The sequence below is a fragment of the Notamacropus eugenii genome, chromosome 3, assembly GCF_028372415.1.
Source record: "Notamacropus eugenii isolate mMacEug1 chromosome 3, mMacEug1.pri_v2, whole genome shotgun sequence".
NCBI lineage: Eukaryota > Metazoa > Chordata > Mammalia > Diprotodontia > Macropodidae > Notamacropus > Notamacropus eugenii.
Window position 1 is genome coordinate 95244729 of NC_092874.1, and position 71053 is coordinate 95315781.

The following is a 71053-nucleotide window of genomic DNA, read 5'->3' on the forward strand; positions in this document are numbered from 1 at the left end:
ATCACTGATTGCCTCTGCATATAATAGATCTGATCTAGCTGCTTTTTTCATATTTGTTTATTTTGTGCAATTTCTACTGGCACTGCAGACTATGATGTTGGGTTCAAATGTAATGACTCCATTGTCATCGTTAGAGAAAAGACTTTGTTATAAAACTGTTGTCAGATTGTTTTTTTCCATTTCCCCTTGTTTCTTCCTTATCCAGTTTCATCTTTAAATGCCCTCAGCTGATCTGGCTTAATTGGGTCTCTCAACAAACTTTTTTGTATATTTGTTTTTTCTTTTGCAAACTCTTACTGTTTTATGAGGTTATTCTGCTCAAAATTTCTACCATCCTCTCTGTAAGATATTTATATTCTAAACTACTGCTAATTTGGACTACAATAATTCTCTGTTGGGCAAGAAAAACAAGCATTTTCTGGCTGAGGCAGTTAGTAGACTTTTTTGGTCTTCATGTGGCAATTTATTTACATTAGTAAAACCTCCAAAGGAAATAGTGATAGTCTATATTGGCTTTCATGCTTTTATCCATTTTCCAGTTTTCAGCATTTATATCTTATATAATTCAGGTTAGAATTGTCCCAGATGCAAGCCATATCTAATACTTAATTTTCTTTTTTCTTCCCATTTGGTGTTGATTTTGATCATTACTCTAACAAGTTGACAATCTTCCTGAACATAGACATCTGAGTTTGAAATAACTCCCACACTGGTAACTAGTTGTTTCTTGTCCTAGAAAATGAGAAATTTCATTTTTTGATGATGTTACCATGCACTAGTACCTATTAACTGCCTTCTTGAAGAAAGCATTCATGATCTATGGCTGTATGGTGAAATGTTTGTATTGTCCATTTTCTTTCCTCTCTCGTTTCTTACTCTTGAATTCTTTCTCTCTTTCTTTTTCTCTGTGTCTCTCTCCACACACACACACACACATTCAGATCTCTCATAAATGTGTATGTGTGTGTATACATACACACACACACACACATATAGTATATATTTTCCATCCTCCTATATAGACATCTTTGAACTGAAGTCATTGAGTACTAAAGTATTGCTGATTTAACTTGGATAGATTCTTACTGAGTTCTTCATGGAATTTCTTTTGCCTTCTCATTTTCTGCAACAGATATTATCACAATGTATAATAATTATCTTCATGGTGGTTTTTCTTCATACTATCATGGTTCAGCAAGACTGAGTCAAAATCTGGTCTCAGATACTAACTGACTGTGATCCTGGACATGTCACTTAACCTCTGACTTATTTTCCTCATCTGTAAAATGGGATAATCATAGTGATGGGGTTCAGACACTGGGAACCTCCTTGAACTCCCCTTGAATCTTCCCACTTAATCTGACCTTTCTTACTCAAATCTAATCTTCCCATTTGATCTGGCAGTCTCCTGAAGCCTATGCACTTTTTGTTATCACTGTGCCCAGGTTTATATTGCACTCCCCACCCTTCATCCTATCAAAACCCCATTCCTCAGGCCTCTGACCACTCCCATCAAGATCCTCCCTAGATTTGATCTGTATTAACCCCAGGGTACTGATCATTCCTATCAAGACCTCTGGATTGCCCTACCTGCTTCCCACTCAAGCCCTCCATTGTCTGATATCTCCTGATTGCCTCCACCAGTTTCCAACCCTTGACCAGTCACCCCAGTCCTATTGAGGTGCTCCTTGGACTTCTCCTCAAGACTCTTCCTAAACCCCTCCTCCCATCACCCTAGACTACCAGACCATCCCCAGATCCCTCCTATAGTCTTTTCTGTATTTAAGTTCCATCTTGCCTCCATGAAGGTGCTCAGATTCAACCCAGCTCAGACTCTGTCTAGCTGAAATATATCTGGCCTGCTTGTTAACACTAGCACTACAAATGCTTAGGCTCCTTAAAAGTCAACCCAATGTGGCAAATCTTTAATAAACTTTATTCTTCTTTGGCTTTAAGAAGGCTTGAGTCGAATTCATTCAAGTAGGACCCAGCGTGTTGGTATTTTGGGGTCCCACAGCACCCCTCAGACCTCAACAATAGCACCTATCTACCAGGACTGTTGTGAGGATCAAGTGAGGCATTTGTAAAGCACTTTGTAAACCTCAAAATGCTATATAAATGCTAGTTATTTATTATTATTATTTACTACTACTATAATTATGACTACCACTGCTACTACTGCTACTGTTCAATGACTTCTGCTACTTAACAACAAGAACAACAGCTAAAACTCCAACAATATGAGATGACCAAGTATTTTGTGAAATGGCATTTCTTGTTGCCTTCAGTTACACAATCAAACCCATGCTACCTATTCTTTTTATAAATTCTTTCTCTCTCTAAGGAGGAATTATGAACCATCCTTCTATTTAGCTGGAACTAGCTTTTGTCATCTGATTTCATTTATAGTGAAAATCAGGATTGATATGATTCAATTTGTCTAGTATATGTCTATTTGTTTGTCACTAGGCAAAAATCTTACACTAAACAGAGTACCAGCAGCTAGTTAAATTATAATTCATGGGCAGCTCCCAAATTGTGATTCTTAGCACCCTCCTTTCTTTTTTCTACCACTCTGCCACCATTATTGCAAAGGTGAAATGAGGCTACACAGGACTGAAGGATGGTTTTTATTTTTCTTTGTTCCATGGGGTGCCATAGCTAAAGAATTCTTCATGAAGTGACAAGCCTATTGGTAAGGGCTTTTAAATAGCTATTCTGATCCTCAGAAAGCAGTCATAATGTGTTCCCAGACTTGTGCATGAAGTCTTATTATCATGGTAGAATCTGAGCTTGCATTCTCCTTTGTGGTTTACCCCTAGATCAAAAAGAATTATATTTCAGTTGAGAATGCAGTAATGAGAAAAGAACGTCAATAAAGCCAATAGGCTTTATTTCTTATTTAACAATAAGAAAAACTGGGTTGTTATTTTAGGCAGAGAAGCAAATGTTGCTCATCCTTTGTTTTCAAAGAGGACCAAATACATCAGGAAAGTGATGTCTTGACTTGCAAGCGAGTTGGATTTAAGTGAGGCAGGACTATGCAAAGTCATCAGCCTCATTCTCTCCTCCAGAGTCATCTGAGTCCAGTGGCAAGACATAGGTGAGGATAACTGGAGAGGATCCCAGATGCAGTGGGAGACCTTGGCCTTTTTAAACTTTTCCCAGGTGTCAGCTTGTCTGAAACAATATCCATTCAGTGATCTAAGGCTAGGTGAAAAATAAGGCAAAAGATGGCCTAATTTGCCTACTCAAAAAAAGCAAAACAAAATAAAACACAACAATTTTGGAGGGGAAGACTCTCAGGGTTTCTGGCCAGAACAGAAACAATTGCTAAAACTATGATCAAGTGAGGCTTGGGCTGGGACCTATTATTGGCCAATCAATGAGAGCCAGAGTGATTTGAGTTTAAAGCATAGGCAAGTATCCCTATTTGAATCCCATTGGCTTTTTCAAAGTCTGGTTTTCCAGGGATTTATCTCAAGAAACAATAAATGAACTACATGGGACAAAAGAGTTAATTGCTCTAGTTCTTTTTTTGAATGATAGAATAAATAAGGCAGCAAAAAAAAAATCTAGCCTCCAAGCCCCACAATATCTTGTGAGGCTTAAGCCATCAAAATCATATTTCTATGGGCAGAGCACCCACATATAAAGGTATGATTCCCTTTCTCGACAGAGGGAAAGGAGGAGAAAAGGAAGGAAACAATGGCCAATGACACAAAACATGTTAGATCAGACCAGAAATGGGTTGAGACAGGTTAGCTGAAGGATTAGTTGATGTTAAAAATCAAATTAGACCTGGAACAGTGAGGTGCTGTCTCTAGTACCCTGGATAGTTCCAGTGAGTGAAATCACCCAACAGTTTCTGAGTGAAGATTAAGTAAGGTCTTTGTCCTGAAACCTAGACTTACTTGGTTGACTTTAGTCTCTACCTGGATCTCAGTTGAAATCAATTCATTATAGGCATTTTTTCCTCTGATGAAGTTGGAAACATCCTCATCTACTCTAAGAATATTTGGTCTCTGAGACAGATGGGAGAGTCACATCTTCTGACATAACTAGAATCCACATTGTATAATCAAGAGATCCATTCTGCTAAACCTTCAATTCAGTGCTCTAGAAGCATCTTCCACTACAGAATTGTCATTGTTTTCAAGTATATCTTGAACTAGCAAGCTCTAAGAACCATACACTGTTCCTGCAGCCATGCCAGTGAGCTCTTAAGCATCTATGGCTACAAGTTAATTGATAGCAGGTGTTTTCAGGGTTCTAGTCTCTGACTGGACTCCTGGTCCTAATAAGAAAGAGAGGGAGAAAAAGGATTTGCAGGGTGGATTCTTTGATAATGAGGAGAAAAATAATTGGAAAAAGCCAAACATGAAATAGAATTTGCTGTGATCACTTTAACTTAGATGTCATCTGTATAACCTTGGGAAGAAATGAAAATTGCATTCAGATAGAGTGTCCCATGAAAGTCTAAAAAAGGCATTTGGAATAGAAATTAGGTATCAGAAAAAAAGTTAATAGCTTGGGACAATAAAGCTAGAGATAAAGGAAAGATGAGGAGAGAAGTAAGAGGAGAACCTCCTAGCTAAGGAAAGGAATGTAGAGATGTGGTGCCTCTGACACCTAGGAACGGAACGCCATTTCTTTCACCATGGCTTCATAGGTCTGGGAGATAGTGTTTTTTGTTACAGAATGTGGAAGTTGTTCAGTGAAGGGCAAATATTTGGTATTTGGGAAAACTACTAGAAGCATATAGGCAGTACTAATTTCTAGTTTTGAAAAATAATTAAATTCATAAACCAGTGGTTGATTAACAGGGGCAAGGAACCATGGACTGAGGTGAGAACAAATTTATTTTTGTAGTGAAGAAGAGGATAGCCATCTAGCTTGTATAATGATCTGGGCTCACAGTGGGTCTATGTACCCCCCTGAAAGGGGGAGGTAATGCGATATAAAACTGATCTGTGAATCAGAATATTGGGCTTCTATCAAGAAAGTCTGAAGAAAGAGGAGAATATTTAGAGTAACTTCCTTGGAGAATGATAGTAAATTAGGGAGGAATAGAATATTTGCTTTTATGAAGTGAGTGTACAATTGAGATCAGATAATATAAATTTGTAGTGGACACACTGACATAGCTTTATGATTTCCTTCAGTTCTTTTCATAAGAACATGAGTAAGAATGAAATGAGGAAGACAGAAAGAGTAATAAGTAGGAGTAACTACACAATTAACACAGGAAAGAAACAATTTTCATAGGTACACTGGTTGGGGGGAAGTGGCTAATTTTGTTGGGACAGATAAGTTTAACTGTATGTTTCAGATTGGGGCTTCTGTTTAGTCAGAGTCCGTGAAGGACTGAGGGAGCCTAGTTGTACAATACCGAATAATATAGCTTGGCAGATATGGCGAGGTCAGCTTGTTTAAGTGAGCACAAAATGGATAAAGGATCAGAGAGTGAAGAAGAATCAGCAGAAAATGCTAGGAATATTTGAGAGATGATATAGGCAGAGGAATGAATCAGAGGTGAGACTGAGGAGTAAAAACTCATAATGAAGAATTTATTTGATAGAAAGATCAAGAGTACATTCAGAGTGGGACTGGAAGATTTTCTGTAACTCAGGTGAGGTTATAATCATCTCTCTCTCTCTCTTTCCCCTCCCTCCCTCCCCACCTCTTGCTTTAGGCATTTGGTATGTATTTATTCTGTGAGCATGTATATGTACATCTGTCTTTTTCTTCCTTCCCTTTTCTTAATGCAGTGCATGAAGGTGGGTTCTGATTATGCTTGTTGACAGATGGAGTAAGAGGTTTAAGATTCTATGTGGGAGTTGAGACTCCATTATATAGGCCTGTAAGTGCCATTGTACTTGAATGGGGAGGCTTTCCAACAGTGTTCCACGTTATCTGGGGTCCAGCGCTGGATATGGTTGGGTCCTTTGGCTTGAGGCCGTACAATGACAGTCTCCCGAGAAGCCAGAGATGGGTCCTCAGAGAAGAAGTTGAAAGGGCGGAGCAGAAAGCCCACAGAATTGCCAGGTGTGGATGTGTTAGGGATGTCCTCAGAGTGTGGGATGTGGAGGAAACCCACTGTTACCCAGGCTACCAGGTCCTATGGGGAGAAAGGAATGGGAATCAGGTATATAACGAGGAGATAGCAGGAGAGTTGAGGAGAGAGCAGAATACTGGAATTTGGGCAATATGACATTGCCGGGCATGGATTATTTCTAGAAATATCCCACTAACTCCCAAGGACTTACTATATTGATACCTAGGCTCAACCTTACATTAAGGGTCAACCTTTTAATGATCTCTGCACCTTATCCACATATCAGAGCCAAGAGACTTCTCCAACACATTTCTTCTTCCCAACTCTGTTTCAGTCCTTTGGCCTGATAATAAAACCGGAATTTCCAAAGTTCTTCACAGAGAGGTAGGATCATAAATCTGGAGTTGAAAGGAGGCTTGGAGTCTGAATTTTTGAACAGATGAGGAAATGGAGGCCCATGGAATCTAACTGCCTTTTCCAAATTCAAATAAGTAGTAAGCATCTGAGGAAGGATTTGAACTAAGTCCTTCTCAGTCTAAAGCTAGAGTGCTCTTTCTTCTTGTATGGAGGTCAGACATACTGGTTGGTTGAACTATCTAGAATGCTTCCCTGAAGAGAGGGAACTAGTTCAAGTGGAGGATGTTGGGGTAGCACATCAAAGTCAAGGAGTTAGGCCTCAAGGCAGGGCTTCTAAAGGCTTGGATGAGGGTTGGGCAAGGAGACAATGGGATTTGTACCTCATTCTCAATCTTCTCATTGTTGTGTAGAAATTCTTCAAAAACCACAGGTGGGTCCCAGGGATCATTCTGGTTGAAGATGCTGCTGCTGACCAGCTCAGACTCTCGGTATTTGGTTACTGCCAAAGGGTATCTATAAGCCAGGAGGGAAGCCAGGAAGTTTAGGTGCTGGGGGTAGCCTCTACACCCTTCCCAATCAAGGAGGCTGCTGTTAGTGAGGGAGCTCCATGTCTACTCTGAGGTTATGGATCTCTTCTCAATCCCACACCTTTTTCTTCATCTCCATGTAGATGCCTCCCTAATCTCCAGCCTTAGCCTCTCTCCCACCAGCTCCCTAACAGAAATCCCTACCTGGATGTCTTTCTGTCACCACATCCAAAAAATGGACTAATCACAGTCCCTTTGCAATCTCAACCTGTCCTTCTTCCTCTGTTGATGGCATAACTGTTCTCCAACTTACCTAGACTCAAACCTAGGAGGTTATTTTTGACCTCTCTTTCACTTCCTGTGGCTAATTACTTGTCAAGTCCTAGCTAGTCTATCCCTGTGGTATCCCTAACCTTTGTCATTTCCTTCCTATTCCTAGATCACACCTTCAGTTTATCTTATTGGTGTAATTCCTATCTGGTTATATTTCTTCCATTTATTATATGGAATTTTCAGAACTCTGAAAAATGGAAGGATCCAGATTTTGTTATGTTTTTCACTTTTTTTACCCTGGCCTTTTTTTTTTTTTTTTAAATAAAGCTATACCAAATGTCTAGATTAAATAGAATACATTTCTAAATTTAAAAGCAAAAAACTTCCTAAACAAACCAAAACAAAAAACCCAAAAATATTTCAGTTGCCTTGTGGTTGTTTTCTCTCACTTCTGTCTCTCTTTACTCCAGTCTTATGCCTTCTGCCACTGTCCAAATCAAATCAGCAAAAGCTTATTAAATGCTTACCATTTATGTGTTGCTATGCTAAGGGCTGGGGACATAAATACAAGTAAGAAGATTGTCCCTGCTTTCAATGAGTTTATATTTTAATGGAGATGACAACCATAAAAGAAAACTGAAAAAGGTGAGGTGGGAGAGGGGAGAAAGTGCCTAGTTGGGGGCTTGGCAGAGAAAGAAGTTTGGAGAGTCAGAAGCAGAGCTGGGAGAAGAGCGAAATAGTGAACATAGTTGGCCTGGGTACTTCTTTAAAATGGTGGTTCTGTCAATTTGAAAGGACTCATGATGGGAAATAACCTCCACATCCAGAGAAAGAACTGGTGAACTCTAAATACAGGTAGAAAAGTACCATTTTCACTTTCTTTTTTTTGTGTGTGTTTTTTCCCTTTTGATCTGTTTATTCTTTCACAACTGTGACTAATATGGAAATATGTGTTACAAGACTGCACATATATAATCTCTATCAAATTGCTTACCATTTTAAGAAGAGGGGAGGTGAGGAAAGGAGGGAGAAAAATTTGGAACTAAAAATTTTGTAAAAATGAATGCTAAAAATTGTCTCTGTATATAATACATGCATATGTATATATATATACATACATATGAATTAAAAAAATTAAAATTCTTTAAAAAAATAATGTTGGTTCTGTGAGAAAGAATCTTCTTTTTAACGTGAAACTCTGATCATGTAATTTCTCTATTGTAAGACCTTCACTTGCCTACAGAATAGCATCCAAGAACCCTTTCTAGTAGCACTCAAGGCCTTCCACAATCAAGGTTCTCATCTGACCATATCACTCCCCAAACTCACTAAAGTATAGCTTCTTATTATCTCCAGGAACAAATAGAAACTACTCTAGCATCTGAAAAACCATTAATACCTGGTACCAACCTACCTTTCAGGCCTTATGACAAATTGTTCCCCTTGACAATTCTATAGTGCAGTCAAACTAGCTTTCCTATTGTTGCTTATGAGCAGTACCTTATCTCCCACCTTTGGACCTTTGCACAGGTTAGCCCCCATGGTAGGAATTGGCTCTTTCCTGACTTCTACCTCTTAGAAACCATAGCTTCCTTCAAAGTTCAATTCAAATACTACCTTCTCCATAAAGACTTTTCTAATCCCCTCAATGGCTATCTAATAATAGAAATAAATAAGAAAAACAGTAGCTAATATTTATATAGAGCCTTCTATGTGCCAGACACTCTGTTAGGTGCTTTACAAATATTATCTCATTTGATCCTCACCATAACCCTGGAGGTAGGTGCTATTTCTGCCTCCATTTTACAATTGAGGAAATGGAGGCAAACAACAGTTAAGTGTCTTGATCAGGGTAACACAGCTAGTAAATATCTGAGGCTGACCTCAGGTTTTCTTGACTCTAGGTCCAACATTCATTCCACTGTACCCCCTAGTTGCCTTTCATCCCACTTATGCCAATGATTAGTGGAGTGACACAGTTGGTCTGCAAGTCAAGAAGACCTAAGTGTTGAGTTGCATTTCTGACCCATACAGGCTGTATGACCCTGAGCAGGTCACTTCACCTCTCAATGTACTCTCAAGGTGCTCCAAGAAGATAAACTGGGGAGTATGCTGCCTAGCATTGGTAGAGGGAGTTTCCTCACCAGAGAATTCTTTACACCAATGAAATCACAGGTCCAGTTCCTATTCATATATATCCATATACACACATTATATATGTGCACATACATACATATATACATGTATATATGCACACATACACACATATTGCCCTTCTCCCTCCTCCAAATATCATGTCCTTGAGGGCAAGAGGTTTTTGTCTTTCTATATCTCAGCAGTGCCTGACACAAAGAAGGAGCTTAATAAATGCTTTTTGAGTGACTGAAGTTATTTCTTCCACATCATGACTTTCCCCAATAGGGTTTCAATATGCTGTGGGCCAGCATAAGAAATTAAATGGGAATTTTTGGGAGCTTTGTGGAAGCCACAGGTGACATGTGAAGGCCAGCAGATAACAGAAAAAGTTTAGAAACTCAGAAATGCATTTTATATTTATATAAAATATATGTATAGTATTTCATACATATATGTATGCGTATAGTATATTTTAGTTAATGCTATTATACCATATCACATATACACTAATTAATACTATTATATAGTATTATATAATATCAACCCAAATTTTATAATAAAGTACTCTAAATATTCCATGAAAGCAAAAATTCAGGCTTTTTCTCTGATACAAAGGGAGGGTCAACAATTCTTATGTGGATTTTCCAGATTGCACACCCCTAACCCCTGTGATGGGGAAGGGATAACTGTACCTTTTGATTTTTGCAAACTGGACTGTTCGCTGTTTCCTGAACTCTTTTCATGCTGCTACCTACTTGATTTGCTTATAATGTTACTTACTCTTTGAATGTGCTTCTTACCATCTTGGACTGTTGAAATGTTCTTAAGAAGGTTCAATCTTCTTTATGAAGCATTCTCGGATCCTCCCCTGTTAGCAGTGATCTCTCCTTCCTCAGGCTTGTCACAGAACTTTTCATTCTCCCCTCTGCCCCCATTATATTACTTTTTGTATTAATAGCATTTGTGCACGTCTCTTCTGCCCTAGTAGACTGTATGCTCCTTGAAGGCCAGGTACTGTATCTTATTGATCTTTGTAACTCCCTCAGAGCATAGCACAATGACTTGCACAAAGTAGGTGCTTTACCAATGTGTATTGAACTGAATTAAATTAAAGCAGATGTTCTTAACATTTTTGAGTGTCATGGAACCCCTTTGGTGGTCCAGCAAAGCCTATGAACTCCCTCTTAGCATAATATTTTTAAAAACATAAAATAAAATACATAGAATTACAAAGGAAGCCAATTATATTGCAAGGACGATGTAATTTTTCCCCATTCAAGTTCATGAATTCCCTGAAATCTATCCACAGACCCCAGGATAAGAATTCCCATGTAAGAGAAAGCTGTCTCCCATTCCCAGCTCTGGGATCCTTCCCTCACCTGGCCCACGTGACCGCTCGTTCTTCTTTCCAGCCCGGAGGGAGCACTTGGTCAGCCATGGAATGGATTTGTATGCGGTAGCTACGCTTATGACCCCAAGGGTTCTTCTTGGGGCTGGTGAACAGTAGGAACTTGGGTAGCTTCCGGCCAAAGCGGAAGGCTGCTTGGCGCTCCCGGTGGCGTGGTGTCTCTTCCAGAATTGGCTGCACCACGTGGTGTCCTGGGCTCCAGGGGCTGGTGATGTTCTCCAGCTTCATCCCCATGGTCTCAAAGTCATTCTTGGTGCCTGGGTGGTGTGAAAGGAAAATGAGGAGGAACATGAGGAGCCAGTTGATCTCTCTAAAGTGCAAACAACTACAAATCCTGCCTAGAGACAGGGCGGTCGGGGTTCAAATTCTTCTTCAAACACCCATAAGACCCTGAAGAAAGTCGATCGACTACTCTTTGTCAGTTTTCTCACCTGTAGAATGAGAAGGGTTAGACTTGATGTTTTTAAAGCAGGGGGCTGCTGGAGCTGGCTTGTTGTGGCCCATTGTGAAATTTTCAGTGTGAGTACTTATACCTCATATATCAGCAAAAACTATGAATCAAGGCTTGGTTTATTATCTTACAGGTTGTTTACCTTTAAGAAAATGATGAAGAAAATGTTAATAGTGCTGATTAAGCTTAAAAGTGTGTCCTCTGCAATTTTTCCCCCTCAGAGGTTAAACATTCATCAGCACACCCCTGCCTTTCAGATCCTTTCCATCTTAATCTATGATCTTGTTCACAATTCAAATAACTAGCTTGCTAACAGCACAGCCTGAGCATTTACTTTGTCCAGAGGTCATTTTTGAGGAATATAGAAGGAATAGGAACTATGCTCTTTACACTAACAATTTATGGGTAACAATTGCCCCCTTCCCAGTTACATGCTACTTCAGATACTTTACTAGCTATGTGCTATTTGATCTTTGTTCCCTCCACTTTCCTCTTCTGTAAAATGGAAATAATAACAGCAACTACTTCCCAAGCTTGTTGGGAGGATTGAATGAGACAATATTTGCAAAGCAGTTAGCACAGTGCCTGGAACATAGTAGATGCTGTATAAGTGCTAGTTATCCTCCTCTTCCTCATCATCATTATATTCTGTATTCACCAAGATTAGGTAATTAGTTTGATTTTCACAGAGTAGGAACTGGGTGGTTCTTAAAACCTGGTATCTGTGAACTTGTGTCCAGCTTTCACCCCTTAACATTTCTACTCTATTTCAGGTCAGCCTTAGCCCTAATCTCAGTGCTATCCTCAAGCTTTTAGTACAGAACTCTACAACTCTACATGCAGCACATCATCCACAAGACCTTAGCTTACCTGACCCTATTCCAGGGGAGACTAAACTAAAATGTAGGAATCTGGACTGGGCTGGGCAGGACAGGTCTTCAGACATTCTCAGCTAGATTGACTCTGCTATTATTCTGGCCAGCTCCCCCAAAAGGGTCCACTTTAAGGCACTGAGATTGTTGCAAAAACTCTGCTTTATTGCTGCAATTCTCTGAGTTACTCTGGGACAAAGGAGTCAGGTTATGACTCCATCTTTCCATTGTGCTTAAGATGGCACAAGGTTAGTTGCATCCTTGGAGACCAAAACCTACCTAAATGTGAAGTTTTCATCTGGCAATGGTTCTATTTCTATATTATGTAATTCAACAAGGACACTGAACTTTGAGTCAAGGAGACCTGAGTTCAAATCCCAGCTCTGATACTTATGAGCTTGGCTATCCTTGGGAGTCATTGAACCTCAGTCTCATCATCTCTAAAATCAGGATACATTATTTTGAGGAATTCCAAGGATTCACCAGATCATCAAAGTGTTCCATCATACACACACACACACACACACACACACACACACACACACACACAAAATGTTGAGTACTCCTACTCTAATTCAATTCAGTTCACACATTGGTAAAGCATCTTCTGTGTGCAAGGCATTTTGCTAAGCTTTGAGGAAGTTACAAAGATAAATAAGATACAGTCCCTACCTTAAAGGACCATATAATTTACTAGAGAAGCTAAGTCAAGCACAAATCTTATAATACAAACTGCAACATAATAATTACAAGGAAAAAAGGGCACTGTATTGTAAGGGATAGTAAGCTGGTCTTGGAGACAGGAAGGCTTGGGTTCAAATCTGTCTCTTACACAGGAACTGTATAGTGGATAGTGATGTAACCTAAGAGACAAGAAGTCCTGAGTTCAAGTCTGCCTCTGCTGCAGGGCCTGTTTTTGCCTTTCTTTGTATCCCTGGAGTGCTTAGCATAGTGTCTAGCATGTGTGTTCAGTAATTTTTCAGTTATGAAATCATGAAATTTCAGTCATTCTTTATGGCTGGATCTGGGGTTTTCTTGGCAAAGATGCTGGAGTGGTTTGCCTTTTTCTCCTCAAGCTCATTTTTTCAAATGAAGAAACTGAGGCAGATAGGGTTAAGTGACTTGCCCAGGGTCACACAGCTAGTAAGTGTCTGAGGTCAAGCTTGAACTCAGGTTCTCCTGACTCCGTGCCTGGTACTCTAACCACTGCAGACTGCCTACCTATCCAATGCCTAGCACATAGTAAGTATTTAATAAATCCTTGCTGATTTAGCTTGATTTGACATACTAGCTGTATGACCATGGAAAAGTTACTTAACCTTTCTTTGCCCCAGGGAACTCTGTACACTATAAATTAAAGAGAATTTGCTGATCATCATTAGAGGAAGTTGTCATACCAGGAAAGTCCCCACAACCAAAAAAGATCATCTAATTCAGATAAAATAGTCCCCTTGAAAAACTCCTAAATGATCCCCCTTTACAGAATTGTGGCAAGGAGAGCATTTTGTAATCCTGAAAGTAGGAGGTAAAGAGACAGACATAATAGCAATAGTGATGATGGCTGTAACAATGCACTCTGTATTTCACAGTAGACTAAGTTTCCTCTTATACTCTCAGGCTACAATGTATATTGCCAAAGAGCATCCTGGAGGCTTGTATAGTTTATTGTTTTTTCTCTGCCACTCAGGCAGATTTGCCATATTTGTAACTTTGTAACTTCTGACTTTGCCATCTGGTTGGCCAAGGTTGGCCAAACTGGTTGAAGGCCACATCCAAGGCTATTATGGGAGCTTTTAGGAGCATCCATCTTTGCTCTTTCCCTCTTACTGGAAAATTGTCAAAAGTTCAAGGGACTAAACTGGCTATAGGAGGAATGTCTAATTGCCCTTTAGTACTGGTCTTTGTTCAGACTCCAAAGTCCTACCTGCTACATCCAGGTCAACACGGTAGTGCACTAAGTGAGTATGCATGTTGCCCAGCAGGTGAGTATGGAGGCGGGTTCCATGGCGCAGCCCTTCGGGTGTGAAGAAGGTGGCGAAGACATAGCCTGTAGCATGCATCTTGGCCTCCATCACTCCATTGTGATGGAAGATGAAGTCCCACACGTAGTCATAATTGTAGACAGTTGTGATCACCCTAAGAACCAGCACATAGCCCTCAAGTCCCGCATAAAAGTTGAAGCCACCCCTGAAGTTGGAGTCAAAATGGCGTCGGAGGGGCACACTTGTGGGCATCTCAAATATGCAGAGGGCATTGGGATAGTGGGTAGGGGCATCAGAATCATAGAAGTGGTGGGCATCCAGGTAGGTGGCTGTCTTGGGACAGTCTATGCCAGGTGCCAGCTCATGAGTGACACTGCCCAGGCCCCAGCCTACATCTATATATTTGGTCTGCATACTTGCAGGTGTGTGGCCCCCATATAGGGCTATGGCCTCCTGCACGCTCACTTCATAGGCAATACGCTCACCCCCAAAACGCAGGTTCAGAATCTGTAGTCCAGTGGAGGTACGCATTCGAAAGGCAAAGCTCCACCCCCCATATACCACAGCATTGCCCTCCAACCTGTAGCGTGGGCCCTGGGGCTCAACCAGGTGGGGAGCAGACATAGCACTGGGTGTAGGGAAGTGATCTCGGAGCTGGTAGGAGGAAAAGAGGGGCTGTTCCTCTGTACCCCCTCCCTGTCCCTGAGGAGGGAGATCTTTAAGGATCACTACATCAACTTTCCCTTCCTCATACTTCTCTGCCAAGTCCTTTGGGCTCTTATAGAATTTCCCATTGTACCAGACCTGTTCCACCCGCCATTCTTGGGGATCTGAACTCTTATGGTCCAAAAGGAACTCCAGCCCTGTGGGATGTAAGAAGAAGCCTTCTACAAAGCGCTGCATAATAAACCAAGAGCGACGCTCGCCAGAAGCCAAGCCTCTGGGGGACACATCAGTGAAGGTTAAACAGTGGTCAGTGCAATTAGGGGACCAGAAGCTTTTGGTATCATGAAGGAAATGATTTAAGGGTATGATGGCATTCATCAAGGTCTGGTATAGAAGATCATATTCAACAGATGAGATGGGTCTTGATCCCCAGGAAGGATTATGCCCAGGCCTAGGGGGCAGGACTCGCATGTAAGTGGGCCAAGGCAGTGGTCCCACAGCAAACTCAGTGATGTTGGGATGTTCCTGGGCCCCAAAGAAGATGACAGCTCGAGCCTCTCGCACAGGACGATTTCCCCCTTCATCTAAAAATTTCAACACTTGATGCTTCTTGGGCAACAGTGTCTCAATGAGGAATATGGAATTCTTGGCCAGAATACCAGTCTTAGAGGATGCTAGCTTCAGATCCTTTTTGGCCCAGAGGAAACTCCGCACTACCCGTAGCTCCTCTGGACTCAGGTCTGCAAATACAGTTGCCTTGCTCCTCAAATTCCAGGAGGAGTGCTCTGCCATTGCCACCGTCAGAAACAGCAGCAGCCCTCCAAGCAGCCAGGCAAAGCCTGGGGGCCTTTGTGCCATTGTTCTGAAACATAACAGGGCAGTTGAAATGAATATGTTATGGGAAAGAATGAATTCCTGTCAAGTCCCATCATTACGTTTTCTGCCCTAGTCTGCAAAGCTCATGATATCTCTTCTCACCCTGAATATAGCTCCCACTGCTAGCCTCCTGTTGAATCTATTTTCCTATTTCCATAGCCTCATCTCTCCTCACCTGGATCACTGATCAAGCCTGCTAACTGATGTTACTGCTTCTAGCCTTCCCACAGCACATTCCTATTACAAGAAAAATGTCTCCTAAGTACCATTCAATGACGCTATTCACCCATTCCATATTGCTCATTGGGCTTGGTCTAAACTTCTCAAGATAGTTTTTGACTTCCTTTATCAATAATTCTCTTCCTCAACTCTCAAAAGAAGAGGAGTCAGTAGAAAATTCATCTCAAATTAACTTCTCTCAGCCTCAGTTTCCTCATGTCTAAAATGGGGACAATAACTCCTTTAGTGACAATAGTTGATAGTTGCAGAGAACAGATTTAGATTCTATATAAGCGGAACTTCACCCCCTCTACCCCCAAACTTCCTAATGGTTGGAGTCATCCAAAAGAGAGTTGGGAGGGCTCAGGAGGTAGTGAGGAAGACTTTCTTGGGAGTAGTCTTTGATGAACAGGTGGATGTCAGTTGTCAGGATAGTGTAGAGAGGCTTCTTGATTAGGTACAGGTTAGATGAATTGGTCTCTGAGGTCCCTCGAAATGCTGAGATTCTGTGATAGACCTCATAAGATCATTGTGAGGAGTGAATGAGAGAATGTATATAAAGGACTTTCCAAGCCTAAAAGGCCTGTATAAATGCCTGCTCTTATAGCGATAGGAATAGGGAGGGTTTGGAGGGAGCAAGTATTTATACACCAACTACTACGTGTCAGGCATTATGCTAAGAATTTTATAAATGTTACCTTATTTGATCCTCACAACGACCCTGGAAGGAGGGCTATTACTATCCTCATTTTACAGTTGAGGAAACTGAGGTAGGCAGAGGTTAAGTAACTTGCCCAAGGTCACACAGTACAAATGCCAGATGATGCATTTGAACACAGGTCTTCCTGACTCCACGACTGGGGTTCTATCTATTGCTCCCACTAGCTGTGTCTAATAAGGAATAGGAATTAGGTCTGTGATTTCTCACTGGTATAGGGGAATCCTGGCTGGAGAAACTCCCTTTACCCATGCAAGTTGGCACCTACTCTGCAACATATGATCTTAAGGAGTTGCTATCCCCCCTGAACATGAATGGGAACTTCTGTGTTTTATTGAGCCTCTTAGTTCCCCAATTCTCTCTAATTTTCCTTCTGGTCCTCCCTTCTTCCTCTGGTCCCCCAGCTAGGGAATAGCTTCATTTACCACCCCCTTCCACCACTGATCCTCCCTTTTGCCTTCAGCCTCATCAGTTTCTTCCCAATAGTGACCCTGGTACCCCATTAAAACATACCTGGGTATTCTGCTCAGACACTCTGCTTTTGAATTTGCTGCTGTCACTGACAATCTTTGCCCCCGAGCACTTGATCCTTGCCTGTACTCCTCACCTCTACTCTGAGAAATATAGCTTTATAGGATCCCGCCCAGGGAGGAAAGGACAGGGTGAGGCAAGGGGCCAAGTTGATACATGTGGCTCAAGAGGTAGCAAGGTCTACAAACATTGCAGGATGAGGAAATAAGAGGGCGTGCTGCTTGTCCCAGATTGTCCCCTGGAACTTATTCTCCCCACCTCCCACCCTGGAAATCTCCTACCCTGCCTTTGAGAACTTCTCTCCCTTCACCACTTCCAACAGCCAGTTCTTTCTCTCCAAGAGCCATATCCCTGCTCATCTCCCTGTATTGTGGTTGCTGCCCTGCCTGATGGATTCTTGTCACATATCTTTCTACAGCTGTAGCCCTGACTCCAAGAGGTATTCTTATTTTTCCCTCTTCTGAGTCATATCATAGAGTTGTACTGAAGCACTTGAAGGATTTCAGGCACTAGAGTAACTGTAGACATTTATTGAGCAATCCTGACTAAGGGGGACACATCATCATCATCATCATCTTTCAAATTTATATCAGAATTACAAGATCTCAGTGGTGGAAGGCATATCAGAGGTTCTTTAACACATCAAGACAAAAGGAGGATGAATAAATGCATGAAAAGCTATTTATGAAGTGTTTACTATGCATCAGATTCTGTATAGATGCATGTATGTAGAAATCTTAGAAATAACTGTAAAATCTCTAAGTTGAAAGAAAGTATTGATTTGCCTTTGGAACAAGATGAGGGTCCCAGAGAAGCCTGATCTCACATCTGTGGCATCCTGATGGTACACAGAAATGTAGGATCTGGTGATGAGGGAGCTGGACAGGATGGTAGGAATGGGGACACAAAACCTAGCACAAAGAATGAAGGGAAAAGAGAGGAGCTCCTGTGTTCCAGCCTCCATTTCTGATCAGATGCATCAGCAACTTCCTTGGGACTGTTTTGATGGTTCAACCTTCACTTTAAGTAGACTCTCCATATTCCTCTTCAGTCATCTTCATGCCCTGCCTCCATATATATACTCTCCCTTCTGCCCCCTTTTTTAGTTCTAGCTCTGTCTCTGGCCACTACTTCCATATATGTGTTATCATCCTTTATTAGGATGAGCCTGAGCATTTCCTGAGAATTGTTTGCTAGTTTGTATTTGTATCCCCAGCTCTTAATAGAATGTCCAGAACATAGTAATCAACTAATCAAAATTTTTTCATTCATTTGTCGCCCTTAAAAACTTTGGAGATCCTAATCCCAACTTAAAAACTCCTGGGATCCTTATCCCAACTCGTACTGAGGAATTGGTTCTGAGAGCAAGCTAGATACTGCTCTCGTTTAGGATTCTTGGGCTCCCCGTGAGGAGCTGGAGTTTCTGTAATGCTATTAATTTGAGACTTTATTCTGGTTTTTAGACAAGGAGAGAAAGGATTCTGGACTGGAGTGGTGATGGAAAGCTTCAAAGGGTTAGGGAGACTTGAGATAGGACCTAAAGTTGGATAGGACTTGGTTAGATAGGCTAGGGCAGGGGTGGGGAACCTGTGGCCTTGAGCCCATATGTGGCCCTCCAGGTCCTCAAGTGCAGTCTTTTGACTGAATCCAAACTGTGGGCCTTGAGGATGCAGGTTTCTCACCTCTGGGCTAGGGGAATCAGAAGAACAAATATATGGGTATTGGAACGACATGCTTTAGGTGGGGCACAATGAATAGAACAGATTGATTGGAGTAAAAAAATTGTATGGGGGAGAAGCAAGAGATTTGGTAGTGAGTATGGCTTGTGGTTCATCTATTAAGTTAGAGATGGTGGTGAGGTCTTGAAAGGAAGATGTTTTGAGGCAAGGAAAAAGCCAGGATAGGACTCATAAAAAGGTGGAACCTAGAGAGATCTGGGACATCCTTCTGTAGGAGCAAGATTGAAGGTGAAAGGAAAAGGGGATGGAAGAGGATAGATAGTATCTTGGAAAAATGAACATGAACTTGGACATCCCTGCAACCCCCAGACCACTTGGTCACCCCTGGACTCCTCCCTCAGTCCCTCTATAACCAAGACCCATCTTCTTCCTCCAAAAGTGTTCAGACTCTATCCAGCCCACTTACATTGGCATTATAAAAGCTCACTGTTCAACCTGGTTGCTTGCATTAGTGATACAAATGCTCAGATTCCTTAAGAGTCTACCTAATATTGAAAAACTTTAATAAACTTTGATTTTCTTTGGCTGAAAGAAGACTTGGGTTGAATTCATTCAAGCAGGGCCCAGCATGTTGCTATTTTGGGGTCCCAAGCACCCCTAACCTCACCAACTCCATACAGATACACCTTCATTACAATTAACTTTAAAACCTAGTCTTGTTCTATGCAACAATGATTCAACATCACATCTATATTTTTATTTCCTTTCTTTTATCCAATAATTCCCACGACATTTAGAAAGAATATCCTATTCCAGGGATTTTATCTTTCACAAGACTGTACAAGAGTACCAATTTACCCAATTATTTGATTGAAAATAGCCAGATTTCACTACTTGCATGGTACTCACATCTTAAACTACCTGCTTTGATTACAGAAACATGCCATAAAGAAGAAAAGCAAGGGCCTAACTAGATATCATCTCCATCTTATAGCCAGACTCAGGAATAGCCAGGGAAAACACTCGTTTTCAGAGGAACACAATGAGGAAACTGAGCCAGAAAGATCCCATCCCAGGCTGAGGACAGGATCGTCCCCTGAGGTAAACCTCTACCAGTAACAGTCACATTCTTCTCTGAATAGCAGAACACAATTTGTTATGGTCCCAGAGGCTTTTACATCAGATGATAGGTTTTACTAATCAAAAATTTTTACCAGGACTTACATCTTAAATAATTAAATTTGTCCTGAAAGCCAATCACTAGAGATCATTTATCACCAAAACAAGGTGCTTTTTAAGGAACTCCATATACAAAAGTTTACCAATTTGATATACTTCAATTTTGCTGGATGCACTTTACATAGAAACTACAACTTTAACAAAGCAAGTTTACCCAAGTCTGAGGTGCTTGGGTGATGCTTCCAGGCTTTTCCAGCCTTAGGGGTCCAGGGTGGGGTTGGTGCCCCTCCTTCCTTGGACAATAGGGAAGAGTCAACATTTTTTTTCTTTTCCCAGACCTATCTGGGCAACTCTGAGTTCAGATTAGATCTTAAGAAGTCCTTCTGTAATAATGACTGGACTTTGAAAGGAAAGGGGATGGGGAATGAGACCACTAGGAGGCTGTTTGTCTTAAAATATCACAGAGCTTCCTGGAGTCACAAAATTCCTGGTCTCCTTTACCTTGTCCCTTATCTTCCAACTCCCATAAAACCTCTATGTAACAAATTAGCTTACAAATGTAAATTTGGTAGGCCTTAATATTTGATAAAACATTTCTTCAAAAAAAATTTCCCTTTCTTAAAAACAGTTTAAAATTTATCACAAAACACTTTTGAACCTGTCAACCTGAAAGTTTGATTAAAAGAGGCAAACAGGTTAAATTCATGTTGTTTATTCCCTTAAAACTAGCAGATACATGATCATGGAGCCAGAAGGAAACATCTGACTGACTGATACAAGAATGACCAGGCTTAAGTACAATTTAACCCATTCATCATCTTTTTTTAAAGAATGCAATTCCTAATATAACAACATTTAAATTGTAGAGGGCTAAGGGGAATGCGAGCCCCATGATCAAGGTTATAGCTTAGGCGAAGCCTGTCCACAACCCTGGCAAAAGTTCTCCATGATCCTGGAACCTGATGTTCTTGCAGATACTGATGTTCTTGCAAAAAGTTGCAAGAGAGCCTGGGAACTCAGGAACTAGCTTTGGAGAAGGGTAAGCTTTGTTACTTGCTTTGGGTACAAGGACATGGGTGAGTCACAGAATGGTGAAGTAATGGGATGAGCTTAGCCTGCATGTAATTGTGGTTACAACCTTTAAATACCCTGACCCTCAGTTGAATAAACAGATTGCTTTCTTGCTTTCCTGCCCCGGTCTTTCCTACCAACCACTTGCTGAAGCACTTTGTGGATGCTGGCTGTCCGCAGCATTAAATGAATTACTTTTTCAACAATATGCCTTATTATATATTTAAAATGAAGCAAGTCATTATCAATTTAAGTGAATGCATTTCCACATCACCTTGCACAGAAATTCATCTCACCAACACATGGACACATGCTATTACCCCTAAACCACTGTATCCATTTTCATAATAGCCAAGATTTCTTTCTTTTCATTTTTTTCATTTTTATTTTTATTAAATTTATTTATTTAACTTTTAACATTCATTTTCACAAAATTTTGGGTTACAAATTTTCTCCCCTTTTCTCCCCTCCCCCCCCCAAACACCAATCATTCTAATTGCCCCTATGACCAATCTGCTCTCTCTTCTATCATCCCTCTCTGCCCTTGTCTCCGTCTTCTCTTTTGTCCTGTAGGGCCAGATAGCTTTCTATACCCCTTTACCTGTATTTCTTATTTCCTAGTGGCAAGAACATTACTCGACAGTTGATCCTAACACTTTGAGTTCCAACTTCTTTACCTCCCTCCCTCTCCACCCCTTCCCTTTGGAAGACAAGCAATTCAATATAAGCCAAACCTGTGTAGTTTTGCAAATGACTTCCATAATAGTTGTGTTGTATAAGACTAACTATATTTCCCTTCATCCTATCCTGTCCCCCATTACTTCTATTCTCTTTTGATCCTATCCCTCCCCATGAGTGTCGACCTCAAATTGCACCCTCCTCCCCATGCCCTCCCTTCTATCATCCCCCCCACCCTGCTTATCCCCTTATCCCCCACTTTCCTGTATTGTAAGATAGGTTTTCATACCAAAATGAGTGTGCATTTTATTCTTTCCTTTAGTGGAATGTGATGAGAGTAGACTTCATGTTTTTCTCTCACCTCCCCTCTTTATCCCTCCACTAATGAGTCTTTTGCTTGCCTCTTTTATGAGAGATAATTTGCCCCATTCAATTTCTCCCTTTCTCCTCCAAATATATTTCTCTCTCACTGCTTGATTTCATTTTTTTTAAGATATGATCCCATCCTCTTCAATTCACTCTGTGCACTCTGTCTCTATGTGTGTGTGCGTGTGTGCATGTGTGTGTGTGTAATCCCACCCAGTACCCAGATACTCAAAAGTTTCAAGAGTTACAAATATTGTCTTTCCATGTAGGAATGTAAACAGTTCAACTTTAGTAAGTCCCTTATGACTTCTCTTTGCTGTTCACCTTTTCATGGTTCTCTTCATTCTTGTGTTTCAAAGTCAAATTTTCTTTTCAGCTCTGGTCTTTTCATCAAGAATGCTTGAAAATCCTCTATTTCATTGAAAGACCAATTTTTCCCCTGAAGTATTATACTCAGTTTTGCTGGGTAGGTGATTCTTGGTTTTAGTCCTAGTTCCTTTGACTTCTGGAATATCCTATTCCATGCCCTTCGATCCCTTAATGTAGAGGCTGCTAGATCTTGTGTTATCCTGATTGTATTTCCACAATACTTGAATTGTTTCTTTCTAGCTGCTTGCAATATTTTCTCCTTGACCTGGGAACTCTGGAATTTGGCCACAATGTTCCTAGGAGTTTCTCTTTTTGGATCTCTTTCAGGTGGTGTTCTGTGGATTCCTTGAATATTTATTTTGCCCTCTGGTTCTAGAATCTCAGGGCAGTTTTCCTTGATAATTTCATGAAAGATGATGTCTAGGCTCTTTTTTTGATCATGGCTTTCAGGTAGTCCCATAATTTTTAAATTGTCTCTCCTGGATCTATTTTTCCAGGTCAGTTGTTTTTCCAACGTGATATTTCACATTATCTTCCATTTTTCCATTCTTTTGGTTTTGTTTTGTGATTTCTTGGTTTCTCATAAAGTCATTAGCCTCCATCTGTGCCATTCTAATTTTGAAAGAACTATTTTCTTCAGTGAGCTTTTGAATCTCCTTTTCCATCTGGTTAATTCTGCTTTTGAAAGCATTCTTCTCCTCATTGGCTTCTTGAACCTCTTTTGCCAATTGAGTTAGCCTATTTTTCAAGGTGTTATTTTCTTCAACATTTTTTTGGGTCTCCTTTAGCAGGGTGCTGACCTGCTGTTCATGCTTTGACTTCATGTCTCTCATTTCTCTTCCCAGCTTTTCCTCCACCTCTCTAACCTGATTTTCAAAATTCTTTTTGAGCTCTTCCATGGCCTGAGCCCATTGGGTGGGCTGGGACACAGAAGCCTTGACTTCTGTGTCTTTGCCTGATGGTAAGCATTGTTCTTCCTCATCAGAAAGGAAGGGAGGAAATGCCTGTTCACCAAGAAAGTAACCTTCTATAGTCTTATTTCTTTTCCCTTTTCTGGGCATTTTCCCAGCCAGTGACTTGACCTCTGAATATTCTCCTCACACCCACCTTGCCTCCTGATCCTCCCAGCCAGCGTTTGGGGTCTGAGATTCAAATGCTGCTTCCAGCCTCAGGGCTTTTGGCAGGGGCAGGGCTGCTATTCAGTGTGAGATTAAGTTCAGGTGCTGAGGTCGGGGCAGGGCCGCCTCTCAGGCTCAGTTCCCTCAGGGGGTTTATGCACAGACCTTCAACAATGGATCCAGGCTCCTGCCTGCTTGGGGAGCCCTGCCGCTGCCTCTCAGCTTCTGCCACACGAGGGGGCCTGAGTTATGGGGGCACCCCACTCCCCTCTCGACCCACCAAAGAGACTCTCTCACCGACCCCCATCACCTGTGGGTGGAGGGACTTGTGTGGCCGCTGGAGATCCTGTCCCTGAAGCCTGCTTGGATCTGTTCCTCTCGGTGCCGCGGCCACGGCTGGTCTGGGCTGGGCTCCGCGTCTGCAGCGTGACGGACCTTTTGCGAGAGGTTTGCAGGTCCCTCTGGAACAGAAATCTCCTTTGCTCCACTGTTCTGTGGCCTCACTGCTCCAGAATTCTCCATGAGTTACTTTATACAGATGTTCTATGGGTTGTGGGTTCGGAGCTATGTGTATTTGCGTCTTTCTACTCCGCCATCTTGGCTCCGCCCCAATAGCCAAGATTTCAAGTGGAAAATTTACCATCATATCAAACATTAATAACATTCTTACATTATAATCAAATATAACAGTTTCAAGCTATCAAATTTTTATCACATCCTTTAAAAATCCCAATTGATGTATAAAAAAATCTAAATTTAAAAATTGTACAATAATTACATTAGATTAATTTTGCATCTAACATATGCCCATCCCTGTGTCAAGCACTTTACAATCGTAAATGCCAAATAACAATATCTTTTTCTGCTTGATCCTGATAGGAAGAGCATTCTCAGATACTGCTCTTTATTCCTTCAGGACAGATTTTGACTTGAATCACATCAAATCTGGATTTATAATCACTAATAGTAGACATTTTAACTCCCCCTATTTTCTTTTAAGTCAAATATTCTTGGTCCTTAAAAGAAAACATTATCCATAACTTAACATATTCCCTTGAAAGAACATGTAGTGACAGTTCTCAGCTCTAGATAACTTTTTTTCTCTTCTCTCCTTCCTTAAAGAGTTGAAATCCTGTCCCCTTTTTTTTAAAGGCTTAAGATAAAAACAAAACAAAACTTCTTTAGGCTTTTAGTTTTGAAACAGATTAACTAAAGAGCCTAGCCCAGACAAAAGATCTAAGGAATCTGAATCAAAGCTGACAAGGTGTGGCTTCCAAGCAAGGACCTTGGGAGTTTAATAATTAATAGCAATAATTACAAATCACAGTAATCAATCTTTACCACAGTACACATTTTTAAATTTAGTAACCTTCCATTACTTTGTCTATTGGTTTCCCAATCAGGCTAAACATTTTCTGAAGTAGGATGGGGGCGGGAAAAGGAGTAGCTAAAAGCACAAGGTCCCAGCACACAGACATACTGCTGTCCCACTGATATCTTTCTTCCTTTACTTTTCAAATAAACTAAATACTTACCAATTTCTTCCAGCTTCTTTGTTCCTTTAAAAAAGCCCTATTAGTTAAGTGCCTAACAATATGCATATCAAGAAGGCCACATTTCCCCCCCAGTCTCCGCAAAGTCAGTTAATTTTCACCAATTTCCAGCAAAGGAAATTTCCCTAAGGTAGGAATTCTCTCTCAATATTCTCTTTCTCTAGTTACAGACCTTAGAAATTTCTCACTACAAAACATGAAACACTTCACAAACACACACAGGCAAGACATTTAACAAAGCATTATAGAGTGCACATCAATTTAGAATTCGAATTCAGACCGGTCAAAAACTCAGAGTTGTTATTTACTCTGATTTTTAGCCGATTTCAAATTTAATTTCAAAAGGATCCTTCCCAGAATCTAGATTCTCCCTCCTCCCTCTTCCTCCTCTCTGCTCTCTTTTGGGAGCAAACCTGGGGAAGGAATATAGCTAACATTCCTTCAAACAAGTTTCTAAAAGAATACTCAGAGAATTCTTTATCCCCTTTCCAGTACCATTATCTTAAGAGCACTTACTTTCCACCTTAGGACTCCAAACATCTCCAAAGAACTGGTTGTGCCTAAGATTCCTTATGCTAAGACTTCCCTTGAACAGATGTCATCCTGTGCTGGGCTGGTCCTACGTAGAAGAGTGCTCACTTCTGACTGATGGGGTTCAGACTCTGGGAACTTCCTTGAATTCTCCTTGAATCTCCCCAGGATCCTCCCTGGGTTTGATCTATGGAGACCATCCTGGGACCCCAGACTACCTGGCAATACCTGCTTCTGGCCCAGGCCCTCCATTGTCTGATATCTCCTGATTGCCTCCACCAGTTTCCAACACTAGACCAGTCACCCCCTCCTTGGACTTCTCCTCAAGACTCTCCTAAACCCCTCCTGTCATCACCCTAGACTACCGGATCACTCCTAGATCCCTCCTACAGTCTTTTCTGTATTTAAATTCCATCTTGCCTTCATGAAGGCGCTCAGATTCAATCCTTTGTTCTACATTCAATTTCTTGTTCTACATGCCCATGGAGCAATCTGGAAAAAAAGGGGATATCTGACAGCAAAAAACTCCCCTATCAAACATGCCCTTCTATGTTTTGGCCTTGCCATAGTCATTTTTATTTCTCTCCAGAGAAATTATCTTTTCTTTATACTTCTTTAGTGCCTGTTTGGTGTGTTTGGTGTGTTTTGGTGTGTTTGTGCCTAACCTCCTTGCCAGGTTTGTCTTCCAGAGTGCAAGCCATCAACTTCCAGATGACTGCTCAGGCTATATACCCCTTAAAAGGACCCATCGAGTCAGGGACAGCTCTATGTCCCTTGCCAGCAGGAAGCAGTTTCAGAAGCTGAGACCTTAGCTCTTTACCCTAAAAGAATTTGGGTCCAATCTGTTTGAGGGGGGAATGATGGGGTTCAGACTCTGGGAACTCATCCTCATCACCATCATAGACAAACCTCATTTATCAACCTAGGATCCTGAGTCAAACAAAGCAGTACTTAGTCATTGATATTTTCCTGCAGTTGCTCAGGTCCTTGACTTAGGCTGACTCTGGTGATCAATTTATTGTTTTACCTGCGTTCCTGGGTTCACAACGATTCTAAACTTTCCCTGGGGAAGCTAGCAGTCAGAGGAGGGGAAACTTGCTTGTGGATATTTGGGCCATTGAAAACCAAAGGGCGTGCTTCCCATCCTCCACAGCAAGCTTGGTGCTAGAGATTCCAAGAGGAGCCCAATGAGTGAAATAAGGACATTGTGAAGACTTTTCATAATAAAATATGGGGAATATTGTATTTTCTAAATAAAATCTCTTTTCCATAAGGCTTCTCTCTGGATACCTGATCCAGGAATCCAGGGCTTGTGGGCTGTTAGGGCTCCTCCCCTCTCTTCTCTCTGTGATAGTGCTATGGACTGTAGCCCAAACTTGCAAGTTAGTCAAATCTGTCCTTGTTTATAGATAAGGTCCTTCTTCTCCCCCTCCCCTCCATTTTACTTTATTTATAGAATAGCCACATCAGCAGTCAGTTAGGTATTAAATAAGGAAGCGTGTTAGGATAGGTGGATCCTTCCCAGGTCTTGTCTAGTTTTTCGTGCTTAGATTGTAAGCCCGCCTCCCAGCCAATGGAGAGGTGGGATAGTGGAGGGGTGGGATACTCTGTGTTAGGCTATATGATGGTGCTTTATCCTTTGTAAGCTGCCTCCTTCCATTAGCCCTATCGGGGTGGAAGGACGCCCCTTTCTCAGGAAAATTGAATAAAACACTTTCTGTTCTTACCTAGAGAAGTCTCTTAATTTATTTAAAATTTTGGGTAAGGGTCTTGTAACCCACACACCAACAACTAGCCCCAACTGTGAGAAACATGCTCACCTTAAATAAAGAACAATACTTATTGTGAAACCAGGAAAGTTTTTCTTAATCTTTTTTTTTTTTTTATTCCCCCTGAATGGATGGGTAGCTCCCGCCACACCATCTATTGGCCATGTGACTTCATGTTCTCTTCTCTGATAGGCTTCCCCTTCAGCATCTCGTCAAGCTTGGGCACAAGTTCTGTCTTACCTGATCATGCTAGGTCACCACTCTGATTAACTACTGTCACTCAAAGCTAGGAGAAGTTTAACCCTGTGGAAAAAGAACCCCTTCTTTTGTTTCCCACATCCACCTTCCCCCGCTTCCTTTCCCACCTATGATTTATGTATATAAATTGTGCTTTTACTTCAGTTTAAAGAGTATTCCTCACGCTGAAATGGATGAATGAAAGCACAATTGATTACTGGCACTTGTTTCTCTAAGTCTGCTTTCTGTGGCTCTGCACATTCCTGTTTAGAGATTGGTTCCGTGCAATCCTGTCACCAACAGCTAGAAGCATTCACAGGAGTTCACGGTCCTCAGGTCACTCCGGTAGTCATGGAGTCTTCTTCCCACATGGTCCTCCTCCTTGGCACCCATTTTCTCTTGGCTCCCATCCCTTTAGAAGTCCAAATTAGGACAAGAAGCTACAAGCATAGAGAGTGACCCTTTTGTCCTGTCTTCCATCGGGAGGTTAAAATCCCATTTTGGGACAATCTCATTTCCAGTTGAAGATTCCTCCAGAATCTGTTCAGTTTAACTTCTACTTTAAAACCTTCCTGGTTTCAGAGAGATTCTGAAGGTGTCAGATAAGCATAAGATAAAGGTCCTCTGGGACACACATGAATGCAGCATGATTTGTTTAACCATTTGGTTGTACATTCAGATTGCTTCTAGTTCACAGTGAGAAACAGTGCTGCTTTGAATTTTAAGTTATGTGGAATTGCTACTACAAGTGATACACAGGGTGGGAAGTTTTCATTTGTTTGGAGTGGGAAAAAACACCAACCAACTTGATTCCTGCTTATAGTCCATTTGGAGATAGGAGAAAGAAAAGAAAGAAATTCTTTCATCTTTAGAGAGAGGTGAAAAATGTCCTTTGTTGTCCTTTGTGGTAAGTTGAATGGGTTAATGGCTTATTTTAAGTTTTAAGTAAACTTAAATAAGTTTAAATTTTTAGGTAATCCATCTAAATGTTGTTATATTAGGAATTGCATTGTTAAATTAATGATGAATTGGTTAAAAAAGAGCTGTTATGAATTTTATGTAAGAGTTTCCTTGTTGTAGAATTCTTATTGAGAAAATGACAATCCTTTAAAAATACATACGTACATACATATATATGTATGTATGTATGCATATATGTGATTTTCAAGCCTGTTCCATCTAAGGATGTATTAAGTATGTTAAAAATTTATTTCTGTCAGTGTTTGTAAAAAGAAACTTAATGGGCAAATATGAAAAGGTCTTAGTTTTAGGTCCTTTTATTTGTAATTTTTGTCAATTAGGTTCAAGAGGATTGTGATAAATTGTAAACTGTTCTTAAGAGAGGAAAATATTTGTTGTATTAAGAAATGCTTTGTAAAATCTTTTGTATGGTTTTTGGAAGGTCTACCCAATTTGTATTTGTAAGTTATTTTGTTATATAAAGGTTTTAGGGTTTTATGGGGATTGAAAAATAAGAGACAGCTCCTCTGCAGTCAAAATTGGAAGGTATGGAAGCCTCTTCCTTTTCATTTTCTCCTTTTCCCTCTGCAAGCACCTTGGAAGCGGTTTTCGGACCTGACCCCAGGTCCCAGTAGATCAGGCAGCTAAAAGGCTGTCTTGCACTTAGGTGTTCAGTCCAGTGTCTGTGTTCCAGACCAGGACCTGGGCACACCTTCCAAAGCAGAGACAAGGACAGATGCCCTATTGGAAAATGTGTGCCCAACTCTCTGAATGCATGGGTGCTAGGGAATTAGGGTTATTTCTTTTTCTTTTCCTTGTATCTTTTCCCAAGGCTTACTCTCATATCCTCTTTTATGGAGGAAGGGTCTTTCAGCCCCACACCTGTAATGGGTCAATCCTCTTCAATCCCCGAAAATTTACCTTTGGGTTTGTCTTTTACAAAATTGGGAAAAATTTAGTTTCTCTAAAGAACTTAAAAGGAAAAAAAGTGGTATTCTTCTGCAACACTGTTTGGCCTCAGTATCCCCTACAGGGTCACAAAGCATGGCCTGTTTTAGGGACTTTAAAAATGAATACTCTTACAGTTAGAATTACACTGTGTGCCTAAAAGGAAAATGGATAGAAGTTTCCTACATAAATGGCCTTTGTTGAGCTCTCTCAGGACTCTGCTCTTAGGAAAGATTGTGAGATGCTTGTAGCTAGGATTACTCCTCAAAAGGAGCAATGGGGGTCAACGGGACAGTTTTGATGATCCCCTTCTTATGGCCCTCAGGGTTTTGACCCTCTCCCTCTCCCCAGTCCCCAACAGCTGGTCTTACTGAGGTGTGACCTTCTGCAGCCCCTCTCCCTGAGGCAACTTTGCTTAGGCCTCAGGCCCTACTTCCACAGCAGTCTCTGGGTATCTCCCCCACTGACCCCTTCCTTTCCTCAGGTATCAGTTGATGTTTCCGCTTGCCAAGCCGATCCCCTAGCCTTGCAGTCTTATCTGGTTCAGGCAGCATTCCCCAGCCCCTCTCTCACACCGAGGGAAGCTTTTTTGGGGTGACAAGCTAGAAAGTTTGGGAATCATTTGGCTAGTGGTGACCCTGCAATGTCTCTCAGGAGCAGTTGCTATTCCCACTGTTGACCTAGGGTGAGATTAAGGGATAGTGAGATCATACGATAATTTGCTTGTTAGAAAGCCTAAGAAATGCACTTCAAAAGAAAGTAAATTTTCAAAAAAAAATTAAATTAGGGAAATTACTCAGGGAGAAAAGGATCCTGACTCTATTGAAGGGACAGCAGCCACAGCCTGGAAGTTTCTAGGTTCAGCACATAGCCACAGCCATGGGCAGAGGGTGAAGGGGGATGGGTCAGGATGGAGAAGCCAGCCAGTCGTGTCTGCACTTGGTAAAACAGTCCGTCCTTCTGTCAATAATTTTTATATGATATGAAAATTCAGTTGATGTCATCTGAAATTTATTGTTTGTGTTCACAGCTAAAACAATTTTGTCACGTGAAAATTGTAAGTCTGTTACTTATATTTCTAATGCTAAAACCTAAAGCGGGTACACTGTGTATGTATGTGTGGAAAGAAGCAATCCTCAGGCTAGTCAAAAAGTAAAGCCCTGGCAGCTGAAGAGATTGTATAAAGAACTTGCTTTGGTGAGAATTTGAAAATGTATAAAAATGACCTCCAGTGATTGGCTTTTAGGACAAATTTAAGATCTAAGGTGTAAGATAAAATCCTTGGGAACATTCTTTCTGAATTTTGTGGAATAATTAGATAAAGGAAAGGAAATCAAAGTATAAATGTGATGTTGTATCATTGTTGCATAGAACAAGATTGGTATTTAAAATTAACTGTAATTGTATCTTATCTACTCAGGGACTGAGGAAGGAGTCCAGGGTGTTCCCAGGTGGTCTGGGGGCTCCAGGAATGGTCTTGACCGCAGTGGCCAGTAACTTGGAGATTTGGATTGATAGGATTAAGAGTGAGAAGTAGAACAGAGATTTGGGCATAGTGATAGATAGTGGGCCTCAGGAGAGCCAGTCCATGTGGGGAAAACCAAGGAGTTTTCAAGGTGAGGTTTTCCAGGGCCTTTTAGACAAATGGAACTATAACTCTTTTGGGGTAATGGAGAAAGGTCCCAGCTTGAAATAAAGTCTTTACCTGTTACAAAGACCAATTGGGTAAATACTATTGACTGACTCAAGTTACTGAGACTAAATCAGAGACACCTTTAGTTTGGGGAAAAGAATTTCTGTCTAAGTTTCTTAGAGGGAGGTAACCTCTGGTAATATTTGGCATTGATGGAAAAGTTAAATGTTTGTTCTGATTTGAATTCATTTCATGAACATAAGTGGAAGTTAGTGTTTGAATTCATCATATGTGTAGCTCATTCTTTTAGATTGAGCAGGGTTAGAAAGGGACAGAGTAGTTTGGGAAACAGAGGTAAATCTGTTAGAGCCATAACTTATGATTGTTATTTAATTTAATAGGAACTAGAACATGTATAGAAAGGCATGTAAGCCAGTTAAGAATTGCTTCAAAAGATGTTCCTTAGCTAATGTGAAATTATAGTCATATCTGAAACTGATTATTGGAGCTTGCTATTTTAAGATTTTATGTAACTATTAACTGAGCATTCTTCTGAGTCTAACTCCAGGTGTGGATAGCAAGAGAGGCAGTCTGAGCCACTGATCCATGATGCCAGGAAGCCTGTGAGATGCTGGTATGAACTGCAAAAAGGTGATCTCATGGGAAGGCTTGGAGAGTGACTGTTCATCTTGGGCTGAGGTAAGATTCTCCTGACTCAATTTCCCCACTGACACCTAGCAGACTTTAAGCCTGGCTGAATGCCAGTTGACAATCTACTCTTGCCTGGAACTGACATGAAGTTAGGGAGATGTTGTTTCCCTGCAGTGTCCCTATTCTTAATGGCAAATTCCTAAAATCAAGTTTTGTAAGCATAATACCAGATGTATTGAATAATAGATTGTTGGTAGGGGAACATCTGAGGTTAAGTCTAAAATTAAGCTATTAGGCTTAGGACTTTAGACCAACAACAATAACTTAGGGTCCTTTAATTCTTAGTAATAGTGTGGAGACAATCAGATCAAGGGCTTGTGAGGCTAGCATACATAATTATTATTTTATCTCAGTTGGTTAATGTTAAAAGAAAAATGGTTTGTGGTCTATATTGTAAATGCTTTAAAAGAAGCATCACATCACCAGAAGTTGGAATTGTTTTATGAATTTGTATTTATGTAAGTACTGGAACCTGTTATTGACTCTACTGAAATCTCATCTTCCTGATGAGGGAAATGAATAGTGAATTAATGTAAAATGTAAAAGCCGCATTTTAATGTGAATTTCTTCAACATGACAATTGGTCAAAGTTTCAATTTTTATTTTGTAAGAGTGATAAGTGTATAAAGCTTAGGAATGGTCATCTAAAATTGTGTTAAGGTCAGTTTTGTAGGAGATTAGACATCTGGATTTCTACAAGAAGATAAAGGGAAGAAGATACTGAGATGCTGTGCTGAAGACTTCTTGAAGGAGCATCCAGACCAGAAAACTGCATCAGATGATGTTCCTCCTCAGACCTGCTATATGAGATGGAACCTCTGAATGGACAATTCATTGATCTACCTTTTTCCTTTTGAATCTATGTATCTGTACTTATAACAAGGGGACTGCCCCCTTGTAATCTGTCAATGCGTTGGTCAACTTTGCTCCCTTCCCATATTCATATAAAGGGGAGATAGAAGGGAAGAATTCATAGGGGAAAGAATGTGACCAGGTATTTATTGATTGGATTTAGGTGTAGAAACAGAAATTTTAATAAAGAAAGTTGGGGATTTTGTGGGAAGTAGGAAAGTTTTGTTGTCCACATTACTAGGTGATAGGGGTTGTGACCTAGCATGGACAGGTTAGAGGTCAGAAACTAATGCGCAGGCCCAAGGAGCTGTGTGAGGAAGGGCCTATCAGAGAGGAGAACATGAAGTCACATGACTAGGGGACAGTATCATGGGAAATCCAAAGTTCAGAATTCTATAAGGGTCCTGCTTTATCCTGACCAGGTTGCAGTCCTTCCAGTGGCCATACTGGAAGCTACCTGTTCCTTCAGGGGAAGGAATGTAGGCCTTCCCTACTCTGAACTCCATCTTAAATAAATTTTTATTGACACTTTTTTTGTGTGTCAAGTTCATCTCTAATACCTCCCTCTCTTGTTTACTGTTTTCTGTCTTATTTTGAATGCATTAGTTTTGTTTGTACAAAAGCTTTTTAATTTCTTCTAATCAAAATAATTTATTTTACTTCCTGTAATCTTTTCTATCTTTTGCTTGTTCATAAACTCCTTCTTTAACCATGGATCTGACAGGAACATTTTTCCATGCTCCCCTAATTTATTTATGATATCCCCCTTTATGTCTAAATCATTATTTCATTTTGACCTTATCTTGGTATATGATGTGAGATACTGGTTCATGCCTAATTTCTGTGAAACTGCTTTCCAGGTTTCCCATCAATTATTGTCAAATAGCAAGTTCTTGTACCAAAATATTGGATCTTTGTGTTTATCAAACACTAGATTACTGCGGTCATTTACTGTGTGTTGTGTACCTGATCTACCACTCTGTTTCTTAGCCAGTACCAGATTGTTTTGATGATTGTCGTTTTGTAATTTAATTTGAAATCTGGAACTGCTAGGCCTCCTTCCTTAACTTTTATTTTTCCACTGATTCCTTGACATTCTTGACCTTCTATTCTTCCAGACCAGTTTTTGAACCTCCTTTTCCATTAGGCTAATTTTGCTTTCTAAAACTTTCTTCTCCTCATTGGCTTTCTGGATCTTTTTCCAATTGTGTTAGCCTCTTTTTAAAGATGTTATTTTCCTCAACATTTTTTTGGTTCTCCTTTAGCAAGCTGCTGACTCGCTTTTCAAGCTCTTCTATGACCTGAGCCCATTTCAGATTTGTTTTGGAGGTACTGGAGGCAGAGGCCTTGACTTCCTCTGATAGTATGCCTTGTTCTTCCTTATCTGAAAAGATGGAAGGAGACACCTGTTTACTTTGTTGGTAAACAGAGTAACCTTCTATGGTCTTATTTTTTTCCCCTTTTTTGGACATTTTCCCAACCTAATTACTTGACTTCTGAATCCTTTGTCAAGAGGAGGAGGGTCCTAATGCTTCTCCTCTCCCCAGTACAAGGCTGAGATTCAGATCAGCTGCTCAATTCCACCAGAGGCTTTGAGTTGAGTTGCCTGGACAATGGACCCACCATAACTGCCTGCCTCCCGCTGTTGCCACCACCTCTGCCACCATCTGGGGCTAGTGCTATGGGAACCCCTTTCCCTTCTCACCCAGCTGGTAAAGCCCTTCCATGATGCTGACCTTTGCAGCTTTCTTTGTCACTTGTGGGTTGAGGGATCTGGGACCCTCCCTGTTGGGAATTTTGCCTGGAAGGTCTGTTCAGGTCCTGTTCCTCTCAGTGCCATGTGGCCAGGGCTGGGCTCCACTCTGCTTAGCATCCCGTGAGATAGACCTTTCCTGTTGGACTTCCAGGTTACCCTTGGCAGGAAACCTCTTTTACTCTGTTGTTCTGTGGCTTCTGCTGCTCTAGAATTCTTTGAGAGTCATTTTTTAGTTATTTTGTGGATTGTGGGGGAAGTGTTAGAGTATATGTGTCTTTCTACTCCACCATCTTGACTCCACTCCCCTTCCAGATCAATTTTTAAAAAAATTATTTTTCTAGCTCTATACAATAATTCTTTGGTAGTTTTACTGGCATGGCACAGAATAGATAAATTAACTTAGGTAGGATTATCATTTTAATTATATTGGTTTGGTCTCCCCAAGAGAAATTACTATTTCTCCATTTTTTTAGATTTGATTTTATTTGTGTAAAAAGTGCTTTGTAATTGTTTTCTTATAGTCCTTAGGTTTGTCTTCACAGACAGACTTTCAAGCATTTTATATTGTCTGTAGTTATTTTAAATAGAATTTCTTTTTTTATCTCTTGTTATTGGGTTTTGTTGATAGTATGTAGTATGTAGAATAGTATGTAGAAAGGCTGATGATTTTTGCAGGTTTATTTTATATCCTGCAACTTTGATGAGGTTGTTAATGATTTCAGCTGGTTCTGGGGGATGGAAGTTTTGGGTGCTTCCAAGGTGATGTGATCTGGGGAGAAGTGTGGTCACTGCTTTCTTGGTCTGAACTCTGGTCTTTATAGAGGAAGGGCCTCTGATCTCTAAGGATTGCAATTGATACTTTTCTTTTGGGCTACTTCTCCCTTGGGACCAGATGTGATACAGTCCTTCAGTGCTTCCCCTCCCTCTTGACCAAAAGTATTCCTTTTCCTCCTTGAGCTATGACCCAGAAGTGATTATGGTCCTGTGTCCAGTACCAGCACAGGGGTCCTCTATAACCTCTTTCTGACCATTTTCCAGGTCACCTTACCTTCTAGGGCTTGAGAGCTCCTGAGGCTATTTCTGACACCACCAGCTAGCTCTACCACTGATGTTTTATCCACCTAAGCTCTGGGTCAGCTTCCTTTCCCACATCACAGAACTCTCTTCCTGACCTCCTTTGCTGTCTTGGGCTGAAAGAATGTCTCACTCTGACCTTGTAGACTCTGTTACTCTAGAGTTCAATCTGATGCTTTATTTTAAAGTTATTTGGAAAGGAATGTTCAGAGAGCTTATCTGAGTGCTATCTCTACTGTGAAATCTTGGTTCTGCCTCTGGAAGGAAGGACATAACATTTGTAAAGCACTTGGTACAGTGTCTGGCACGTAATAGGTGCCATATATATATTCTACTTACTTTCCTCCCTGCCTCTTGCCTCTAATTGCTAGATCCTAAAGAACAATATATATATTTATTTTCTTTATGTTGGTGATCTGATTTTGCTAAAATGGTTTTTAAGAGCCAAGGGATGATTAAGTATACTATATTTTTACTTTCTCTCTCAAGGGAAAGCTCTTGGGAGCTTTCTCATTACCCCATTGAGAGATGGTTGCTTGTATTTATCTACCGCTATAGGTACAAGATACCTGTAGGTAGTGGTTCTGAATCTGGCCATCCAATCACCTGAGGCTCAGCTTCTTTCAGATCATCCTAAACTGATTTCAACAATGAATTTAACCATGATTTCATTGTAAAGAACCTTGATGACCATGCAAAATATTCTGGGTCAGATCTAACTTAGGTCAGCTGTAAGATTCAGACTTGTAGTTAGAATGCAATAAAGTACCTATAGACCATTAAAGTACAATAAAACAACTTTACAGATAACAAGATTACAAAGGACACAATTCCTGGTTAAATTAAAATAAAATTCGATTCCTCTCTACCTCCTTGTTTACCATAGTAATTGGTTAGGAGAACATCCCTGTAGGGCAATGGAAATTCTGTTAAAATCTCTAGAGCAGTAATTTTTGATAGACTGGAGACAAAGAAACCCAAACCAACAACTCAAGGATTAGTTATTGCAGGCCAGCCAAATCCAAAGGATGGTCTAACTCTCTGTTTCTTTAAAGGGAAACTAGCCCAGTCTACATACACTTTTGTCCCAGAAAGGATGGGATTAAGGAAAGAGGGAGAAGGACTGACTTGTTGAGGAGAAGTGTCTCCTTTATTAGAGACTGGAGCAAAGACTGAGAGGGGAATGGGATGAGGTGAGGGGTTTTGAAATGGCAAGCTACTAGAGGATAATTGCCAAAAATAAAAAGGTTGTCATAAACAGGTAAGAAGTGGGAGCTTATGGAAAATAGCCTCTATTTTCTCATCAAAGTGTGAGGCAATCCTTCGTTGAGAGAGAAAAATGAGAATAGTTTGTGAGATTTGAAGGGAATAAAAGGTATGGGTAGGGTCTGGAATTTCCCTGACTGGGAAACTCTTTACCTTCCCAAAATAGTAGGGTGAGTTTGATACCGAAGAAAGAAGTCAGGAACTTCAGAATGATTATAAAAGTAGTTTAATAATCATGGGGATACACACACACACACACATTTGCACACATACACAGAGTCAGTCTGGGGTAGTGGCCAGATGATTGTGGGGATTGGATCCCCACAAAGACCCAAAAAATCCCCGTGGTAATTAGAGAAATTAAACAAAAGGAGGAGGAGCTATAGAGCATCATTATATATGTCACTATGTTTTAGCTAATATTTTGATTTACTGCTTAGTACTGGGCTTGATTCCCAGAAACCCTGTATCAAAGCTAGTGCTGTTGGGTAGATGTCCAAACACACAAGGTCTTATGGTGGTCACGGTGGTCTTGTTATGGATTTCACCAATTGGGACCTCACATTCCATCTCTGAAAGTCACCAATATAAACTTTTTGAATATCTTCTACAAGGTTCCTGGGGTGGCTCTACACTGGGGTTTTTAAGGGAGTTTTCAGTACGGCCAAAAGGATGTGTATCTATATCTATATTTATGGACATTTTATATATATTATATATATATATATATATATAATATATATGTAGATAGATAGATAGATATGTTTCTAGCTAAAGAAACTCTTGTTTCTGTACTTTACTCCTAGTAAAGACTCTTGATTGATAAAGGCAAGATTCAACCAGAGGCACTTGATTATACTAAAACAAAAACAGCAAAAGATTCAGTTTTGTTTGCCATCACAAAAAGACACCAAGTTAATTTCAATTATAGCAAAGACTTGGGATAACACTCAAGTAAAAAAAGAGTAGTACAATAATGACCATCAACCCACTTCCAATATTCATTTAATCAAGCAAATTTCATTTGGGAATTCGGATATCCCATGTAGTTGTCTGGTCTCTGGAAGATCTTTTCTTGGGGCAGTCTGGAAAATGTCTTGTTCTTAGGGGCAACTCTTCAGGAGAATTATTTTTCTGGTTCCAAGTTACTTGTAGAGATTCCTCAGATGTTCCTGCTAAAATCTCTTACAAAGCAAATCTCAATACAAGTTGGCATAGCCTCTTGAATTTTCCTTCTCTAATAACTAGTTTGTGTTGTAAAAACCAGATAAAGCTTTAAAGTTTTGATTTTACTAACAATAGAGCTATAAGGGAACATCAAACTAGGAACCCATAGCTCACTTGAAACTTCAGATAATTTAAGTTTTTACATGTTCCATTAAAATAATTTACATTTACATTTGACATATTGTCTGAACTTGTTGCTTTCTCAAAATTTTCCATTCAGATTCCAGTTTCTTTAGGAATATCAGATGCTATTGAGAATTCAATCCTATGCATGAAAACATAAGTAACAACACTCTTGCAGGTAAAGATTTTCCATCTCTATATTCAATGATTACACAAATGAATTTACTTATAAGAAGCTGACTTTACTCCAATTATAATAAAAGACTTGCCAGAATACTTAAGTAATCAAGTTCAAAAGAGTGCATATCAAATAAGTTGTTTATAATAAGACATATTTGTACCACAGGACACATAGTACAAACGTGTTTTTTCACTCTAGGAACAAAGTTGAATGAAATTGACTTTTCCATTAATGTAATACAAAATATTCCATAACTTACATGCCTCTAAAAACCTGATTACACTAAAATTCTCTTCTCCAAACCAAACTGAAGATGTTTCTAATTTAGTGTCAATAATTGATAGAATAACAGTTAGGTCCCACCAACAGTTGTATCAATACCCAATTATTTTTACATCGTTTTGAAACATTTAAGGACCTTGTTTCATACAGAAATATATATACACACACACACAGTAACAGGTAGATGACTAGGCCAGATACTCATTTACTAAATTGTTTAGGATATAGAAAGGACTATACCTCCAGGCTGAAGAGCTCAGTTTGAAAACTGCAAGATCTCACATACTTGCTTTGTGCCCATGTCTTCTATTGACTACTTGCTCAGATTATAGAAATTTCCTATAAAAGGAAAAAGCAGGAACATGATTATAATATAGCAGGATATAGCATCCATATCTGTTTGACTTCAGGCCAGAGTCACAATTGACAACCATCTATGCAGTAACAATTCCACCTCATAGCCAGACTTAGGAGTAGTCAGGTGGGAAACATTTCTGTTCAAAACAAACTCAATAGGGAAACTGAACCAGAAGAATCTTACCTAAGGCTGAGGCAAAAGTCATCCTCTCTGCTTTCGCCCAGATACAATCCTCTACCTGCAACAGTTCAGGATTACATTCCCTCTGAGTAGCTTATGGCATTTCTCTCAAATGGTGGATTACTGACTTAATGATCCATCAGAAAACTCTACCTGAATTCAAACCTCAAAACAAAATGAGTTACAGTACCAAGAGCTTTTACCTCAAATAGTAAGTTTCACTAATCATAGTGTAGGGTTGGATATAGTTATTTTTGCTTTCATGGAGCTGCAATGAGTAATAAAAGTTTACCAGGACTCAAACATATACAAGAGATTTCACTTAACATTTTTCACTTGTTTTTCCTTTCTTCTCAAGTTTTAATTTGTCCTGGTATAAATACCAATCATTAGAAAGAATTTCTATATTATACACAAAATGGTAAATTTTCAGTAAACCAGCTTCGTTGTTTGGGAACTTTATAATCCAAACAAATTCTTTTCCTAAGGCTGATGTCCTTGCCCACATAGATGGTTTCCAAGTCCCTGGCAAGTTTATAAAATAAGGGGAATCAATGGGGACACCAGAGAAAGGGCTGAGCCTGATGCCCCTCTCTTTCCACCTCATCTACCATTAGGGCTGTTGTGGGCTGTGTTCTTTGACACCCTACCTCATGTGAGGTGAAAGAGACTGACTATGCTGTACCCCCTCTTACTTCAAGGTGGACTGTTCTGAATGGACAGAACCAATCTGGGTAAGGCTTTTGCTTCATTCCCTCCCTTTCAATCACCAATTTTAGCTTTTAACATTATAATAACAACCCCAAATAACTTAGTTAACAATCTTACAGCTTTCATAAGTGATAACCAAATAGTTGTAGATGTAACTTTGTCTTAACTGCAGGCAAGAGTGGAAATATCTATTTCCCTAAATAGCAGTTACAAAACACTATAAAAAAGGGTTAGTTGAACTGATAAAATAATATAACTGGTTTTAAGCAATTTTTCTACCCTCTTTTACTTGTTCAGTTCATGCACTAAGAACAATCAAGTTACTGGATGACAAGTCAAATCTGGGTTCTACCATCTCAGAAAGAACTCATTACTTATCAGCCTACTCTTAGATTTTCATAATTGTTTTCTATATTGACTTTCAAATCAAGACACAAATTTTTCAAGCTCAATCTTTCTACTTCAACAAAGTCAAACCTTTTCATACCCTCCCAATATGCTTAAGCTTTCTGTCCATTTTTACATACAACTCCTATGATTTAAAAACCTTCTTATACCATTCCCTTTTTCTCTCAAGTCTATTTCTCTTTCCAAACCTTTCAAACCAATTTCTCAGACTATACAACTTTCCTTTACTCAACTCCTACATTTTAACCCCATTTCAAACTATATTCACTTCATTGAACATTTTCTTTGATAATTTTAGCACATGTTGTTAAACAAACCCAATGACTTATTGAAACCTTACTTTTCCAGCTACATAGTTAATTTAAACTCAAGTGACTCTTTTACTCATTTACTTGTCATGCTATAATTTTTTCTCTTGATTTGTCACAATCACAATATAAAATAAATTAGGAACATAACAAATCATAAATAATTTATATATTTGAAACTTGAAGCAAACCTATTACCAATCAGGTGACTCCAATCCTGGTGAATACATTTCCAAATTACCTTATACAGAAAATCAGGCATCTCATCACCATTGGCATTTTATACTGATCACATTTAAAATCCCCACATAAAGTTATCAAGTATGAAGCAATTACACCTAATTAAGAAAATAATAATAATAACAGTGAACATTCACAGTATCTGTCCTCTGCCAGGCATTGTGTTAAGCACTTTACAAACATGTGAAGTAAACTGAGGCAAATAGATATGAGGTAACTTGTGTAAGGTCAACCAGTTAACAAATTTCAGATTCATGTATTTTCCCAGTTTGTCTTAATGCCAAATACCATTACAAATCCTGACTTATTTTAAACATCAAATTAGGAGAGGCACATGTCACTTACAACGTGACCAGAACTTTCTTCATGCACCAGGAAAAGGTTAAGCGCCAGTCCAATTCCAGAGTGCAAACCTTTAGACTTTCACTGACACTGCCCCCAAACCTTTCTCTGTATAATCAATGAAATGACCTTCTTCTCTAGGTACAAAACAATAAACAAGTCATTGCAACAGTGGGGTGGTGGGGTAATGGAACCTGGTCACAGTTTCAGAAATGTGAAGGGAGAGAACAAAACATTTCTAAAAATGTAAGTTAGCTAACAAGACACAGAGGGATATATAAACACAGATACAAGTAACACAAACAGATCAACAACTTTTGTCTTTCAAAAGTTTCCAAACTGTTTATTCTCAAATCCTCTGTTCACGCTGTGCAAACAGATTATGACTTTCTTTATGTCCATACTCCTTTCATTCTTACATGTTTAAACTTTCTTGCTTTTCCTTCTTTATATGTATACCTCTAGTGGACTTTGATAAAAGCTTCTAAAATCACGTCTTATTTCTTTCCTATTCTGATATGACTTCCCTTACTTTTTTTTACCCGCTTTTACCAATCATATCTTAAATAATCTTCACTGAATCTCTCTGTTTCTCTCTGTCTCTGTCTGTCTTTCTCTTTCTGTCTGTCTCTAGTCCACCCACCCCTCTAAGGTTGCTGCAGTCAGGGAGGAAGGGAGAGAGGGAGAGAAAGAAAAGGAAATTCTACCTTCTATACCTTCCATGAATCTTCCCCTGGGGTCTTCCCAGGGGTCCCCTGCTTTATTGCCTTCTTGTCTACAGACTTAACTCTCTTCAACCTGACTAACTGGCAAGCCAGTATTTCTATATGCTTCCCCTTCATTATTATCTGGTTTTCCCTTTCCAGGTCAAGGTGCCTAGTCCTGCCTTCCTTCAATGCTATGAGAAAGGGCCATTCTACATCAGCCACCACCCTTTCCCTTCTTTACCCAGCCTGATGGACCAAAGTTCTATCAAGAGGGTTTCCAGGCCTTTTGGGGGCATCCCTGTACTCATGTGGTGGCCCATATGTGTCCAGCACATGGGCCATTCCTCCCCACATGGAGGTTAAAGGCCATTCAGGGATTTTTCCCTGCTGAGCCCCTACTCCCTTTCACATTCCTTTGGAATTCTGATGACTACACCAATTGTAGGGTCCAGAATTCCTCTGGCTAGGTAACTCTGTACCTCTCTAAAATAGTAGGGTGAGTTTCATACTGATGAAAGAGATCAGCAGCTCCAGAATAATTATATAAGAAGTTTAATAATCATGTGGATACTTACACACACACACACACACACACACACACACACACACTCACACACTCACACATACAAAATATTGGATCCCTGCAAAGACTTCAAAAAAACCCTGTGGTAATTGCAGGAATCAAAGGAAGGAGCGGCTATAGAGCATCCCATTACATACATCACTGTGGTTTAGCTAATGTTTTGATTTACTGCTTACTACTGGGCTTGATTCCCAGAAACTGGGGCATCAAGGCAGTGCTGTTGGGTAGATGTCCAGATACACAAGGTCTTATGTTGGTCACTGTGGTCTTGTTATGGCTTTTACCAATCAAGATCCCACAGTGTGGAACAAAGGTTTGGGGGCTCTGGGGAGATGGAGATAATCGGTAAGAGTATTGCCTAGAAGAATCTAGGACCTGGTGAGATTAGGTAACAAATATGCAGTGGATGCAAGTTGCATAACTTTCTCTAGCACTACTCAAATTCAGCTGCAACAGAGTAAGAGTGGAGGAAGTGGATGAGGAGAGTAATTCAGTGTTGAGGGCTGAGGAAGCATGAATGGAGATAGGATGAGGGACTTCAGAGAAATGAACAAGGTAGAGCTTTTCCCCATTCTAGGCATTCTTTCTGCAGCCCCACCTTAAGCGGGTAAGTCTTAGGAGGAGGTAGGTGACATTACTTAATTGGTGCTGAAAGGACTTCTGAAAAAAAAAAACAACTCCAACTCCTGTTGGTTGTCTGAAATTTGTGAATATCATTCCTTGAGGATCTTCTGAAATAACCAAATCTTATTCACCCTTTAAAGTCCTGCTTATGTTCTTTTTTGCCATTATGCCTTTAATTGACCTTGGTCCCTTTCCTGACTTTCTGGGACACTTAAGATCTATGTGGTTGCACAGTGGATAGAGCTCTGGTCCTTGAGTCCATAGGACCTGAGTTCAAATTTGACCTCAGACACTTAGTTGTGTGACCTTAGGCAAGTCACTAGATCCTGTTTGCCCCAGTTTCCTCATCTGTAAAAATGAGTCAGAGAAGAAAATGGGAAGCCACTACAGTATCTTTGCCAAGAATACCCCAAAAAGTGGTCATGAAAACAACTAAACAGCAATTACAACAACAATCTTTTCTTGACTTTCTGGGACATTAAAATCTTTACTGCTCCTTTAAGTGTATTTATTTATAAATAATTATTAATATATATTTATAAACAGTTGTTGACATGTGTTTATAAATATACTTAATAATTATTGGTATATACATATTTACAAATTCATATTTATTGATTTATTTTGTGTTCATATGTACTTTTTCTTTAATTGGACTATGACCTCCTGGGAGGCAAAGATCTGGTTATATTAATTTTTATTTCCCATAGAAGTGTTCTGAATGAGGTAGATGTTCAATAAATTTCTACTGAAATAAATTTTAGTTTGGTCAATATGTGGTGTCATTAATAATAATAATAATGCTCCTAATAACATCCCTTTAAACTAGTGAGAGGGAAGATTATAAGGTCACTTAGAATGGTTTACAAAGTGCTTTACATGTTATTTTATTTGAGCCTCACAACAATGCTCAGATGTAGGGACTATTATTCTCATTTTATAGACAAGGAAACTGAAGCTGACTTTCCCGGGATCACACAACTAGTGTCTGATGCTGGATTTGAACTCAGGTCTTCCTGACTCCAGGCCCAGTGTTCTATCCACTGCACCATCTAACTGCCCCATTTATATAATAAACTATCAATCAACATTGTGTGGTAAACAAGTTAGGATTACCCATAGTATGACATGACAAGAAACACTCTGGAAACTGTCACATTAAGCCTACCCTTAAGTCACAAGTGGGACTAGCTCCCACATTCCTTATTTCTTTCCAGTTGAGACTTGAGCAGCCCATGTTCATTTGAGGGCAGCACTGATTGATGGAGACTTGCCAGATGACCACGTAGGAGGGAGACACAGTCTTCAGTTGGAAAGTTCATGTTGGAAAGACCTTGTAAGTCCAATATAAAAGAATCTTAGTGGAGCTGGTATGACATATGTTGCTAGTTTGGTCTTAGAAAATGATGTTTATATTGTTTGCACATTTGGACTATAATTACATGCAATAAGAAGTATGTCTAATTAGTATAAGTCTGATTTCCATTGCACTAGTTAGCATATATAACAGTAAATCACATGCAAATCATATCATATTTCATGTACATGGTCAGTTCCTACCACTAATATCTTCTCCTTTAATGTTATAGGTGACATCATTTTTGTTTTTGTATTCCAGGTACTTAAATTATATTTTTATTTGAAATGCATTTGTTTTGTTGCATAGGTTAATTCACTACCACCCACTTAGAGCACAAAGTAGAACCCTGGGAGTACAAGAAGCAAGTGCAGAATGTGGGGCTTAGTTGAAGTGGACGGGCGTAGCCCTGGATTCCTGAAAGGAACAGTTCTGAAGCAAACCCTGGAATTTGCTCATCTCTTCCACATGGATAATCCTATGGCTGACTTCCACAGCTTTGCCCAGGAACAGTCCTTATCCTTCAGGATAGCCTGGATTGAAAACCCCCTTGTCTCCTCTGTAGAATCCAAGTCCTTCTCAGGTCTATCTCGTTTGTTGTTGCTCAGTCATATCAGTTATATCCAACTCTTTGTGACTTCATTTGAAGCTTTCTTGGCAAAGATGCAAGAATGAATTGTTATTTCCTTCTTCAGCTCATTTTATGGATAAAGAAACTGAGGTAAGTCAAGTTAAGTGACTTGTCCAGGGTCACACAGATAATAAGTGTGTGAGGCTAGATTCAAATATTAGTTTTCCTGACTCTAGGCCCCGCCTAGAGCTTCTCCCCCTAGCTTCCCAGGTCTATCCCTTTGTGTGGTTAACAATAGTTTGAATATAATGGCAGAAAAGGACCACTCTCCTTGGGAAACAGTTCTGTACTTGGGGATGAGAAGGAAGGGAAGCAGGTCATGTGATTGGCAATAGATCTGGCTCAACCCTCTTACTTTATAGAAGAACTGGAATCTAGACTAGAGGTGACTTGTTCAAAGCTATATAGGTAGTAAGTGGTAGAGTCAAGATTAGAATACAGATTCCTAACCCTACATTCAGTGCTGTTTATAATTACACCAATGTTAGCTAAAAATCATGACTTTATAAGATATGGGTAGTAGTTTATTACAAGAGAAAGGCATGTGCCAAATATGAAGGAGTTTGCAATCCAGATAGAAACTTAAATATTTATGAGTTACAAAAAGGGGAAGTCTCGGAGAAGTGGAGGGTAATCCTTTCCCACATGGAAGTGGCATGGGAGGAGGAAAGGAGCAGTAGGGGAGAAGGAGCAAGAGCAGGCAGGAGAGTTTGGGACCATGGGACCATGGAAGCAGGGGGTTCTGCTTATCTGAAAGGGTCCCAGCTGCATCAATAGTTTATCAGTCTGGTACAGACTGATCGATGCCTGTTTTGTAGCTGATGTGATTCTCAAGGATTTGCTAATCGTCCAGCTCTGGAAAATATGGTGACTCAAAGAAGACAGGTTAAGTTGGCTTCAGGACAATATTAGGTAGTTCCTCCTTTGTTCATGTTTTGTCTCTTTGGCTGACACCATCCTATGGCTCACTTTGCATATACAGAAGAGGTTACTGTCTTGGTTGGTGGGATGGAGTGTTATGGTAAGGGTTAATCCATTCTGAACTGTTCTGTCCAGATGAATGTGCTGGGGGAGTGGGGGTGGGAGAATCTCCCTTGAGTCTGACATTCCGAGGGATGAAGATGTTCTTTGGCTAGGATCCCAGAACATTTACAACTTAGATGGCTGTGTGGGTGGGAGGCAAAAGGTTTTGGTGGTGTGGTATGGTGGGGAAGGAGGTTCAGGATGAAGGGGCAGGAAAAAAGCGCAAAGTTTATTTCTAAGGCCAGTTACTTTGCTGGTATACTTTTGCTTGACCAACAGCTCTCTACCCCTACAAAAAGTTTGATAGGTTATTCCTTCAACCATCTCCTTGGCCTCAGCTGTAGTTATAATTAGCTGTGTTATTGCTCTCACCTAATGGCAACATTCTCTACCCGTAGCCAGAGCCCTAGACTCTTCTAACACATTTATAGCTCTGTAGTCCTTCCTTCTCCATAAACACATGGGGAATAGGTTTCAAGGGGTTTTCCATTCCTTTGATTTAATTCCACCTCTCTTCAGATATCAGAAAAATTCTTTAGAGCAAACAAGAGGGCAGGGGAATAAAAAGGGGCTGGACAAGAAGAAAGGACCCAAGGTTTTATTATCAGATTTTTATCAGTCATGGTTTTATTATCAGATTTTTGCTAGGTGAGGAGAATGAGGAGGAAACTCCCAGAAATTATGGGAAGAGGCAGGATGAGTTTTACTACTCTTTGGAGTGAGGCTGAAGAGCTGAGCAGTGACATCAGAACATATGTGTGTAGAAAGAGGAATAATGGGTTATTTCAGAACCAACTAGCTCAGCTGAGCTCAGACCCCATAGGCCTCCGCCACCTTGGCAGAGGATGCAAAGTTCATCTCTCCATGAAGTGGTTTCTTCTCTTCTACATCCTGAATGCAGAGGAGGCAAGAAGGTTGGAGGTTAGAGTCATATGGGGGAGGTCTAAGGGTAGGGTTCTTTGTCTAGAGGAAAGCCTGGTTTTAGGGTTCTCCAGATCCAAACAATCCCCTGCCACAGAACCCAGAGTGTAGGCTGGCATACTTAGGATGGTATTGGGATATGCTATTTCCCACTCCCTCCTCTGATCCTTTGGATTGGTGCTCAACTAGAGTCCAAATTAATCACTAGAACATCCCAAGAACTAGGTAATGAAGGAGAAACCCTGCTCCCACTCATGTGATGAACATATTTTGTTTGAATGTGAGATTAGATGATCTCTCTCTCTTCTCAAAATTTTTCTTTCTTCTGCTGCTATCTTCCAACTCCTTGGGGCCCCACCCTGGGATCTTACCTCTTCAGGTGGCATGTTGCTCTGGCGACAGAAGCATGAGTACATGAGGGTGAATGCTATCGGAAGCAGGGTCACCACCAGCAGTGTGATCCAGACTAGTAGTGCCATGATCACAATTCCTTTTCTCAGAGTCTGGTGATAGATACAGAGGTGACTCTAACTCTGTTACTGCCACCTGGCTTGCTTAAAACTGTCTGCACTCTCACTGGTCTCGTCATTGCTACAAATGTACCTGTGCACTTTGCCCTATCACCATTGTCAGCAGTGTGGTATGATGGAAGGAACACTGGATGCAGAGATTCAGAGACCAACTTTGGTCTCAATTCTATGGTTAACTAGTGATGTAACTTTGGGACAATCACTTCACTTTAACCTCAGGACTGTAGTTTTCTTACCTGTGACATGGAAGGTATTAAATTTCCTTCTAGCTCTAAAGCCCCCTTATTTGATGCCCTTCCTATTTCACATAGCTATTTTGAAGAATGACTATGACTATGTATTATCCTGACTTTATATTTACTAGCTATGTGATCCTGGGCAAGTCACCTCACCTCTCCGAGCCTCAGTTCCTCATCAGTAAAATGAGGGTAAAAATATTTGCATTATCTGTCTCACAGGGTTGTTGTGAGGCATGTGCCTTTGATCATTTACACTGAGGGGATGGGTTCTATGGACTGGCACCAGGCACTTCTCCCCACCCTTAGGTTGACCAACAGCTTTCTACCCCTCCAAAAAGCTTGATAGGCTACTCCTTCAACTGTGTTATTGCTCTCACCTAATGGCAACATTCTCCACCCCTGGCCAGAGCCCTAGACTCTTCTAACACATTTACAACTCTGTGGTCCTTCCTTCTCCATAAACACTTGGGGAATAGGTTTCAAGGCTGGGTAAGGTAAGGAGGGCTTACCTTACCTTAGGTAAGGCTGGGCCAGAGCTTAGGTTCCTACTCAAGAGCTCTCATGAAAAGATCAAGCTTCTTTCCAGCAGGAGGTTGCCCTCCACTCTCACCATCCTGAACCAGCGCTCCATCCACATCACTCTTTGTACTCCACCATCAGGTTCCCCTAAAACCTAGGCCTTGTCAGATTTCTTTTTAGAAAGATAAAAATTGCTTGACAATGATTCTTTAAATTTGTCCTGGGGGTAAATTCCCTATCCTTGTGCAACTGCTCATCCTGGGACAAAGCCTAGGCTCCCGTGGTCTGGTCATAGTTATAGTTCTGTTTATCCATTATCCTTCCTCATTCTTCCCATCACACCAAAAATGTATACTCACTTGCAACATGTTCAGGTAGTCTAGGCACTGGTTTTTCCTCTCGTCTTCCTGTGGATCTGAAGGGCTATAGGCCCTAGTGGGCCAAGCTTTGTCTTCATCACATAGTGACTTATAGTAATATAATGAGTTTTGTAGCTCCTGAGTACAGATAACAATGGCAGCAATGGAAGTAGAAATAGTTGCCAGAAAGAATAGGATTTTCAGGAAGCTCTATGGAGGAAAGAAGACAGGGGGCATCCCTGCTTAGGGTTTTGCCTAGGACCCTTCCACAGGTTTTGGTGAGGAAAGGGCTTAGTTCAGGGGTAGGGAACCTACAGCCTTGAGGCCACATGTGCCACTCTAGGTCCTCAAGTGTGGCCCTTTGATTGAATCCAAACTTCACAGAATAAATCCCCTTAATAAAAGGATTTGCTCTGTAAAAATTGGACTCGATAGAAAGACCCTACCTGAGGACCTAGAAGGCCACATGTGGCCTCAAGGCTACAGGTTCCCCACCCTTGGCTTAGTTCTTTTATTCCTATTTTTGTAGCTCCCCAAGATCTCTGTAAGTCATAGACAAAGGTTTGTGAAGATGGTCTATGAAGAGAGCATGGGAGAGCTCAAGAGTTACCTTTGACTAGGAGTATGGGGAAGGGTACCAAGTCAAGAGTGGGGCAGATGGGCCTGGGGTAGGACAAATGGCTTGTTAATTATACCTGTCTTTGCACTTACCCACCATGTACCTCTCTGCTTCTCTTGAATGATAGCAACAGCTCCAGCTGAGATAGCCTGGAGAAGATAAGGGGGCATAAAAACCACATTTCTCCTTTATTGTCTTCTACCATAACCCTTCTTGAGGGCCCCCCCCCCCACATGAATTCCTCCCTCTCCTCTCCCAGCCCAGTGTGTGCAACTTGCCACAATAGGACTGTTGAATGTGGGGTTTGGCTTCTGTTCTATGTAAAGAAAAAGGTTAGCATGCCATTTGTGAAGTATGGAAGAAGTCTGTGTGGGCCTTACTGTATCCAAGAAATTTGGGGTCAAATACTATTTTTCTTCAAAGTTAAATACATGAAATCTTTCCTGACCTCCCTAACCCACAGTGATCTCTCCTTCCTATAGCACTGATGGCCTATACTATTTATGTAATTCCTTGACTTGTTACTTACCTTTTTATTGTCTCATTTAGCACACTCTGAACATTCACAACATGCAAAAATCAAAGATGTATAAATCATGGTTTCTGTCCTTTGTAGCTTATAATCTAGCATATGTCCTATTTCCCCAGGTAGATATTAAGCTCCTTGAAGACAAGAACTGCATCTTTTATTTATTTGCATCTTTTACAATATCTAGCACAGAACTGGGCACATTCTAGATGCTAAAAAGTGTTGCTAATAAGATGGTTATGCCCTTCCTCCCTGAATTTCATTCATCTCCCCTCTCTCTCCTTCCCCACTATACTCACCACAGCTCCAGTCCAGAAGGCAGCTCCAGAATACTTTAATTCAAAGAAGGGGCCCATGCAGAAGAACACTCCTAGAGCTCCGCTCATGGCTCCCAATATCATCTGTGCAGTCTGTGAGACAAAGACATCCCACCTCCCACAATCATCCTCTTTCAGATACCTCACATTTTAAGAGAGAAATATCTTGCTCCCAATATCCAGGCTAAAAGAAGGGCTTAGGTGGAATGGGTGCTGAGGTAGTGGTTGCCTAAGATAGAAGAGTAGGTAGGAATTCATAAGGGAGAGGCAGAACTGTTTATCATGTAACACTAGCTTCAAAAACTTTGCTCACAGAGACTATAGATAGTGTTACTTTAAGAAGCTATGAAATCTTGCACAGTTACAGTCTCGTTCTTTGAAGAGTCTGTGGAAAGGCTGAGTTTAACTATCATTCTGGAGAGACTTTAGCTGTTGTGGCTTGAGAAAAACTATGAGAGAAATAAAAGAAAGGACTAAGAGAAATTCTTCATGAGAGAACTGTTTTTAACTCTTGTGAAGAAACATGAAGAGAATTCTTGAGAAAGGATTTTAATTGGCATTCTGAGAGAATTGAATGGTGTGACCTTTTCCAGAACTGAGATGTCAGTAGTTGTAGTGAGGCTATAGGTCTAGCCTCTAGAGGCCTAGATGTCTTTGGCTATGATTTTTCTTAAGCTATTACTTGGCAAGTAATTATTTGTCCTTGTATTATTGTTTGCAATACTGTTAATGAATTGTATAGCCAGTAGCCTTGATATTTAAGCCAAGGAAATTATGGGCTTGATAAATAAAAAGAGAGATGAGTAAATAAAAAAATAAAATAAATAAATAAATAAAAAGAGAGCTTATGGGAAAAAAGCTTCCTTCAGTTTATTTAACAAACTAGAGTAGAGGCTCAACCATTCATTTCTATGTAGATGCCTACCAGTTCTCTATATATCCAGCCACCTTCTGAGCTCTAGTACCAAATCTCAAACTTTCTGACATCCCCACCAGGATGTTTTGCAGGCACTTCAAAATCAACACATCTAAAACAGAAGTCATTGCACTCTGTGTTTTGAATTGTCTTTGAATAATCATAATGTCCTTTTAATGATGACAGATTTTTCTTGGAATCAAAAACCCATCTTGTAAACACCCACATTCTACAGATATTTTTCTTTGACAGTGAGTCATAGAAGTCTACAGTCCCTGGGCAGCTAGGTCGTACAGTGAGTAGAACATTGGGCCTCTGGTCCTGAAGACCTGAGTGCAAATCTAGCATGACCCTGGGCAAGTCACTTAACTTTATAGTCTGTCTCAGTTTCCTCAACTGTGAAATGGTGAATAGCACATACCTCTCAAGGTTGTTGTGAGGATCGAATGGGATATTTGTAAAATTCACAGCGCAGTATTTGGCACAACATTAATAAATGTTCAATCCCTTTTCCCTTTGTCTCTTAAAAGTCTTACTTTGTAATGCTGATCCTATGGGCACTACAGTCTCCAAAGAAATGAAAATGACAATCATTACATGAGCTCTGTGGATAGGCATACATGGTATTGTCATTAGGCTGCCTGCCCCATACTTTGCTGTTGTTCAGCTGTTTCAGGTGAATCTGACTCTTTGTGATCCCATTTGGGGTTTTCTTGGCAAAGATACTAGAGTGGTTTGCCATTTCCTTTTCCAACTCATTTTACAGATGAGGATACTGAGGTAAACAGAGGTAAAGTGATTTGCCCAGGGTCACACAGCATCTGAGGCTGGATTTGAATTCAGGTCTTTCTGACTCCTGGCCCAGCACTCTATCTACTCTGATACCTAACTACCAGTCCCATTCTTAATGAACAAGGAATTATGATGGTAAGGTAGAGAATGTCGCTGAAGAATGTAAAAGTGTAAGAGGGCAGGGCACATGATAGATAACTTGTCTTCTCCTTTAATATCTTTGCAATGTCAAGAGAAACTAAGGAAAACCCTCTCATATTGATTGGACACCTTTTGCCAAGTACATTGGAAGTCATGGATAAGAGTTGACTGGGATGAGTAGGCATGAATTGGTTATTCTGCACTGAAGGAAGGAGCACAGAAACTGATGAGATTACATCCATTTGAGTACCCCATTTAGATGAATTTTATCTAAATATCTCATCTATTAAATGTCTCCTCTGAATCTAATAAACAAGACCTAAAGTATTTTTTTTTTTACTTCCTTGGGGCCTTGGATGGATTGTTTTCTGTGATTTAGTGTTATACAGTTTAAAAAAAACCAGTTCTGCCATCTTGTATAAAAAAGACAGTAAAATAGAAATATAGTTTATGAGAGAATAAATTTATCTCCAATGAAATCTCCCTAAAAGTATCACTCTTTACTTTTACTTCATCAGGAGAGAATGCTGAAAAGTAACAGTAGTAGTAGCTTGAATTCCAATCAAACACATTCCTGGTAAGGAGGAAAAGAAGGCCATGTCTTTCTTTGCCTGGACATGGAGTCCTTTTGTCCTATTTGAGGACTGTTTCACTTACCCAGGTTGCCAACTGTAGCCGACTCTTTCTTGCACTCAACCCAAGAGTGACAGCAGGGTTCACAAAGAATTTCAATACAGACTTCCCAGCTTTGAGAAACTCAGGCAAAGCTGACTCCTGGTGGATGTGGACATTGATGTGAAATGGCTGGGAGGTTCCATCTGCTTCCAACTCATTCATCTTCACCCCATTCACCTTCACCTCGTTGGGAACCATCTTGCAGGCCTAGAAGTAAGTGAGATTAAGGTATCAGGGCTCATGGTGAAGTTTCATTTAACATGATTCCTCGTATAATGAACTAATCTGACTTCCCACCTCTGGATTTGGTTTTCCCCTGAAGTTCACCTTAAATGTACAGAAGTATCCCTTTAGACTCCATTAACTCCCTCTAATCACCTGTACACATTGATCCCCATCTGGATAGAGGACAAGTATATAACATTAAAAGGTCAGACTCAGAGGAGAAGGGAGGAAGTTTGGATGATGGGGTCCAGACCACAGAAAAAGAAATTGGTGCTCTCTGGAAGCCTTGGAAACCTCAGTCCAAACCCCATTAGATCCATAATAATACCAATATTGCTAATAGTCCTTTAACATAGGTATGGGGGTTTGGTTTTCAAAGTATTTTCACATCCATTATCTCATTCTGTCCTCAGGTAGGGTAGGGAAGGTGTTATTAAATCCATTTTATAGATAAGAATACTGAGGTCCAAAATGGCTAGAGTGCAGAAGCTCCAGCTCCTCTCAAGCCCCTGCGCTATTGGTGGAGCAGTGAAAAGCTTGGCCTCTCCTTTTTCTTCCCACATCTCTCCTATCGTCTCTCCACATTCTTCACTCCCATTCTTGGCTAGGGGTGAGGATAGGGGTGCGGAACCTGCGGCCTTAAGGACACACATGGTCTTCTAGGTCCCCCACCCTTGGTCGAGGTCAAAGGCCACTGTCTTCCTCCTTCTCCTCATCCCTCTTTGGAACTGCCCTTACACTGCTCATTTCCCCAAGGCCGAGGGATAAAGCCAAATAAACAACCTGCTGTCTTTTCTGTTGCTAGAAGGGACGAGTTGATGAAATGGAGATTTTGCGGCCTTTTCTTTATTTATTCATTGAAATTGCTATTCAGGATTCCCTCAAATTTCTATCATCGATCTGAATGAGGAACAGTATAGGGCACTACTGTCCCTTCTGCCTACTCTTCTGTCTTCTTTCTCTTGAATAAACTCACTAGTAATACTTCCCCTCCCATGCAAACACTCTGAAGGGTTAATAATATAGAGAAGATTGGATTTCTGGGTGAACAGGATAAGAGACTGGAGAGTTGGTAAGGTCTGGGAAATCTTGTGGTGGGGTTGGGGAAGGGGAGAAAGCTGCATTTTGGGGAGCAGGGTTCCTCTTACCTTGTTTGGTTCAGAGTCTTTGGCCAGAAAGAGAAATGGGGTTGAGATCAGTGGAGTGGAAAAAATAGAAATCTGATAGAGAAACGGCTTGTTTGGAAGAACAGAAGAGGGGAAGTAAAATCAAAGCCATAAATGGGAGGAGCTAGACATCCGGACTAGGAGGGGAGGAACTGTGATATCGTCATTCTAGAAAGCAGAAGGGAGGGCAGGGCCAGAGCTGGGTGAAGGTTTATGGCTGTGTATTGGGAAGTAGGGACCAGATAGGATTTCCAGGCTTAGCTGGTCAGGGCTATGGCCAGGTCAAGCTAGTTCTGTTTCCTGTTGGGGAAGCAATGAGACCTTGGGAACCTGAGGGATTCAATGTGGGAAGGGGGAGCAGAAATGGTGGGAACTGAAAGCATCCAGTCTTTTGCCAAGCTTGCAAACCACTCTATTATCTCGGCCAAGAAAACCCCAAATGGGATCATGAAGAGTCAGACACAGAGCAAATTGCAATAAAACTGTTTATGAATTTCTACCTATCTTGAATTATACAAGAGGAATCAGGGCTCATTCAAGGTTTTTTTTGTGTTGATTAACACCTGTAACCAAAGCATAGCATCTTACTGAAATTAATAGAAGTATAAACATATCTGTTTCATTCAATTATCATTTGTTCATACTTTCTGGAGTCATTATTATTCTCAGTAATAGCAGTGTAGCTCCTATAAGCTCCAAGGGTCTGCTTCCCAATTCCCACTCTCACAGATAAGTCTTAGGGTTAGACATTTACTAGCTGTGTGACCCTGGACAAATCATCTCACCCTGTTTGCCTCATTTTCCTCATCTGTAAAATGAGCCGGAGAAGGAAATGGCAAACCACTCCAGTATCTTTGCCAGGAAAACCCCAAATGGGGTCATGAAGAGTTGGATATGACTGACACTACTAAACACAAATGGGGAAAATAGTGCAATTATTATAATCCTTACTTTATAGATGAAGTCATTAAGGTTAAAGTATTGACCAGATGACACATCTAGTAGGAATTCAAACCAGGTTTTCTGAGCTTGTCACTACTAATGCTTGCCTTCAACCCTTCTTTTGGAGCCCTGACTCTGGATGGATGAGCAGGGGATTTCTCAAACAGCAGAGCTGGGGAAACAATCTGCTGCAGTGACTGTATCTGGAGTCGGGAAGCATCAAACTTACCCTTCCCCCTTCTCAGTGCCTCCCATGGCTCCTCCTCTAGGGTTGGGCTCTGGTTCTCTGGCTGTGGTGAAAACAGTTTAGTGATCAAGCCCTGCAGATCTAGGCCTCCCTTCCTTAATGCCAAATTCTTGTCTCTTCCTTCATCCCTGTTCAGCTTTCATTCATCACTCCTACCTTTACTTTGTCCACCAAGGCAAACGACCAAGCAGGTAAGCTAATAATCTCTGTTCCATTTGAACTTCGTAGGTTATGTATCCTGGTTTCCTTGGCTTTCTATGCCTGAGGGTAAGGTCTGAGTGTCTGTTTTCTTCTCTGGGGGTCTGGCCTTTGAGTTGACACTGCTATTGAGCCCTGGGGGAGATGAAGGGAGAATGACAGGGTTCCCTCTCCAATGTGGGAGTCCAGGGCTCTATCCCTTCCATTTAAAAAGGAGAGGGGGAGGCAGAGGAAGAGCGATATGGGAGGAGGAACAGGAAGATAATGATTAGAACTAGGAGAATGGAGTAGAGGAGGGAAAGGGTACAAGTGCCAATATACCATAGCAGGGCCATGTCCAGTGGGGCTGAAGAAGGGGAGGTATTGTGAGGGGAGAACAGAGAGAGGGGGAGGGATTGCTCATGTCTCCAAATGGAACCTCTGAGGAAAGGAAAATCCTTGGACAAAAGAAGAACTCATGGAACACCTTTATCTTTGGGAGAGTTTATCTTTGGAGGGTTCATAGATTTTGAGCTGGAAGAAATCCTGGAAGTGATTTGGTTTGAATCTCTCATTTCACGGATGACAAAACTGAGGCTTGCTTAAAGTGAATACAGGTAGAATACGGTAGCAGAGCGGGGATTTAAATCTAGCCTCTTCGAGTGCATTTCCAGTGCTGGTTCATGTGAATCAACCTAGATCTATATCTATCCTTCATTGCTTAGGCTCAGTAGCAGCTGCTTTGTTTCCTTTCTCTTTTTGTTTAATCTATTTCCAGGTCCAAATTTAGGAAATGTCCACCAGTGTGATAAAGGTGGATGGGATGCAGGCAGTAGAAGCCAACTTCCAACCAACTCAAATCAATATCCACATCCACCAGGAGTCAGCTCTGGCCAAGCTCCTCCAGACCGGATGCTCCTACTTGAAATCTAAGATTTATTCCCAGGATACCCACAAACAGAGCAAAAGGGTTCTCCAGGCACAGCTGGCACTTGGGGTATGAGTGAGTTCCAAGGGGTATGTGTGAGAAATATTAAGAACTGGGGGAGAGAGCTACATCTTTCCATTCCATGAAGCTGCAAAGAGAAAATGGGAGAAAGCCAGAATTACAGAAACTTGGGAATGGTTGTGATCTTAGTAATTATCTAATCTAATCCCTGACCCCCTCCTATTTTACAAGGGAAAAAACTAAGAGGGGAAGTAAATTTCATTGTCCAAGGACTTCCGTTCAGGAAACTGGAGGAATTTAGTGTTAGATATTAGTGTTAGAGAAAAAACTTGGCTTCAAGAACCTTGACTTGGGGAAACTGAGACAGGTTGTAAAATCTTTCCTTAGACATTAAGAGGAAGACTGACTTCTGATCTGAGGAAGGACTCAGGAATAAGGAGTCAAGATTGTCTCTGGAGGTTTTTGTCAGGGTAGCAGCTGTTCCACCTGCCCCCTGTCACTGTAGAGGTCATGGGCAGCGATTGAATTGCTATGCTCTGTTGCAGGTGTCACTGGTATTGCTGGGAGTCTTGAGCTGCTCTTTTGGGATATTCCTGTATTTTGGACCTTGGATTCCCTTGCAGACCATAGGTTGTGCCTTTTGGGCAGGGGTTGTGGTGAGTAGAGAAGGGATTTGGGGGGGAAGAGGGTCTTTGAGGGAACTAAGGAAGTGAGGAGGGGGCTCATGGACATGGAGGAAAGAAATGGTGCACCCAGAGGACAAGGCAGAGGAAAAAGAGGTCTTTCAAATGATTCAAAAGTCAGCTTACTTCTTATTTTCTTTTTAGTTTAACTTTGTTGGCAGGGTAGTAGAGGTTGGAGGGGAGGGATTGGAATGGGAGAGGATGGAATAGGGGTATTTGGATCCCAGACCATGTGACTGGCTTCCTTCCCCCTTTTCTAGATCCTTTCCTATTGTCTGGGCTGGGGTTTGGAAGGTAAGTGTGAAGCCTTCTCTAATCTTTATTTTTCTTAGGCCATTATAGCTGGATCTGGGGCCATCATCTATGAAAAATATCAGAGTACCTGCTGGGTAAGAGTGGGGACTGCTTTGTTTCCTTTTGGACTCATCTGTCTCTTTCCTCCTCCCTTAAGCTCCTCCTTTCCCATCCCTCTTTACTTCCTTTTCCTCCTTGTTCTACATTTACTGGCTTCAGGTCCCCAGTGGGAGGAGGAATCTGGGCCTCACCTGACTGGTATCCTCAAAGGGATTAAGCATAGCACTGTGACCTGTAGTGACCAGGCGGGGTCTGCTCTCCTCTGCTCCCTTCCTCTCTAGGGTCGCCTTGCTGCCCTGCTTGCCTTGATCAGCATCTCCACAGCTCTGGCCGCCCTCGTCTTCTGTTCATTCAGCCTTGAGGATTCCCCTAATCGCTTCTCTGACCTGGAAGAGCTCTGTGAGCGTTCTAACAGCTCGTATTACAGGCATGGTGGTTATAAAGATTGGAGGACTAACGAATGCAAGGAAGCTATGGACATATTTTTGGTGAGAACCCAGACCCAGGGTGCTGGAGGATAGGAGATAATGTGGTCCAAGGACACATCCTTCCAAGATTGAAACCTGGAGGGCAAATGAATGCCTGACTGGAGCTTGACATGGTTAGCCTTGGATTGAAGGGACTGTCCAAACACCTAGGTTAGGGCTGCAAACAGCCTGGGACTAGAAAGGGCAGAGATTCAAGAGATGAAAATACTCCTAATTTCTGGGGAAAGAACCTGGAATGTTTTCTTCTCTCAATTCCCTTTCCTCAGATGTAGTCACTTTTTGAGGGTGATAAAAAAAATGACTGACAGTGAAGTTGAAGAAATTAATTGTGGCTACAATGATTAGGGGAATAGTGACTCACGGGACTTGCTGTGATGGTGAAAAGCATGATGGTCATTCTGAAGATGGCGATAACAGTGTGCTAAACCTTTCCTCTTCTCATTCTTCAGCATTTGTTCCAAGGAATCCAGGCCATGCTGCTCGCCCTCTGTGCTGTGATACTCCTTGTGTCTCTGGCTTCTCTGGGCACGTGTTGCCGTAACTTGTGCTGCCAAAACTCTCAATTACAGGTGAATTATGGGGCCAGATCAGGGAGGGGGGCGCCCTGACTCTAGCTCCTTGTTCAGTTCCCTTCTCAATGCCTAGCCCTGGTCCCCTGTCCTCTTGGGATGCTGTACCCTTGCTCTGAGAGAACTAAGCCCTCCTTTCCTTCCTCTCTTCTCCTTTCCCATTCCCTTTTTGCTGTATCCTGAGAGCTGACCTTCTCTCTTTTAATTCTTAGGTTGAAGAAGGGGCTGAAAAGAAACTGCTGGGGGAAGAATCACTTCCTCCCTCACCTTGCAAGGAGAACTCCACAGGTGTCATTAAGCTATGAGCAGCCGTCCTGCCTAGAACCTTCCTCCCTCAGGCACCTCGAGGGCTCTCTGGGCCAGGATAGAGCATCATCATTGAGGACCTTCCCCGTACCCCCACACCCTTTGTTGTCAATTCTGCTCAGCCTCTTTCTCCTACTCTTTTGAATTTTTCCACATACCCCCTTTTTTTTTACCCCTCCCACTGCTCCCTTTTCCCACCCTCATTCCTCATTCATTGCCTTCCCTCATCCTATCACTCTCATTCTGTCCCTGAGAAGGAGTTACATTTACTCTCTTCCCTTTTTTCCCCAAGCCCATCAGCCCCTTGTCCTCAGACTGGTTTCAAGTAATAAATGCTTTCATTTCAGATGGTGATTTCTCTCCACTCTCTCCAACCCTTCGTATTCTGGGCTTGAGGAGGGGAGATGAGATATCTGTGTTTCCTTGGAGCAGGTGGAATGGAAAGGGTGTGTGAAGCCCTGGGGGAAGACCATTTCTAGTCTTTGCAGCCACAAAGGGAGGAACTTGATTCCCACCTAGAGAGTCACTGACTTGACCCAGTGGCAGTGGATAGAACACTGGGCCTGGAGTCAGGAAGATCTGAGTTCAAATCTGGCCTCAGAAACCTGCTGTGTGACCCTGGGCAAATCACATGCTTTCCTCAGTTTCCTCATTTGTAAAATGAGCTGGAGAAGGAAATGGCAAAGCATTCCAGTATTTTTGCCAAGAAAACTCCAACTGGGATAATGAAGAGTCAGACATGACTGAACAACAACAACAAATGGTACAATTTGTCAGCACTACTGAAGAGAGGGGTCTGGGCTGTAATGGCAACCAGAGGAGGCGGTGATAGTTTTTGGTCCTTCCCTGGGGGTGGGAATGAATCAGGAAAGTGTTCTTTTCCTTTCTCATTGATTCTTCTTTGCAGTATTTATTTTGTGCGGGCCATCTCATGGTGGGAAGGAAGTATGTTAGGGCTGACTTTTTGAAATCTTTTAAATTTATTATTCTTTTTAAAGGACTGTATCTCCCCATCTTGCCGAAGCTGAAAGTATAGATACAACTCATGGGTCTAGTAATTGGCACAAGGATGGCAAACTGGCTAAGTTCTCTCCTCCTTAGGCAACCCCTCTCCTATTTTGTCCCTCTCACAGGGGTTCACTATATTAAGGCCAAACAAGGTGTAGACATCTGATCAGCACAGACCACTGTTGGGGCAGCTAGGTGGTGCAGGGGATAGAGCACCAGTGCAGGAATCAGGAGGACCTGAGTTCAAATCTCACCTCAGACACTTGACACTCACTAGCTGTATGATCTTGGCCAAGTCACTTAACCCCAATTGCCTCATCCTGGCTCATCTCCAGTCATCCTGATGAATATCTGGTCACTGGATTCAGATGGCTCTGGAGGAGAGGGGAGGCTGGTAACCTGCACAGCCCTTCCTCATTCAAAACAAAGTCAAGTGCAAGTCATGTCATTATTTCTCTGATGGCAAGGTCTTCTTCAGCAATGAAGGACAAACACACGTAGCCCACTGTAACTCAGAACTCCTGAGCTCTAAAGGTCTACTGACAGCTGGGATTCCCAGCTGTGATGTCCAGTTGGGTTTTGTTTTCATGAGAAAGATCAACCCTAAAGCTACATCATGGAAATGAAAAAAAAAGTTAAGTTCTATCAACCTGAGGTAAAAAATAAAAAAGAACATGAAGCATCAGATGCAGAGCAAGAACCAAATAAAAGTGCAAATAAAAAGAAAGCATTTTTCTTATCTCACTTCAGAAAATCAGTCCTATGTTCTTAGCCTCTAACTCACTAACCTTCTGACTGTATTTTAGAGAATACCTTTTTATTTTTCATTTTCTTTAACAAAGTAAGTTTTTTTCCCCATTCTGTTCTCTCTGAGTTCAATTTCCTTTTTATCTCACCATCTGGGGGGCAGCAGATAGAGTACTGGGGCTGGGATCAAGAACATCTGGGTTTAGGTCCTGCCTCAGACACTGGCATGTGACTGGGCAAGTCACTTAACTTCACCTGCCTCAGTTTCCTCATCTGTAAAATGGCGATAATAATAGCATCTACCCCCTAGGGTTGTTGGGATGATCATATGGTATAATAATTGTAGAGCACTCAGCACAGTTCCTGGCACATAGAACTATATAAATGTTAGCTGTTATTATTCTGACTGTGGTGCTAAACAATTCAAAAGAATTTGTTAAGCATCTGCTGTGAGGACTTCTGGGATTTCTACCCCAGAGCCAGGCTGGTTTTATCTCCCCCTCAGGGTTCCCTGAGAGGATAAGTATCTCTTTTCTACTGTAGTCAGATTCATCAGCCAGATATTAACTACTTAACATCAATTAACTTTTGTAAAGGCATTTATTTCAAAGATATAACAAGAACAAAAGTACAAAGAGTTCCCTCCAACTCCCTGAGGCCATGTCCTCCCCTATTCCACTTCAGTCCTCGGGAGAATGGGCTCAACCTTAGCTCAGTTCCTTTGTAGCATTGATCCCACCAAGTTCATGTCCAAATGCAGCACTGCCATTAGCACTGTCTCAATTGCCACTGGGCTGGGTCCCATATGCCACTAGTAAGGTCACTGCTTGTTCTTTGGGGCATTGGTTCTGAGCTAGCTGCAAAATCTGAATGCTTTCCCTTCAGCTAAAACCAGAGAACAAATGTCAAGGCAGGCAAAAAACTCAGGACTGTATCCACAAGATCATATTGCTTCAGAGGGGACAAGATTAAAAGGCCTGTTCTCTCTCTTCCCCCCCTCCACTGTCTCTCTGTCTCTCTCCTCTCTTTCCCTCCTCTTTCCCTCCCTCCTCTCTCTCAATATCTCTTTCTCTCTCTCTCAGTCTCTCACTCTCAGTCTCTTTCTCTTTCTCTCCTTTCTCTCTCTCTTTGTCTCTGTCTCTCCTTTATCTGTCACTTCTCTCTCAGTCTCTCTGTGTCTCTCCTCTCTCTGTCTCTCTCTCTTTGCCTCTCATTTCTCTCTCTCTCTTTCTCTCTCTCTCTGTCTTCTTCCCTCCCTCCTTCGTTTCTATGATGAACAAACAAAGGAGTCAAAGGGAGTTACCATGGGTAGCCAAACAGAATTTCGGAGGCTCTCATTCTCTAGCTTCTTTTTGAAGATACGCATGTTCTGGTTGGGCAGACTATCCAAAAAGCTGCTCCTAATTATATGGTTTAGCAGACCAGAACCAATTATGGAATGTCTGTTCATGCTCCAGGGTTTCTCCAAGGCATTGCCCTTATACATCATGATGACTCTCTCAGAAGCAGGCCCCCTAGTTTCTTTATGTAGTGAGACACCATCGGAGCTGCTCTACATGTACACTAGACTGCTGTTATACACGTACTATATGTAAAACAATGTATATACAAAAATAAAAAAAACAAGCACTACTCTCAAGAGGTTCACATTCTGCACGGGGAGGGGGTGGTTGTGAATAACATGGACACAGATAAAAAGATATAAAACATGGGAATAGGGATTGGATCTGTGATCTCATTGAATTGGAGATCTCCCAGATTAGGAAATTCCCTCTACCAGTGCAGGTTGGCACCTTGTCTTATAGAGTTTCCTAGAAGAACTGAAGGTCTAAGTAATTTGCCCAGTGTTATACAACTAGCAGGTGTCAGATTCAAATCCTCTTGAACTCAGGTCATCTTGGCTTTGAGGTCATCTTTCTATCCATTACACCATCAATGCCTCTCATATATAAAACATATGCAGACTAAATATATACTAAGTACTGGCGGGGTGGTGGTTCACTTCTAGGAAGACAGCCTCCTCCATCTTTCCATTGAAATTGCCTCAGAAAGTTCTTAGTATAGAGGTTCCCAATATTTTTGAACATAAGGACTTTGTAGGACCTAACCCTCAATTTATGTTATATACTACTATTATCTGTTGAACTATAAACAATATGATGAATTCAGAAATGTTTATACATGTTCTCAGATTGTTTGCAAGTATGTTTCCTATGGCCATGTGCTTCTGCTGCAGAATTTCATTTTTGATAGGGAGTGGGAGGGGGGAGAGGGAGAGTGAGGGAAGAGGAGAGAGAGAGAGAGAGAGAGAGAGAGAGAGAGAGAGAGAGAGAGAGAGAGAGAGAGAGAGAGAGAGAGAGAGACAGAGAGAGAGAGAGACAGAGAGAGAGAGAGACAGAGAGACAGAGAGAGAGAGATTACTTTCTCCTTTTGCTTTCCTCTACAAGATACAAAAATGAATCCTTAAAAGCTGGCTCTCCTTTCAGCTGTCTTAGAGTGGCATCACCTTGTCTTTTATCTAAGCCACATGGCTAATCTTAGCCAATCATTAGAAATTTCCTGTCCTCAGTTGTCTTTATCCAGTGGCCAATGGCTCATTACATTATTGGGGTTGTTTAGGGAATACCTTCTCACTTTATTGTCAGGCTGTTCAGGTCACTCCTTTACATTCTATTAGAAGGCTGTTTAGGTAAACTTCCCAATCTAATCAGGATGTCTCAGTTCTCTCTTCCACTCTCCCTGTCCCCCTCTGCCCCCCCCCCCCTCAAATCCACTTCACATAGCACAATGCCTTTCATAGAGGTCTTTAATAACTGTTGTCCAATTGGATTGCATTCCCTCCTGTGCCCAAGGAAATGGTGGTTCTTCTAGTCAAGGTTAAAACTTTCACCTATTCACTTGATCCTATTTTCTTTCACAATCCTTCAGGATTTCCTTTCTCTTTCCAGATATCTTCAATCTCTCCCACCATTAACTGTTTCCCCCTCAATTCTAGTTTCTCAATCTAACTTTCAGTTCTCTTTTCTCTTTCACTGCCACATTTCTGGAAAAGTATTCTCTACTTATGTATTTTACTTGTATGGTGGGTGCAACAGTTTAAGGCCCTGCCCTATGTAGGTTAGACCAGTTTTTCCTTAAAATGAGACTAAGGCTTAGGCAATTGATATGGGTTCCTAGATGCTTTACTTAGTATAACGCTCTCTCCGAGACTTCTAACTCAGTTCTGACAGCTTGACCCACACTAGGAAGATGTGCTTGGCTGAATTAATATGTCTTTCAATAACTTTGTGGACTATCTTCCTTCTGCTGTGGTTAAATAAATCTTTTGTTAAGAGTCAGGTCTATGAGTGTTTTATTTTGTTCCAGAATCGAACAAGTGGTACCAGATTGTCTTGGTCAGCCCTGGCTTATGACAATTTATTTAGTACCCACCTCAAGCCTTTACATTCTGGCTTCTAACCCTTTCAATTTCTAAGGTCCTCAGTAGTCTTTTCTCAGTCTCCATCCTTCTTAATTGCTAAATAGCATTTGATGCCATGACTCATCACATCTGTTCTTCAATTCTCTCTTCAGTTTCTTCCTTGGTGATCTTATTCATTCCCAGAACCCCAACTTATATATCTATGTGACTGACTCGTAAACCCATAGTTCTTATCCTGAGTCTTAAACTCCATACTAGAATTTTTAACCACTATTGATTACCTCTGTTGGAATGTCTCCCTGATACTTCAAGCCCAAATGTATGAAACTGCACCAATTTTCTCTATCCTTTCCATCCCCCTGATCCTGTTCCTATTTCTGATTTCCTTATATCTATTAATCATAAGACTGTAAACCTAGGTCAGAATCATATTATGAAAGGCTTGAGTGAAGAAATTTATTATTTTTTTTATTCTAGCCATTAGACAGTAGCTAGGGTTTATTAAACAGGGGAGTGTGGTAGTCAGACTTGTACTTTAGAGATATCACCGTGTCCTCTGTGTGAAGGGCAGATTGGATAGGGGAGAGACTTGGGGGAGGGAGGCCAATGAGGAGAATAGTACCATATTTTAGCTGAGAAATGCGGAGGTCTGGGGACTGGGCTGTGTAAGTGGAGAAAAGGGGACAGGTGCAAGGTACTGGATATGTTGCAGAGGCAGATTTGACAATATTTGACAATTTATTGGATGTGAGGGTTAGGGAGAGTAAGGAATCAAGGATGACCCCAAAGTTGTATACATGGGTGACTAGAAGGAGTTTCTGCTCTCAACAGAACCATTTAAGTTAAGAAACTAGGAAGGGTGGAGGTTTTGTTTTTCCAGTGGAGGGAGAAGGTATTGAGGTCTGGTTTGTACATGTTGAATTTAAGATGCTTATGGAGGGAACTGTAGTAAGATTATGTCCAGTAGGCAGTTGGTAATATAATACTGGGACTCTAAAGAGACACTGGAGATGGACATATAGATCTGGGCATCGTCTGCATAGGAATAATCATTGAACTCACCTTGTAGAGAGTAAATAATAGAAGGCCAGAATAAAACCCCGTTGTACGCTCACACATAGTGAACAAAATATAGATCTAGCAAAGGAGATTGAGAGGAACCAGCCAGAGAGGGAGGAGGAGAACCAGGAGAGAATAATGTTTCAAAAATTGAGAGAGTAGAAAGTTTACAGGAGGAGGGGCTAGTCAACATCGTGAAATGCTACAGAGAGGTAAAGAAGGGTTAGGACTGAACAGAGGACATTAGATTTTGGAATTAAGAAAAAACATTGGTAACCTTGAAGAAGAAAGTTTCCTTTGAGTTGAAGAGACTAGAATCCAAATGTTTTAAGGGGTAGAGAAATGAGTGAGAGGGAAGGATGTGGGAGGCAACAAATATAAACAATTTTGTCAAGGAATTTGACTGTAAAAGGGAAGAAAAAAATATGGAATGGTAGCTTGAGAATCTAGTAAGATCAAATGAAGGGGTTTTTAAAAAGGCAGGAGATCTGGGTGTGTTTGTTGGCAACAGGGAAGGAGCCAGTAGATAAGGAGAGACTGAAAATTAGAGAGTGGGTGATTGTGGGGACAAACTGGCTGAAGTGACAGGAGTAGATGTGATCAACATCAGAAGTGGAGGGTTTGGCCTTGGCAAGAAGGGCTACCTTTTCATCTGAGGCAAAAGATGGTAGAATTGAGGATGATGTCAACAAGGGATTTAACATGTAGAACATGCGAGAAGAGAAAACTGGCAAATAGATGCTCTTTTCTGAGTAATGTATGAGGGAAGGTCCTCTGCTGAGAGGAAGACAGTTTGGTACTCTGGAGGAGACAAGAAAAGTTTTGGAACAATAACAGTGGAGAGTATGATGGATAGTCATAAGATTTAAAAAGATTGCTACTGCTACTATATCTACCTGAATCTACCTGAAATTAGAAAACTCAGCAACTTGTAGTATACCCACTCAGTGCAGTTATATGACTATCTCCAGCACTGTTTAGCAACTCATTAATAAAAGAGAAGAATGCAGATGGTGGAGGTATTCTTGGCTTGGAGTTTAACTTGGCTTGATGGGTGAGGGGACAAGGGGGCTGAGAGATTCTAGAGTAGAGAATAGAACATAATTGAATGGATTGACTGTAGGATCAAGATTGGGAAGGGAAGCAAATGAAACCAGACTAGAGGTTATGGCTTAGAAAAAGTATTGAGAGATGGAGGGGCTGGGAAGAATGGTGGATATGAAGAAAAGGTTTAGCAGGAATGAAGTGGAGAGAAAAATAGAAGGATGAAAGGTTATGATCTGATAGAGGAATCCAAATTCCCCGTTTCATAGATGAAGAAACTGAGGTTCCAGATAGGTGACTTCCTCATGGTTAAATGATTAGTTGGTCACATAGCTAAACCAGACCCTAGACTTCCCAATTATTGGTAACTTTTCCATGATGTTGTCTTGCCTCAGGCTTTTGTTCAGAACAAATTATCCGATTCTTTTTACATTTCCTTCCTACTCTTCCAACCTCTTGGCTCTCTAACCCAACCTCCAGAGTTCTCCCTGTCTTTTTACAGCCCAAAAGAGTCAGTTGGTTTGTTTAGTATATGGCATGAATGAGGCCAAGATACTGGGTTCAAATTCTGCCTGAATTGGTTGGATTTACAATGAGAAATAGGTTTGTTCCCCTGACACACATAGTTTCCCTGACCTGGGAATCTTCCTTGGAAATATTGTGAAGTAAGAGAGGGACCTCCTGAGCCCCTGTTTCTCTTTTCTGTGTCCCCTTTTCACCTCTGTAGTCTATACCCAGTGCCCTTGAGCTCTCTGCTCCCTCCCTCACTTTTTTTTGTTGTTGTTGGGGTTTTTTTGGAGGCAATTAAGGTTAAATGACTTGCCCAGGGCCGCATAACTAGTAAGGGTCTGAGGCAGAATTTGAACTCAGGTTTTCCTGACTCCAAGGCTGGTGCTCTATTCATTTACCACCTAACTGCTCTTGCCCCTTCTCTGATTCATAATCTACTTAGAAAAGGTTTTGAGTTATTTGGTATAGTGGAAAATCCTTCCATTCAAGCCCTGGCTCTACTACTTACTGCCTATGTGACCTCGGGCAACTCACTTAACTCCTGGATCTCATCTTCCTTGACTGTAAAATGAGGGGGGTTGCACTCATTGACTTCCCAGACTCTGAATCTGGTTTACACTTAACTGTGAATTGAATGAACATCCTTCTTCTTCTTGATAATTCCCCTTTAGGTGGAGATGAGCTAAATTTGGTAGCTGACTGAGGGAAGAGACAGAGGAAAGCAGTAAGATGGGAGGTGATAGCATTCTCAGCCAACTTGGATTTTGAACACAAGGAGAGATAGGAAAGTTCAAAGACTGAGCAGTGAGATGATAATCAGATCACAGTTTTGTTCTACATCTGGTACACCTCACTGCTTTCCTATTGATCAGTAAGTTGGAAAGGGGCAGCTAGATGGTGCCGTAGTGCACAGTGCTGGCCTTGTTGTCAGAAGACTCATCTTCCTGAGTTCAAATCTGGTCTCAGACACTTACTACCTGGGGGACCTTGGGCAAGTCACTTAACCCTGTTTGCTTCAGTTTCCTCATCTGTAAAATGAGCTGGAGAAGGAAATGGCAAGCCACTCTAGTATCTTTGCTAAGAGAACTCCAAAGAAGGTCATGAAGAGTTGGACAACAATGAAACAAATAACAAGAAATATGCTGGAAAGGGAGGCCAGGAAGCAGTAATAAGTTGCTGCCTGGGACAAAGAAAACATTTATTTACCACTTACTTTGTAGCTAGTCACTGTGCTGAGCACCGGGGATACAGATACAAGCAACAAACAAACAAACAAACAACAATTCTCTACCCTCAGGGAGTTTACATTCCAATTCGGGGGAAGAAGACATGTTAAGGGATGGCTGGAGAGGAGGCTACTAGTGAGGAATGGAGTTGGAGATAGTGTAGAGCCAGGAGTGAAGGCCTGGGCACTTCATGAAATGCTAGACTAGGCTTGGGACTCACTTTATCAGCAGAGAGAACCACAGGTTGGAGGTACCTCCAGGGGTAGAAGGCTTCTGGAAGAGGAAAAGTGGGGAGAGTGAGGAGAATGAGGAGGAGCAGAACCTTGCATGGAAAAGCAGTGGCATCAGAAGCCTGAACCAGTGACCACCACTCCTCCCCACTCCACCTCCCAAACACATACACACTAAACACACATGCACACGCATATTGTACGTATGAAAGATGTATATGTATATATTATATGTATATGTGTATACACATGCACACTCACATACATACATTATATATAAACTTACACACAGGCATACATATATACATATACATACATATACACATGCATACATAAACACATACGTACACATATATGTAATGACCTTTCTATAGGCCATGAGTGTGACTCAAAATTTGGAAACTGAATTCTATTGCATGCTCCCAGGGTTCATTTGGGTGCAAGCAGCTGGTGTAGCCTGAGAAACTCAACAAAGTTTTGACAAAAACTACTTGCTTCATAGAACTTAACTGCCAAGGTGAACAATGAGAAATAGGTTTGTTCCCCTGACAGTTTCCCTGACCTAGGAGTCTTCCCTGGAAATATCGTGAAGTATGAAAGGGACCTCCTGAGCCCTTGTCTCCCCTTTAGGTGTCCCCTTTTCACCTCTGTAGCCTATGCCCAGTGCCCTTGAGCTCTCTGCCCCTCCCCTACTTTTTTGTTGTTGTTGTGGCTTTTTTTTTGGAGGCAACTGAGGTTAAATGACTTACTAGTTCCAATTGGGAATAGGATTGGGTGCTAGCAATGCACATGTTGAAAACTTTCCTTAATCAGCCAGTCAATAAGCATTTATTAAACACTTCCTATTTGCAGGTACTCTGTTAAACCCTGACAACATAAAACAAGGCAATAACATGGTCCCTTCCCTAGGAGCTTGCATTATAATGGAGGAGACAACGTGCAAAGAATTATACATTCAAATGAAAGGTATATGTTGCCCATGTGAGATGTATATGTCCTCATGGATAGTCTAAATGTGTCTCATTGAGAAGCATGGATGGACATCTCTGGAATCTGACTCATCCCTCTCTGAGGGAGATTTTGATTCCTGTCTGCAGTGGAGCAGGAGAGGGAGCCATGAAGTTAGCCACTCCACTTTCCTCTGTGAAGAGGTACCAGATTTCAATTACATCTATCTTCTTCCTCAAATATTGTTGTTCTAGGACCACAGAGAAGAGAGAGAGGTCTCTGCTTATGCTTTGCCCTAACCCTAGCCAACTACTTCAACATTCAGTTGTTAAATAAACGAATATTTATTGAGCCATCTATTATATACGTATGTAAGTAACATAGTGGAGCTTTCATAAAGGAATACGTTACTTACTTCCACATGGTATAATCACAAATATACACACTCCCCCAAGGTGGAGGGAGGTATAACTTCCTTCTCTGTCTTCATATGTCAATCTCAAACTCTTCATTTTCCATCAGCTGCTCTGCTTGGTTTCAACTACATGGACACCATGTGCTCCCCCACCTCCCATTACCTGAAATTTCAACATCATAGAGACTGATTGAGCTTTGATGCTTGACACTTTCTTAGCACCCTCAGCTGACTTTCCCTCTGATTGGAAAGCTAGAAAGCAGAGCAACAAATTCCTCCCAAGGCTTTCCTTTAGCTTTAAAACTGGCAAGTCTGAGCCATTTTCTCTTTCCACCATCTTTGCAACTTTGCTTTTTTTGGTGACTCCTATCATCTGCACCCAACATGGAATCCACACACTGAATCATGAGAGAGGAAGGAAAATCTATTTAGTTTTTCTTGGTAAGATGGTCTTTTTAAAATAATCATGGATTTCTTTGGAGGTTCTGCAACATTCTGGGGCTTGATGCACACACCACTGAATTATTCACAAACAGGAGTTTCTATTTAGAATACAAACTCATTTGTGCATGTGTGTTCGTCCTTCTTTCCCAAAGAAGACCATGCCATCAGAGAGATGATGACATGCCTCGCACTTGACTTTTGTTTTTTTGGGTGAGGGAGGGCTGTGCAGGTTACTAGCCTCACTTCTCCTTCAGAGCCATCTGAATCCAGTGACCAGATATTCATCAGGATGACTGGAGATGAGCCAGGATGAGGCAATTGGGGTTAAGTGACTTGCCCAAGGTCACATAGCTAGTGAGTGTCAAGTGTGTGAGGTGAGATTTGAACTCAGATCCTCCTGACTCCTGCACTGGTGCTCTATCCACTGCACCACCTAGCTGCCCCACCTCTCAAGACTGCACAAAAAGAAACTGCTTTATTGTTCTCTAGTATGGACCAAAAATTTTTATAAAACACCTTTTGCACTTCATGAAGAGTGATGCCTGATAGCTCAAAAAGGATGAACCTGAAAGAAGAGAAAAGCCTTTGCCAGCCAGTTTCAGACTCTACCCTCTTATGTATTACAAGTATGACAAGACTTTATGGAAAGGATGCATTAAAATCCTTTTTGAATTTCAGCATGAATCCATTCTCTTAATCAAAACATCACAAAGGAATATAGAATGGAAATATAGTATGTGGGCAAGAGCCTTATCCCCAGGAAAGAAAGCATGCCTTGTGCATATTTTCTCTAATCATAGGGATCTTCAGAATGGAAAAGGGTCATTCTGTACAACCAGACTATTCAGTACTCACATGTTCTTTTCTAATAAATATGTTGGAGCCTTGCTTCAAGTGGAGGTATTCTGTTCTATCCAATACTGTGCTCCTTTCTGAGGTACTGACCTGAGAGGACTTCCTGTGAAACACATGAGGCAAGCATTTGTCAACTATATTTGTCAAGATGAGGAAACTGAGGTTCAGAGAAAAAAGTGGTTGTTTCAAACAGAAAATGGCTAAGCCAAGAATTAAAATAGGGTTTTCATTATCTTTCTAATAGACTACCATGTCTTCTCAATCAATAAGTATTTATTGAGTGTCTATTAAGTGTTCATTACAGTGATGGGTGCTGTAAAACACCATGGAAGAGGAAAGCAGGAAATTACAAGCCGTGTTATTTTGTGAAATAG

The 71053-nt window shown here is 41.1% G+C and overlaps 4 protein-coding genes and 1 long non-coding RNA gene across 6 annotated transcripts in view; 2 read left to right on the forward strand and 3 right to left on the reverse strand.

Moving 5' to 3' along the window:
- Positions 1-5549: 5549 nt before the first annotated feature.
- AOC1 (amine oxidase copper containing 1) lies at positions 5550-17167 on the reverse strand. The gene is made up of 5 exons (XM_072652240.1): positions 17057-17167; positions 14007-15592; positions 10731-11016; positions 6796-6928; positions 5550-6121 (listed from the first exon to the last, which is right to left on the reverse strand). The coding sequence occupies exons 2-5, from the start codon at positions 15586-15588 to the stop codon at positions 5852-5854; spliced, it is 2271 nt and encodes a 756-aa protein (XP_072508341.1). The 5' UTR covers positions 15589-15592; positions 17057-17167; the 3' UTR covers positions 5550-5851.
- Positions 17168-28541: 11374 nt separating this feature from the next.
- Positions 28542-38228, forward strand: LOC140532994 (uncharacterized). The gene is made up of 2 exons (XR_011976756.1): positions 28542-31864; positions 32537-38228. It is a non-coding gene; the product is annotated as an uncharacterized lncRNA (long non-coding RNA).
- Positions 38229-46705: 8477 nt separating this feature from the next.
- On the reverse strand, positions 46706-54198 carry LOC140532995 (transmembrane protein 176B-like). 2 transcript variants are annotated; one of them, XM_072652241.1, is made up of 7 exons: positions 54040-54198; positions 52649-52873; positions 50125-50235; positions 49389-49445; positions 48678-48887; positions 47402-47533; positions 46706-47000 (listed from the first exon to the last, which is right to left on the reverse strand). In XM_072652241.1, exons 2-7 carry the CDS (start codon positions 52862-52864, stop codon positions 46920-46922), a joined length of 807 nt encoding a protein of 268 aa, XP_072508342.1. In that variant the 5' UTR covers positions 52865-52873; positions 54040-54198; the 3' UTR covers positions 46706-46919. The 2 variants fall into 2 exon arrangements, with proteins under 2 accessions (XP_072508342.1, XP_072508343.1); XM_072652242.1 differs by lacking the exon at positions 47402-47533.
- A 1044-nt stretch (positions 54199-55242) lies between these two features.
- On the forward strand, positions 55243-59118 carry LOC140532996 (transmembrane protein 176B-like). Its single transcript, XM_072652243.1, has 7 exons — positions 55243-55437; positions 56202-56420; positions 56918-57028; positions 57388-57444; positions 57691-57897; positions 58347-58466; positions 58679-59118. Exons 2-7 carry the CDS (start codon positions 56217-56219, stop codon positions 58769-58771), a joined length of 792 nt encoding a protein of 263 aa, XP_072508344.1. The 5' UTR covers positions 55243-55437; positions 56202-56216; the 3' UTR covers positions 58772-59118.
- An 11186-nt stretch (positions 59119-70304) lies between these two features.
- Positions 70305-71053, reverse strand: part of LOC140532997 (uncharacterized) — a 20621-nt gene continuing 19872 nt past the window's right edge. Inside the window, exon 4 of the mRNA XM_072652244.1 lies at positions 70305-70782. The gene's annotated coding sequence lies outside the window, so the exon portion shown is untranslated. The remainder of the gene's footprint in view (positions 70783-71053) is intronic.

Excerpts from the sequence above, each read along its gene's own strand:
- AOC1 (XM_072652240.1), bottom strand. The coding sequence starts at position 15,588 with ATGGCACAAAGGCCCCCAGGCTTTGCCTGGCTGCTTGGAGGGCTGCTG. Across the intron at positions 11,017-14,006 it reads TGTTGACCTGGATGTAGCAG|GCACCAAGAATGACTTTGAG; the intron begins GTAGGACTTTGG and ends CACACCACCCAG. Across the intron at positions 6,122-6,795 it reads ATGAGAAGATTGAGAATGAG|GACCTGGTAGCCTGGGTAAC; the intron begins GTACAAATCCCA and ends TTCTCCCCATAG.
- LOC140532995 (XM_072652241.1), bottom strand. The coding sequence starts at position 52,864 with ATGGTTCCCAACGAGGTGAAGGTGAATGGGGTGAAGATGAATGAGTTG. Across the intron at positions 50,236-52,648 it reads GGCTACAGTTGGCAACCTGG|ACTGCACAGATGATATTGGG; the intron begins GTAAGTGAAACA and ends TTTGTCTCACAG. Across the intron at positions 47,534-48,677 it reads ACTACCTGAACATGTTGCAA|ACTCTGAGAAAAGGAATTGT; the intron begins GTGAGTATACAT and ends ATCTATCACCAG.
- LOC140532996 (XM_072652243.1), top strand. The coding sequence starts at position 56,217 with ATGTCCACCAGTGTGATAAAGGTGGATGGGATGCAGGCAGTAGAAGCC. Across the intron at positions 57,029-57,387 it reads CCTTTTGGGCAGGGGTTGTG|GCCATTATAGCTGGATCTGG; the intron begins GTGAGTAGAGAA and ends TATTTTTCTTAG. Across the intron at positions 57,445-57,690 it reads AATATCAGAGTACCTGCTGG|GGTCGCCTTGCTGCCCTGCT; the intron begins GTAAGAGTGGGG and ends CTTCCTCTCTAG.